This window comes from Somniosus microcephalus, chromosome 14 (assembly GCF_052327205.1).
Source record: "Somniosus microcephalus isolate GS21.2 chromosome 14, FLI_Smic_1.0, whole genome shotgun sequence".
In the NCBI taxonomy this organism is placed as follows: Eukaryota; Metazoa; Chordata; class Chondrichthyes; order Squaliformes; family Somniosidae; genus Somniosus; species Somniosus microcephalus.
In genome coordinates, this window is record NC_141000.1 from 100,805,423 (window position 1) to 100,862,784 (window position 57,362).

General features: G+C 46.8%; 1 protein-coding gene across 1 annotated transcript; it reads left to right on the forward strand.

Moving 5' to 3' along the window:
- The first annotated feature begins 13,589 nt into the window (after positions 1-13,589).
- On the forward strand, positions 13,590-27,820 carry mis18a (MIS18 kinetochore protein A). Its single transcript, XM_086007050.1, is given in 6 exon segments — positions 13,590-13,875; positions 17,207-17,270; positions 19,662-19,784; positions 26,553-26,652; positions 27,254-27,331; positions 27,334-27,820. Coding segments are annotated over 6 exon segments (609 nt in total). The 5' UTR covers positions 13,590-13,691; the 3' UTR covers positions 27,394-27,820.
- The last annotated feature ends 29,542 nt before the right edge of the window (positions 27,821-57,362 follow it).

A 57,362-nucleotide genomic window follows, 5' to 3' on the forward strand; every position in this document is an offset into this window, starting at 1 on the left:
CTCAATCCCATCAATTTCCCTAACACCATTTCCCTACAAATACTGATTTCTATTAGTTCCTCCCTTTCATTAGACCCTATGTTCCCCGACATCTTTGGGAGGTTATTTGTGTCCTCCCGTCCAACACCTTAAACATTCACTCCCTCCACCATTGGTGCACAGTAGCTACAGTGTATACCATCCACAAGATGCACTGCAGCAACTTGCCAAGGCTTCTTCGACAGCACCTCCCCAACCCACGAACTTTACCACCTAGAAGGACAAGGGCAGCAGGCGCACGGGAACACCACCACCTCCAAGTCACACACCATCCTGACTTGGAAATATATCACCGTTCCTGGGTCAAAATCCTGGAACTCCCTCTCTAACAGCACAGGGAGTACCTTCACCTCACGGACTGCAGCGGTTCAAGGAGGTGGATCACCACCACCTTCTCAAGGATCATTAAGGATGGGCAATAAATGCTGACCTTGCCAGCGATGCCCACATCCCAGGAATGAATAACAAAAAGAAGGGACTGTGGCGGAGCCACTAAGGGACTCCGATCAAATGTATATAATTCCCTTTAACAGTGTGTTAACTAAAGCCTGAGTCTGTATCTTTGTATATACTGTTTGCATGTACAGAGCGCGGTCCCTTTAAGAGTGCGGGCAAACGCAATGATGTCACGCCGTTCATCACGTGATCCCCATAGGCGGGAACACGTCATGACGTCATGACGCCAGCCACGGGACCGCCCAAGCAGTCCTCGTGGCGCCTCCGAACTGACTAGACCTGTTTTCGTAGTTCTCGTGCATTGGTTTGTTAAACTCAGTTTGTTTTATATTAAACATCGTTTGTTGATCGCCTGAGTCGACCTCAGTCTCTTGATAGGAACTAAACATTCCTACATTGGTGACCCCAACTTTTGCGAACGGTTTTCCTAGAAAGAACGAAGCATGGAAACAAACGCCATTGCATTGAAGCTACCGCAATTCTGGGAGCAACAAATGACCTCGTGGTTCGTCCAGATCGAAGCCCAGTTTGCGCTACGGAACATCGTTGCAGATCAGACCCGTTACTTTTACGTGGTCTCCGCACTCGACAGCTCCACCGCCTCGCAGATCGTCAGCCTGCTTGAGAACCCCCCGGACGACCGCAAGTATGAAGCTATCAAGGCGCGGTTGTTACAGGTTTTCGGGCTCACGAAGGCGGAGCGTGCCCGCCGACTGCTCGCTATGCCCGGCCTCGGGGACTCCAAGCCGTCTGAGCTCATGAGCCAAATGCTCATGCTCCTTGGCTCCGAACCGGAATGCTTCCTCTTTAGGAAGCTCTTCCTCAGTCAGTTACCGGAGCCAGTACAAGCTGCCCTGGCCTGGTCCGAAGTCACAGACTGCGCAGCGCTTGCTGCCGAAGCAGACAAGATCTTCGCGGTGACGCAGCAGTACTGCGCTGCCACGAGGCGCCCATCCTCCACAGACGCCGCCCCAGCTCCTCAACCTGCGGGGTTGTGCTTCTACTACGCTCGTTTTGGCGCGAAAGCAAGATGTTGCCGCCCTCCCTGCAGCTTCTCGCCCCAAAAAAAACATCAACTCTGGCAAAAGAGGACCGGCTCTAACGGGCTCCCCGCGGCTGCGATGGCAATCGGAAATGCTGGAAAGCTTCTTTTTATCACCGACTCCCTCTCTGGTCGACGTTTCCTTTGCAACACCGGGGCGCAGTGTAGCATCCTACCCGCGTCAAATCTTGATATACAGGCTGGGAGGCATGGCCTCTCCCTTGAGGCGGCTAATGGCGGGGCTATTTGGACCTTCGGCGGCCAGCGGTTTTGCTGGGAATTCATCACGGCCAAGGTCTCGCAAGCCATCCTCGGTGCGGATTTCTTGTGCGCCAACAGCCTCCTGGTTGATGTAAGGCACCGCCGTTTAATCAATGTGGCCACGTCCCACTCCATCCCTTGCCACCGAAGTAACACCATGTTGCACACCGTCTCCTGTGCGTTCCCGCCTCCGGATGAGTTCGCTCGCCTGCTGGGAGATTTCCCAGACCTGACCAGACCCATCTTCTCCTCCACGGCCACGAAACATGGTGTCGAACATCACATCACCACTACTGGCTCCTCGGTCTACGCACGGGCCCGGCGCCTCGAACCTGGCAAGCTCGCGGCTGCGAAAGCGGAGTTTGCCACGATGGAATGGTTAGGGATTATTCGCTGGTCAAATAGTCCCTGGTCTTCGCCTCTACACATTGTCCCGAAACCTGGCGGCGGATGGCGGCCATGCGGTGACTACCGACGCCTAAACGACGCCACTACTCCTGATCAGTACCCGATCCCTCATATCCAAGATTTCTCTGCCCATTTGGCAGGAAATACCATTTTTTCCAAAGTCGACCTTGTCCGTGGCTACCACCAGGTCCCCGTGCACCCGCAAGACGGCCCGAAAACTGCGGTCATCACCCCATTCGGCCTTTTCGAATTTCTGCGGATGCCATTTGGACTGAAGAACGCTGCACAGGCATTCCAGCGCCTGATGGACTCCATACTTCGGGACCTCAAGTTTATTTTCGTCTACCTCGACGACATCCTCATCGCCAGTTCCAACAACGAGGAGCACATCTGCCATTTACGCACCCTCTTTAGACACCTCAGCCAACACGGCCTGATCATCAACCCGGCCAAGTGCCAGTTCGGCCTGCAACAGATTGATTTCTTGGGCCATCACATCACATCGGACGGCGCAATTCCTTTGCAAATGAAGGTGGAGGCAGTAACATCTTTTCCACGCCCGCAGACCATCAGGGCCCTGCAGGAGTTCCTCGGGATGGTAAATTTTTACCACCGTTTCGTGCCTAAGGCAGCTCTTCTCATGCAGCCCCTGTACGAGGCCCTCAAGGGCAAGTCTGGCAAGGATCCGGTAAGCTGGACGGTCGACATGGACCGGGCGTTCGTTGACACAAAAAGCGCCCTCGCCAACGCAACCATGCTGGCGCACCCGCTGCCAAGTGCCACCATCGCCCTCACCACCGACGCATCAGACTACGCCATCGGCGCAGTGCAGGAACAGTGGGTAAATGGAACGTGGCAACCGCTGGCGTTCTTCAGCCGTCAACTATGGCGAAACGAGCGGAAGTACAGCACTTTTGACCGGGAGTTGCTGGCTCTTTTTCTGGCCATCCGCCAAATGTATATAATTCCCTTTAACAGTGTGTTAACTAAAGCCTGAGTCTGTATCTTTGTATATACTGTTTGCATGTACAGAGCGCGGTCCCTTTAAGAGCGTGGGCAAACGCGATGACGTCACGCCGTTCATCACATGATCCCCCATCGGCGGGAAAAACGTGATGACGCCATGACGCCAGCCACGGGACCGCCCAAGCAGTCCTCGTGGAGCCTCCGAACTGACTAGACCTGTATTCGTAGTTCTCGTGCATTGGTTTGTTAAACTCAGTTTGTTTTATATTAAACATCGTTTGTTGATCACCTGAGTCGACCTCAGTCTCTTGATAGGAACTAGACATTCCTACAGGACCATTCGGCCTGTCGTGCCTGTGCCAGATCTTTGAAAGAGTTGTCCAATTTAGTCCCACACCCAAGCTTCCGCCCCATCACCCTGCAAATTAGTTTTCTTCAAATACGTGTCCAATTGCCTTTTGAAAATTCCTATGGATTCTGATTCCACCACCCTTTCAGGTAGTGCGCTCCATATCTTGACAACCCTCTGTGTGAAATAATTTCTCCTCATTTCCCCTCTAGTTCTTTTGCCAATTATTTTAAATCTATGAACTCTGGTTATCGACCCACTTGCCAGAGGAAACTGTTTCTCCCTGCTTGCTCTATCAAAATGCCTCATAATTTTGAATACCTCTGTTAGCCCACCCTCAACACGCTCTGTTGTAAGGAGAACAATCCCAGCTTCTCCAATCTCTCCACATAACCTCATCCCTGGTATCATCCTGGTGAACCTCTTCTGTACCCTCTCCAAGGCCTTGGCATCCTTCCTAAAGTGTGGTGCCCAGAATTGTACACAATAATCCAGCTGAGGCCTGACCAGTGATTTGTAATGGTTTAACATGATTTCCTTGTTTTGTATTCAATGCCCCCATTTACAAATGTGAGAAGTCACACAACACCAGGTTATAGTCCAACAGTTTTATTTGAAATCACAAGCTTTCGGAGCGCTGCTCCTTCGTCAGGTGAAATGGAGAGATGCATAAAGACACAGCTTATATAGTCAGAGAATAATGCCAGATGATTACAGGTAATCTTTCTAACTGCCATTTATCACACCTTGGCAGAGAGATAATCACAGCAATCAAAGGTGCGAATGGTGTCCAAACAGGTTAGTAGAGCAGAAACTGATAGCCAAGTTCCGCATTCATGAGGGCGGCCTCAACCGGGATCTTGGGTTCATGTCACGCTACATGTAACCCCGCCTGACGTAGGGTCATCCAGACTCGAGTCGTCATTGGCTTGTTCTCTCTACACAGATGCGGCTGGACCTGCTGTGATTTCCAGCAAAAAAAATGTTTTTTTGTTTGTTTTTTGTTTTTCATACAGACCCCAGCATCTGCAACATTTGACCCCCTGTGACCCCACCTCATTGTTCTTTGATGTAATGTTTTCCCGACTAACCTGTTTGGACACCATTCACACCTTTCATAGAGTCATAGAGTCATAGAGTTTTACAGCACAGAAAGAGGCCCTTCGGCCCATCGTGTCTGCGCCGCCCATCCATCCCTGTCCAGTCTAATCCCATTTTCCAGCATTTGGTCCATAGCCTTGTATGCAATGGCATTTCAAGTGCTCATCCAAATGCTTCTTGAATGTTGTGAGGGTTCCTGCCTCCACCACCCTTTCAGGCATTGAGTTCCACATTCCAACCACCCTCTGGGTGAAAAAGTTCCTCCTCAAATCCCCTCTAAATCTCCTGCCCCTTACCCTGAATCTATGCCCCCTTGTTATTGACCCCCCCACTAAGGGGAAAAGTTCCTCTTTATCTACCCTATCTATGCCCCTCATTATTTTGTACACCTCAATCAGGTCCCCCCTCAGCCTTCTCTGCTCCAAGGAAAACAACTCCAGCCTGTCCAGCCTCTCTTCAAAGCTGAGGCGCTCCATCCCAGGTAACATCCTGGTGAATCTTCTCTGCACCCTCTCCAAAGCAATCACATCCTTCCTATAGTGAGGCGACCAGAACTGCACACAGTACTCCAGCTGTGGCCTCACCAGCGTTTTGTACAGCTCCATCATAACCTCCCTGCTCTTATATTCTATGCCTCGGCTAATGAAGGCAAGTATCCCATATGCCTTTTTAACCACCTTATCTACCTGCTCCGCTGCCTTCAGGGATCTATGTACATGTACACCAAGGTCCCTCTGACCCTCTGTACTTCCTAGGGTCCTACCACTCATTGTGTATTCCCTTGCCTTATTTGTCCGTCCAAAATGCATCACCTCGCACTTTTCAGGGTTAAATTCCATTTGCCACTTTTCCGCCCATCTGACCAACCCGTTTATATCGTCCTGTAGCCGGAGGCTTTCCTCCTCGCAATTTACCACCCCACCAATTTTCGTGTCATCTGCGAACTTACTGATCATACCTTTTACATTTTCATCCAAATCATTTATGTAGATCACAAACAATAAGGGACCCAGCACCGATCCCTGAGGTACCCCACTGGACACAGGCTTCCAGTCACAAAAGCAACCTTCGACCATCACCCTCTGCCTCCTGCCACTCAGCCAGTTTAGGATCCAACGCGCCAAGGCACCCTGGATCCCATGGGCTCTTACCTTCTTGACCAGTCTCCTATGCGGGACTTTGTCAAAAGCTTTACTGAAGTCCATGTACACCACATCCACAGCATTTCCCTCATCCACCCCACTAGTCACCCCCTCGAAAAATTCGATCAGATTTGTTAGACATGATTTACCCTTAACAAAGCCATGCTGACTATCCCCGATTAATCCTTGCCTCTCCAAGTGGAGATTAATTTTGTCCCTCAGAATTTTTTCCAATAATTTCCCCACCACAGATGTTAGACTCACTGGCCTGTAATTCCCTGGTTTATCCCTGCTACCCTTCTTGAATAATGGTACTACGTTAGCTGTTCTCCAGTCCTCTGGTACATCCCCTGTGGCCAGAGAGGTTCTGAAAATTAGTGTCAGAGCCCCTGCAATCTCCTCCCTTGCCTCCCACAGCAGCCTGGGATACATCTCGTCCGGGCCTGGGGATTTATCCACTTTTTGGCCCGCTAAAACCGCTAGCACCTCCTCCCTCTCGATGCTAATATGTTCAAGTATGTCACAGTCCCCTTGCCCGATTTCTATGTCTGCATCGTCTTTCTCCATAGTGAACACAGATGCAAAAAATTCATTTAAAACCCTGCCTACATCCTCTGGCTCTACACACAGATTGCCACTTTGGTCCCTAATGGGCCCTACCCTTTCCCTGGTTATCCTCTTGCCCTTAATATACTTATAAACATCTTAGGATTTTCCTTTATTTTGCTCGCCAGTGTTATTTCATGGCCCCTCCTCGCCCTCCTAATTTCTTTTTTAAGTATGCCCCTGCACTTTTTATACTCCTCTAGGGCTTCTTCTGTCTTTAGTCTTTTGTAACTGCCAAAAGCCCCCCTCTTATTACTAATGCATTTTTGTATATCCCTTGTCATCCAAGGTTCCCTTTGCTTGTTGGTCCCACCCTTGACCTTTACAGGAACATGTTGGCGTTGTACTCTCTCTATTTCCCTTCTGAAAGTCTCCCACTGTTTTGATGTGGATTTTCCTATAAGCAGCTGCTCCCAGTCCACTTTGGCCAGATCCTGCCTTATCATATTAAAATCGGCCTTCCCCCAATTTAGAACCCTTATTTCCGGGCCGTCTTTGTCTTTTTCCATGACCACCTTAAATCTCACCGAATTATGGTCACTGTCGCCAAAATGCTCTCCTACTGACACTTCCACCACTTGCCCGGCTACATTCCCCAGAATTAGGTCCAGTACCGCCCCCTCTCTTGTAGGACTTTCTACATGTTGGCTCAAAAAGCTCTCCTGGATGCACTTTAAGAATTCTGCACCCTCTAAGCCTTTCACACTCTGACTGTCCCAATTTATATTGGGGAAGTTGAAATCCCCCACTATTATTACCCTATTATTTTCGCACTTCTCAGAGATTTGCCTACATATCTGTTCCTCTATCTCCCCCTGACTGTTTGGGGGCCTATAGTACACTCCCAGCAAAGTGCTTGCCCCCTTTTTGTTTTTAAGTTCTACCCATATGGCCTCATTAGAGGAACCCGCTAATATATCATCCCTCCTTACAGCAGTAATTGACTCCTTAATTAATATTGCAACACCCCCTCCCCTTTTACACCCCCCTCTGTCTCGCCTGAAGATTCTATACCCCGGAATATTGAGCTGCCAGTCCTGACCCTCCCTCAACCATGTCTCCGTGATAGCAACAATATCGTACTCCCATGTGTTCAACAACAACTTCAGTTCATCCACCTTATTTGCAAGACTCCTTGCATTAAAATAAATGCCTTCCAGCCCTGCCATATTCTCTTTTGCCTTCACATATTTGCTCTGCCTTCCCAGCTGACTTGTTTTTCCCTCTGTATTTGGCCGTAAATCACCCCCTACTATAGCTCCACTCTGTACCCCAACCCCCTGCCAAGTTAGTTTAAACCCTCCCCAGCAGTGCTAGCAAACCTCCCCGCAAGGATATTGGTTCCCCCCTGGTTCAGGTGTAAACCGTCCGACTTGTACAAGTCCCACCTTTCCCAGAAGCAGACCCAGTGATCCAGGAAACTAAAGCCCTCCCCCTTGCACCATCCCTTTAGCCACGCATTCATCTGTTCTATCTTCCTATTCCTATACTTACTAGCACGTGGCACCGGGAGTAATCCAGAGATTACAACCTTTGAGGTCCTGCTCCTTAATCCTTCACCTAGCTCCCTAAATTCTTGCTGCAGGACCTCATCCCTCTTTTTACCTATGTCGTTGGTACCAATGTGGACCACGACCACTGGCTGTTCTCCCTCCCCCTCCAGAATGCCCTGCAGCCGCTCAGTGACATCCTTGACCCTGGCACCAGGGAGGCAACAAACCATCCTGGATTCACGTCTACGGCCACAGAAACGCCTATCTGTTCCCCTTACTATAGAATCCCCTACCACTATTGCTCTCCCACTGTTTTTCCCCCCTTCCTGGGCAGCAGGAGCACCCCCAGTGCCAGGAAGTTGGCCGCTGCTGCCTTCCCCTGGTGAGTCATCCCCCTCAACAGTATCCAAAGCGGTATACTTGTTTGAAAGGGGGATGTCCGCAGGGGTTCCCTGCACTACCTGCCTGCCTTTGTTGCTCCGCCTGATGGTCACCCCCTGTGCTGCCCTACCCTGAGGCGTGCACAACTCGCTAAACGTGTTATCCACGAGCCTTTCAGCATCGCGCATGCTCCAAAATTCATCCACCCGCAGCTCGAGCGCCGCAATGCGGTCTACAAGTAGCTGCAGCTGGATGCATTTCCTGCACACATGGTCATCAGGGACACTGGCAGCATCCCTGACTTCCCACATAGAGCAGGAGGAGCAGAGCATGGGTCTGAACTCTCCTGCCATGACTTACCCCTTTAATTTCTTTAAAAATTTATTCAATACCCCAGTTACAGGTATGCTCTAGGGCGCTTTATTTACCAACTATCCCCACTACACCACAGAAATTTAACACCACAGAATTCAAGCTTGTATTGAAAAAAGAGAAATACTCACCAACCAATCACCTACCTGCTCCCTGGTGACGTCACACACTGATTACTTTTTACCTCTCTCCCCGCTGCTGAGTTGGTATGCCTCGCCTCTCTCCGGTTTTTATACCGGTCTCACCACGCTGCTCCCGACTGGTCTCGGGCCTCGCTGGTCGCCGGGTTTTCTCCTGAGCTCCTCCTCGCTGCTCCCGCTGGTCCCGACTGGTCTCGGGCCTCGCCTCTCTCCGGTTTTTATACCGGTCTCACCACGCTGCTCCCGACTGGTCTCGGGCCTCGCTGGTCGCCGGGTTTTCTCCCGAGCTCCTCCTCGCTGCTCCCGCTGGTCCCGACTGGTCTCGGGCCTCGCCTCTCTCCGGTTTTTATACCGGTCTCACCACACTGCTCCCGACTGGTCTCGGGCCTCGCTGGTCGCCGGGTTTTCTCCCGAGCTCCTCCTCGCTGGTCCCGACTGGTCTCGGGCCTCGCCTCTCTCCGGTTTTTATACCGGTCTCACCACACTGCTCCCGACTGGTCTCGGGCCTCGCTGGTCGCCGGGTTTTCTCCCGAGCTCCTCCTCGCTGCTCCCGCTGGTCCCGACTGGTCTCGGGCCTCGCCTCTCTCCGGTTTTTATACCGGTCTCACCACGCTGCTCCCGACTGGTCTCGGGCCTCGCTGGTCGCCGGGTTTTCTCCCGAGCTCCTCCTCGCTGCTCCCGCTGGTCCCGACTGGTCTCGGGCCTCGCCTCTCTCCGGTTTTTATACCGGTCTCACCACACTGCTCCCGACTGGTCTCGGGCCTCGCTGGTCACCGGGTTTTCTCCCGAGCTCCTCCTCGCTGCTCCCGCTGGTCCCGACTGGTCTCGGGCCTCGCCTCTCTCCGGTTTTTATACCGGTCTCACCACACTGCTCCCGACTGGTCTCGGGCCTCGCTGGTCGCCGGGTTTTCTCCCGAGCTCCTCCTCGCTGCTCCCGCTGGTCCCAACTGGTCTCGGGCCTCGCCTCTCTCCGGTTTTTATACCGGTCTCACCACACTGCTCCCGACTGGTCTCGGGCCTCGCTGGTCGCCGGGTTTTCTCCCGAGCTCCTCCTCGCTGCTCCCGCTGGTCCCGACCTTTGATTGCTGTGATTATCTCTCTGCCGAGGTGTGATAAATGGCAGTTAGAAAGATTACCTGTAATCACCTGGCATTATTCTCTGACTATATAAGCTGTGTCTTTATGCATCTCTCCACTTCACCTGACAAAGGAGCAGCGCTCCGAAAGCTTGTGATTTCAAATAAAACTGTTGGACTATAACCTGGTGTTGTGTGACTTCTTACATTTGTCCACCCCAGTCCAACACCGGCATCTCCACACCATGCCCATTTACAAAGTCAAGTATCCCATACGCTTTCTTAACTGCCTTATCAACTTGTCCTGCCACCCTCAAGGATTTGTGAATATGCAACCGCAGGTCCCTCTGCGGTTGCATCCCCCTCAAAATAGCACCATTTAGATTAAATTGCCTCTCCATGCTGTTTCTCCCAAAGTGCATCACTTCACACTTATCCACATTAAATTGCATCTGCCACGTGTCTGCCCATTTCACCAGTCTGTCTATGTCCTCCTAAAGTCTGCTACTATCCTGCTCACTATTTACTACATTGCCAAGTTTTGTATCATCCGCAAACTTCAAACTTGTATTCCATATACTCAAGTCTAGGTGATTTATATATAACAAGAAAAGCAATGGCCCTAATTCTGATCCCTGGGGGACCCCACTGCATACTTCTGTCCAGTCAGAAAAGCATCCATTCAGTACTACTCCCTGCCTCCTATCGCTTAGCCAATTACGTACCCAAGTTACCACCGTCCCTTTAATAACATATGCTTTTATTTTCTGAATAATTCTGTTATGAGGTACTTTATCAAATGCCTTTTGAAAGTCCATATGTACAATATCTACTGCACTACCTTCATCAATCCTCTCTGTTACTTCATCAAAGAACTCAATCAGGTTAGTCAGGCATGATTTGCCTTTAACTAATCCATACTGGCTGTCCCTTATTAACTCATGCTTCTCCAAATGAGAATTAATTTTGTCCTTGATAATGGTCTCTAGTAGTTTTCCCACCACTGACATTAGACTGATTGGCCTGTAGTTCCCAGATTCCCTCTTCTTTCTTGAACAGGGGTGTAATATTTGAAATCCTCCAGTCCTCTGGCACCACTCCCATATCCAAGGAGGATCGAAAGATTGAAAGATTGTGGTCAGCGCTTCTTCTATCTCCATGCTAGCTTCCCTCAGCAACCTAGGACACATCCCATCTGGACTGAGTGATTTGTTAAATTTGAGTGATTCCAACCTGTTTAGCACCTCCTTTCTACCTATTTTTATCTTATCCAACATCTTTATACCACCCTCCTATACCCCACTATTCAAAAAAGGTGGTAGGGAGAAAACGGGGAATTACAGACCGGTAAGCCTGACATCGGTAGTGGGGAAAATGCTAGCGTCCAATTAAAAGATGTAATAGCAGAGCACTTGGAAAACAGTGACAGGATCGGACAAAGTCAACATGGATTTCCAAAAGGTAAATCGTGCTTGACTAATCTACTGGAATTTTTTGAGGATGTAACTGGTAAAATGGATAAGGGAGAACCAGTGGATGTGGTATATTTGGACTTTCAGAAGGCTTTCGATAAGGTCCCGCATAAGAGATTAGCGTGTAAAGTTAAGGCACATGGGATTGGGGGCAAGGTACTGACTTGGATAGAAAACTGGTTGGCAGACAGAAAGCAAAGAGTTGGAATAAACGGGTCTTTTTCCGAGTGGCAGGCAGTGACTAGTGGGGTACCGCAGGGATCAGTCCTTGGACCCCAGCTATTCACAATATATATTAATGATCTAGACAAGGGAACTAGATGTAATATCTCCAAATTTGCAGATGACACAAAGCTGGGTGGGCGTGTGTGCTGTGAGGAAGATGCCGAGAAACTCCAGGATGATTTGGACAGGTTGGGTGATTGGGCAGAAGCATGGCAGATGCAATATAACGTGGATAAATGTGAGGTTATCCACTTTGGTGGCAAAAACAGGAAGGCAGATTATTATCTGAATGGCAATAGATTGGGAGAAGGGGAAGTGCAACAAGACCTGGGTGTCCTTGTGCACCAGTCGCTGAAGGTAAGCATGCAGGTGCAGCAGGCGGTTAAGAAGGCAAATGGTATGTTGGCCTTCGTAGCGAGAGGGTTTGAGTACAGGAACAAGGATGTCTTGCTGCAGTTGTACAGGGCCTTGGTGAGACCACATCTTGAGTATTGTGTGCAGTTTTGGTCGCCTTATCTGAGGAAGGATGTCCTTGCCATGGAAGGAGTTCAGCGAAGATTCACCAGGCTGATACCTGGGATGGCAGGAATGACGTAGGAGGAGAGATTGGGTCGATTGGGCTTGTACTCGCTGGAGTTTAGAAGAATGAGAGGGGATCTCATTGAAACTTATAAAATTCTGACAGGACTGGACAGACTAGATGCAGGAAGGATGTTCCCGATGGTCGGGGAGTCCAGAACCAGGGGTCACAGTCTAAGGATAAGGGGTAAGCCATTTAGGACAGAGATGAGGAGGAATTTCTTCACCCAGAGAGTGGTGAACCTGTGGAATTCTCTGCCAAAGAAGGCAGTAGGGGCCAATTCATTAAATATATTCAAGAAGGAGTTGGATATATTTCTTAAGGCTAAAGGGATCAAGCGATATGGAGAGAAGGCAGGAACAGGGTACTGAATTTGGATGATCAGCCATGATCTCATTGAATGGCGAAGCAGGCTCAAGGGGCCGAATGGCCTACTCCTGCTCCTATCTTCTATGTTTTCTATGTTTCTATGGGGTGTCAATCAAGCGGGCTGCTTTGTCCGGGATGGTGTCGAGCCTCTTGAGTGTTGTTGGAGCTGCACTCATCCAGGCAAGTGGAAAATATTCCATCACACTCCTGACTTGTGCCTTGTAGATGGTGGAAAGGCTTTGGGGAGTCAGGAGATAAGACACTTGCCACAGAATACCCAGCCTCTGACCTGCTCTTGTAACCACAGTATTTATGTGGCTGGTCCAGTTAAGTTTCTGGTCAAAGGTGAGCCCCAGGATGTTGATGATGGGGGATTTGGTGATGGTAATGCCATTAAAGTCAAGGGGTGGTGGTTAGACTTTCGCTTGTTGGAGATTGTCATTGCCTGGCACCTGTGTGGTGCGAATGTTACTGTGCTGTATGATTTTAGGATTCTGTGAAACAGAACAAATTATTTCTCTGGGATTTCTGCAAAACCTCCGCCATAGTTAGGGGATAGGGGCAACCAGGAGAATCTGTGTGGAAATTAATTGCGTTAGTGCTGTTTAGGCCCTATGCTCTGGAATTCCCGCTCTATCTCGCTACCTTTCCCTCCTCCTTTAAGATGCTCCTTAAAACCTACCTCTTTGATCAAGCTTTTGGTCACCTGTCCTTACGTGGCTTGTTGCCAAATTTTGCCTGATTACCTGCCTGTGTGGCGCCTTGGGATGTTTTACTACGGTAAAGGCGCTATATAAATGCAAATTGTTGTTGGTGGTGGTGTCCATCAGTTTACTTGGTGCATCCTGGAGTCAGCGTGTGCCTCATAGGATTATCTGCATTATTAATTCTGGTTTTATGTTGTTCGGGTAAAATTTTATTTTGGCCAGGTCATCTGTTTTGTGTTAGTGCTGTCCTCCTGAAGGGTGCTTGTGGATGCTTTGCTGGGCACCTGTCCTTGGACAAGGAGGCGCCCAAGACCCCGCGCTCAACTGCGCACGCGCACCTTACATGTAAATTGCGACGTGCGCATGCTCATGGCCGGCGGTTTGAGGGGGTTTCTGCGCCTGCGCAGAGCCGGCGGTCTGAGGGTCTTTCTGCGCCTGTGCAGAGCCGGCGGTCTGAGAGGGTTTCTGCGCCTGCGCAGAGCCGGCGTTGGTTGGTGGTTTGAAAGATGGCGGGAGTGACGGTGGATTTGTTAACGGACGAGGAAGAGGACAACAAGGATTCGCGCACTTTCATCAGCGATGACCCGGACCTGCCGGTGGTTTTCTTGTGCTCTCAGTGTCGGCTACCGGTCGGAGACTCGCTGGCCTGGGTCGGGGCCAATCCGAAAGAGAACATGATCTACCTGAGAAGTCAGTGACAGGAGCGACACTGGCAACTGGTGCAGTGACAGAGAGAGAGCCAGGGAGAGTGAGAGGGCCCAGGGGAGAGTGAGGGAAGGGCCCCCAGGGAGAGTGAGGGACAGGCCCCCAGGGGGAGTGAGGGATGGGCGGGCCCCCGGGGGGGAGTGAGGGATGGGCGGGCCCCCGGGGGGGAGTGAGGGATGGGCGGGCCCCCGGGGGGGAGTGAGGGATGGGCGGGCCCCCGGGGGGGAGTGAGGGATGGGCGGGCCCCCGGGGGGGGGGGAAGTGAGGGATGGGCGGGCCCCCCGGGGGAGAGTGAGGGGGAAGGGCACTGCAAAAAGGCCCAGAGTGAGGGGAGGGCACTGTGCCTAGGAATAGGGGAGAGAGATACAATGAGGGGGTGTGCACTATGCATTGTAAATAGGAATGGGGAGATATAGTGAGGGGTGTGCATTGTGAATGTTAATGGGGAGTTATACAGTGAGAGGTGTGCACTGTGCATTGTAAATAGGAATGTGGGAGAGATACGGGAACTGAACCAAAGACCCTTTCCCTCAAATTTAGGAGTACACGGTATGATTTACTCTGTTGGTTTCTTTCTCCCTCCACAATATCTTATTTATACAATACACACAACCTCCTTATTGTGTATGTGACGTTCATGATCTATGCCTGTCTTTTTCCCCTCCCCGAATAGGAATAGCGGGAGAGAAATATATAAAGTGAAAGGGTGTGTACGGTGCATTGAATAGTAAGGAATAGGGGGAGAGTGATACACATATGCTGAGGCATGTACTGTTCATTGTGAATAAGGAATAGGAGAGAGCAATACAGATATACACTGAGGGGATGTGTACTGTCACTAAATAATAAAGAATAGGGAGGTGTGTACTGTATACTATAAGGAATAGGAGGAAGAAAGATACAGATATATAAAGTGAGGGAGGTGCTGTACACAACTGCCTGTAATTTGTGGTCAGCGGTGAAGCAAAATAATTCACCACGGGCCCTAAAGACAGCTGCCCACAAAGATCTCGCAATCTCTGGCGAGAAGTTCAGCTTTTCCAACGTTCAGTTGAGATCAGTGTAAGTTAATGGGGAATCCCTAATGCGAGCTGCTGTGATGTCAACAAGCTGCCTAAGCAGCCAATCACAATGCAGAATTCTCACAGATGGCAACAAGGAAGTGAAAAGCTCTTTTTATTCCAACTTTTAAAAAAATGTTGGAGAGCAAAACAAAGATTGGGGCTCTCGCAATGGGAAAAGGTAAACCTGAAATAAAGTTGAACAAACTTTAAAAAAATTAAAACTTTTTTAAAGTTTCTTTAAAATTGTCATTTTTATTAAAATTGATAAATTTGACACTTCACAAAATTAAAGTTAGTTTTTCAGGGCCATAACATTTATTTTAGCAGTCAATACACTGTTAAAACCCCAGTTACACCTAATCCAAAAGGGTCTACCTTTTAATGGGGTAATTAACAGAGATATTACCGCGGAAAAGCCCAAGTTTTGGTCCGTTTCACGGAGTTCCCTGATTACACTGATTGCTGGCTCACGTGGGGTGTGGGTGGGGTGGTGGTGCACAGCGCAGCCAGTGTTGGAGCAGTGAGTGACTGACCACAACTTCAGGATTTCCTTGTTAGAATGCGCATGCGCTAAATCCTTAAATTGCGGTCAGTTTCGCTGTTACTACCCACCGCAAATAATGCCAATAAAAATAAATAGGGAGGGGCGAGATACACACAGACAGGCATATACCGAGTGAGTCAGATACACAATGAGGAGGTTGCATATACTATATGCTATAAATAATAAGTAATGGAATAAGAGACATACAGATTGACAGTCACACATTTAATGGCCTGTTTGTGTACTGTATATGAATAGTAAAGAGCAGGGGAGGGAGAGGCACACAGACAGGCATCTACAGAGTGAGAATCACATACACAGTGAGGCTGCATGTGGTATAAGTAATAAGGAATAGAGATGGGGAAAGAGACCAGCAAATACCATGAAAGTCACATATACAGCAATGAGGTTGTGTGTACTGTATAAATAAGATATGGGGTGGGGGAAAGAAATCGGCATACAGAATAAGTTGTACAGTACACTATAAATATTGAATAGTGGAGGGGGAGACGGACATCTACAAAATGAATCATACACACAATGATTGCGCACACCATACATGAGGAATAGGGAGGAAAGATACAGGAATATGCAGCACGAGAGCCATATGCGCAGTGACGAGGTTTGCACTGTACACGATAAATGAAAGCTTACTGGTGGTATTAAAGCTGTCTTTGAGCACTTAATTTTACATCTCTCTAGCACGGCAATTTTACATCTCTCTAGCACGGCAGTTCACCTCTTAAATCTACCGTTTCTGCAAGGGACCTGATGCTTGCGTTGATTTCATATTAAAAATTTTGGTGACAGTGCATGAACTCAACACTACAAATGCAGTATAAAATGGCAAATGCACATCAGCACACTGTTAGAAATCACCTGGAACAGAAAGTCTCAATACATTTGACTGGTGTAAGACTATCTCTTCCAGGTGACCTGATTTGACAAGTCTCCAATAGCTCAGGACAGACATTAAAAAAAACCCATATATAATCTAGCACTTTGAACAAAGGCACCTCCGCCCCCCCCCCCCCCCCCCCCCCCCCCGAGCTTAAAAATTCCAAACGATAAGCCCTGGTGTCAAGATTACCCATCCAGCACCATTAATGCTTTATGATAGTTTTAACTGACATCTTAGTATTTCTTATTTCTGTATTAAAAAAATTCTAAATACACTCAGTCAGGATTCTTGCCAGCTTTGCTTCTATTGAAGTTATAGATTTACAAAGCAAAATGTTAAATATAACATAATTTGCAGGAATGTGCTTGCTTGGAAGACAGCAGTTTATGTTCTTGCTAGCAGTATTATAAACTCCCAGTGTTATGCCATCACTTACAGACAATGTAAGCACATTGTATTAAAACATGTGAAAAATTATCAACGTAACTTTCGCATGAATTTAAATTATATTGATGCAAACTATCATTGGAGGTTTTGTGTCTCCTATTCTCTGTTCTATCTCCATTTTTGAAACTGAAAGCAGAAATGAAGCACACAAGTTATTGAAGTGATCACTTCAGGATTAGAAATGTGAGATATTACAAACTATGAATGAAGATAGATCAGCTTATTCTGACCTCTTGTATTTAACTGGTTAAACAGACAAGATCATCCTCGAACATGGCCTTCTATGCTCTTTGCTGTGCTTTGTGAATATTGTGCCTGAATTCTGAACTTGTAAACTAATAACGTACTGCCCTTTTACAGGCGTCACTAAAAACATCCTTGTAGACAAAGAACAGAAGATAGACACAGGAGATGAGTCAGGCTGGTAAGTATGTAATATTGATGAGTGCAGCATTTTGAGCTAGTCGTCAAAGGCTAACTGAAGAAAGATTTGATTCTATTTATATTCCTTATACAATAGATAATGGCCCGTATTTTGCGGTAGGAATAACGGTGAGGTTATCAGCGCTCACCATTATTATGGAGTAAATCGGACCAAGCTTCTTGAGTGTTGTTGGAGCTGCACTCATCCAGGCAAGTGGAGAGTATTCCATCACACTCCTTACTTGTGCCTTGTAGATGGCGGAAAGGCTTTGGGGAATCATGAGGTGAGACACTTGCCACAGAATACCCAGCCTCTGACCGGCTCCTGTTTCCACAGTATTTATGTGGCTGGTCCAGTTAAGTTGCTGGTCAATGGTGACCCCCAGGATGTTGATAGTGGGGGATTCAGCGATGGTAATGCCGTTGAAAGTCAAGGGGCGGTGGTTAGACTCTCGCTTGTTGGAGATGGTCATTGCCTGGCACTTGTGTGGCGCGAATGTTACTTGCCACTTATCAGCCCAAGCCTGAATGTCATCCAGGTCTTGTTGCATGCGGGCATGGACTGCTTCATTATCTGAGGAGTTGTGAATGGCACTGAACACTGTGCAGTCATCAGCAAACATCCCCATTTCTGACCTTCTGTTGGCGGGATGGTCATTGATGAAGCAGCTGAAGATGGTTGGGCCTAGGACACTGCCCTGAGGAACTCCTGCAGTGATGTCCTGGGGCTGTGATGATTGACCTTCAATCACCACAACCATCTTCCTTTGTGCTAGGTATGACTCCAGCCAGTGGAGTGTTTTCCCCCCGATTCCCATTGACTTCAGTTTTACTAGGGCTCCTTGCTGCCCCACTCGATCAAATGCTGCCTTGATGTCAAGGGCAGTCACTCGTACCTCACCTCTGGAATTCAGCTCCTTTGTCCATGTTTGGACCAAGGCTGTAATGAGGTCGGGAGCTGAGTGGTCCTGGTGGAACCCAAACTGGGCATCAGTAAGCAGGTTATTGGTGAGTAAGTGCCGCTTGATAGCACTGTTGACGACATCTTCATCACTTTGCTGCTGATTGAGAGTAGACTGATGGGGCGGTAATTGGCCGGATTGGATTTGTCCTGCTTTTTGTGGACAGGACATACCTGGGCAGTTTTCCACATTATCGGATAGATGCCAGTGTTGTAGCTGTACTGGAGCAGCTTGGCTAGAGGCGCGGCTAGTTCTGCATTGCATTGATAGCAGATGGACAGTCACTTTTTTTTGTGGCAACAGAATGGAAAGTCCAAATCTGTAAATGGATACGAATACTGTAAAGAATGCAATAGCCCATTCTCTGTTGTGGATGGACATGAAGAATAAAATGTCAGTTGCCAAAACATGATACGAACAGCAATACAGCCTACCTTGGGTTCTCTAAACATATTCATAAGGTTAATCACATATCCTATATAAACTATGAAATAACAGAAAAGTACAAAAAGCTCAAAAAAGATAAGGGCTCCAAAAATAAAAATAGAGGCTCCAGTGTGGATCCAGATGGACAATATATCCAGCGTTGCCAACATCCAGTGAACAATTTTTTTTAATGGACACTGTATTCTAACTGGCCTAACCAATGATTTTTAGAGCTTTAGCATTACCTCTGCTTTGTACTGTATGTCCCTATTTATAAAACTTTGAATCCCATATGCTTTTTAAAACCTTTCAGATTGTCCTCCCACTTTTTATAAATGTACATTTCTGGGCCCGAAGTCCCTCTGCTCTTCCTCTTTAAATATTTTACCTTTTAGTGTGTATGTCCTCTTTTTTTCCTCAACAAAATGCACCACTTCATGTTTCTCTGTATCAAATTTCATCTGACATCTATCTCTAGAAGACTATGTCTACTTTTGGTCCCTTCACATGGTGGGTGATAGAGACCCTGGAAAAGGTTCAAAGGAGGGCTGCTAGATTGAGAACCATAGTAGGCTTAGAAAACTGGGGCTTTTAACTCTAGAAAAATGTAGACTTCAACGAGATTTGTTTGAGGCCTTTAAAATAATGAAACGAATAGTCAATCCATGTGGATAGGCTATTCAAGCTAGATAGATTAGGGAGAACTAGGGGACGTAAGTAAAAATTCCATAAACATAGAACTAGGTTAAATGTTAGGTACTACTTTTCACAAAGGGTTGTGGATTTCTGGAACAGGTTGCCAGCATATGCAGTGTGTGGGTTTACTGCAAGCATTCTTTCTGCCTCTCCTAGGAGACTATGTGGTAAGTGGGTGTGGGGGAGGCAGATGGTATGTAGAAGTCACACCATGATGGTATATAGCCGATGGCTCAGCTGGTCTTTTTCTGCACTTCATTTATATATATTCATATTTCTGTAGTAACTTTATTTTCCTCTCCTTCCAGCATTTACGTGTTGTTATCCTGTAGTGGCTGCTCTCTGTTACTGGGTCGAATGTACCTTTGCACGCCAGTCCACCTCGACTTCAAACGGAACATATATTGCTTGGCTGTGGCCTATATTGAAAGGCAAGTATGTATATATATAAAAAAAATCAGTCTCCAATGTACAAAGCATGTGAATCTATCTAATGCCAGAAATATGATAAATTGGCAGAGCAGTAAAATTAATTTCACCAACTGTTGTAGATATATGCTACATCTTTAACAGTTTGATATCAATTTAGAGAGAATTCCAAATGATCGCAATGAATGGCCGTTTATGTATACAGTTCCACTAACTGCTGAATTTTGCCAGTGTTGCTGAGTTATAAGAACCATAATACAGGTGTGAATGTTAGATTTTTAAAGGTAAAAATAGATGTTTTCATTAAGTCTTCAATATTCACAATCTTGGATGGACTGAATTCATAAGATGGTAGCCAATTAAAAATGTGATGCCACTTTTCTTTGGTCAGCTGAGTGCCTGGCACATGTTAAAGCCCATCACCATACGTAGGAATCTCAAAACCATGCTGCTGAGAAATCCAGACAAGTAGAGTTTCTGTTTACCTAATCTGGAACGCACTTACACTCCTCGTAGGGACACATCTCACCCATCTCAGTCCAGAGAGCTTAAGTGCAGGTATATTACTTTTATTCCCCTTCCTTTTAAATTGTTGTTAGACCAATAATATTTGTAGTAGCATGTTTCCCATATAGGCTTGTTCTCAACAAAGGGGCATTGTGATACTGTGGTAAACCACTTTTATCGTTCACTATCGTTACACTATAGTTATCACTGTTATATTGTTATCACTGTTCTCACTGTTGTATCACTATACGAGGTCGCCTCTTGTCACGCTGTTATACCTGGGCTGACCATCACTGACTCCGCCCATGGCTCCACCTACCTGCCCAGGTATAAAGGTAGTCGACTGGCTGGTATTCCTCCTTGTTGGATCCGATCACCCATGAGGGTGGGCTCTGTTATTTAGTCAATAAAAACCTATAGTTACTTTCCTAACTCGTCGCTTTTCATTGGACGAATTGATAGGTATATCAATTTTATTGACTAAATTTTAAGATGTCTAACCAGCCAGACGCCCAGCCACAGCAGCCTTCAGACGCCGAACTACAACAGTCACAGCAGCCGGCTTGGCTGCGAGCCCTCAGACCACCGTACCTGGATCTAAATCCACAGGCAGCAAACTCAGCCCTCGACTTCGATCACTGGCTGAGCTGCTTTGAAGCCTACCTGGAAGAGTCCAGCGTGCCTCAGAGATCCAAGCTAAGAGTTCTGAACGCCCAACTGAGCCCTAAAGTATTCGCGTTCATCCGGGACCTTAAAACATACGAGGACGCCATCAACCGGCTGAAAAGACAGTACCAAACCCCGGTAAACTCCATGTATACCAGGCACCTCCTAAGGTCCCGCCCGCAACTGCCAGGGGAGCCGGTGGAGGAATTTTTACGGGTGCTACAAGCACTCGGCAGAGACTGTAACTTTAAAGCAGTAACGGCGGCAGAAAATACGGAAGACAACGTCCGCGATGCCTTTGTGAAAGGCCTGCGGTCCGACTACTCATGGCAGCGATTACTGGAAGCAAAGGACCTGGACAAAGCTGCAGCCCTCGCTCTCTCCCTGGAGGTGGCCCATCGGGACCAGGAGGCGTTTTCCAGGTACTGTTCGCGACCCTGGGACTCGGGCCCGACCCCTACCGCAATACCCTTCACTGCGCCGCCCCCGGGACCTACCTCAGCGTCGGCGTCCCGGACCCGATCGGGACCGCCACCCCCGGTACCGGCTCCGACATCGGACCCCCGCGGCTGTTTTTTCTGCGGCCAGGAGAAACACCCGAGGTCGCGCTGCCCAGCTAGGAACTCCACCTGCTCAACCTGCAGGAAGAAAGGCCATTTTGCTAAGGCCTGCAGAAGTGGATCTTCAGAGGCCAGCAGTGCCTCATGCGAACTGTGGGGGCGGCCATCTTCCTTCAAGGCAACAGAGGCCAGCATCCCCACACGTGAGTCATGGGGCGGCCATCTTTGATCAAGGCAACCGACACCAACAGTGCCTCATGTGAGTTATGGGGGCAGCCATCTCCTCCGCCATTTTGTCCAACCTCGTGGGAGACTCCATTTTACCCACCACGCTCGACTGCCACCGTGCCTCCGGACCCGACGACCGCCTCACCCGCAGACGACAGCGACTCGCTCAGCTACACACTAGCCTCCGTCACTCTGGATCAAGCCCGCCCGCATCACCTGTCCAAGTCGATGATAGACATCAAAGTAAACGGCCACGCCACAACCTGCCTGTTCGACAGCGGAAGCACGGAGAGCTTCATCCACCCAGACACGGTGAGCCACTACTCCCTCCCTGTCCTGCCAACGCACAACCGAATCTCGATGGCATCGAGGTCCCACGCCACGGACATCAGCGGCTACTGTGTTGTGACCCTGTCGGTTAAGGGTACGGAGTATAAAAACTTTAAACTCCTCGTCCTCCCCCAGCTCTGCGCTGCCGTCCTACTAGGGCTGGACTTCCAATCCCACCTCCAAAGTGTCACCCTAGCATACGGTGGACCCCTCCCCCCACTCAGTCGACAACCAGCGGATGTCAAACCGCCCACCGCGTAACACCTGCAGCCTATCCACCCTCAAGGTCCCGCCACCTTCCCTGTTCGCTAACCTAACCCCCGACTGCAAACCCGTCGCTACCAAGAGCAGGCGGTACAGCACCGGGGACAGAGCCTTCATTAGCTATGAGGTGCGGCGCCTCCTGAAAGAGGGCATTATCGAGGGGAGCTGCAGCCCCTGGCGTGCCCAGGTCGTGGTCGTTAAAAATCGCCTGGTCATCGACTACAGCCAGACCATAAACAGGTACACCCAGCTGGACGCATACCCCCTTCCCCGCATATCTGACATGGTCAATCAGATTGCACAATACCGAGTATTCTCGACCATCGACCTTAAGTCGGCCTACCACCAACTCCCTATCAGCCTGGAGGACCGCCAGTATACCGCCTTCGAGGCGAATGGGCGCCTCTACCACTTCCTTAGGGTCCCCTTCGGTGTCACCAACGGGGTTTCGGTCTTCCAAAGGGAGATGGACCGGATGGTTGACCAGAACGGACTGCAGGCCACGTTCCCTTATCTAGATAACGTCACCATCTGCGGCCGCGACCGGCAGGACCATGACGTGAATCTGGAGAAATTCCTCCGTACGGCCCAACGGCTGAACCTCGCCTACAATAAGGAGAAATGTGTGTTTAACACCTCGCGCCTTGCCATCCTCGGCTGTGTAGTAGAGAACGGAGTCATCGGCCCGACCCCGAAAGAATGCGCCCCCTCATGGAGCTACCCCTCCCCCACTGTCCTAAGGCACTTAAGAGAACCCTGGGACTCTTCGCCTACTATGCCCAATGGGTGCCCAATTATGCGGACAAAGCCAGACCCCTCATGAAGTCCACATCCTTCCCCCTTACGGAGGAAGCGTGCGCGGCCTTCTCCCTCATTAAGGGAGACATAGCCAAGGCCACAATGCACGCAGTGGATGAGTCCATCCCCTTCCAAGTGGAGAGCGATGCATCCGACTTCGCCCTAGCCGCTACCCTTAACCAGGAGGGGAGGCCGGTGGCCTTCTTCTCAAGGACCCTACAGGGCCCTGAGATCCGACACTCATCGGTCGAGAAGGAAGCCCAGGCGATCGTGGAGGCGGTACGACGCTGGAGGCATTACCTGGCAGGCAAACGATTTACCCTCCTCACCGACCAGCGTTCGGTCGCTTTCATGTTTAATAACAAGCTGAGGGGCAAAATCAAGAATGACAAGATCTTGAGGTGGAGAATCGAGCTATCCACCTACGATTATGATATCTTGTACCGGCCAGGTAAGCTGAACGAACCCCCTGATGCTCTTTCACGGATTACATGCGCCAGCGCGCATATTGATAGACTTCAGACCCTCCACAACGACCTCTGCCACCCCGGGGTCACCAGACTTTACCATTTCATTAAGGCCCGCAACCTGACCTACTCCATCGAGGAGGTCAGGACCATGACCAGGAACTGCCAGACCTGTGCCGAGTGCAAACCGCACTTCTATAGGCCGGACAGAGCAAGCCTGATCAAGGCCACCCGCCCCTTCGAGCGCCTGAGCATCGACTTTAAGGGGCCCCTACCGTCATCTGACCGTAATGTGTACTTCCTCAACATCGTTGATGAGTACTCCCGTTTCCCCTTTGCCTTCCCCTGCCCAGACATGACCAGTACCACGGTCATTAAATGCCTGAACGAACTCTTCGCCTTGTTCGGGTTCCCGAACTATATACATAGTGACCGGGGCTCCTCCTTCATGAGCGAGGAACTCCGTCAGTTTCTACTAGCGAGAGGTATTGCAGCAAGCAGGACCACCAGCTACAACCCCCGAGGGAACGGCCAGGTGGAAAGAGAGAACGCGACGGTATGGAAGGCCGTCCTCTTAGCCTTAAAGTCTAAGGGCCTCCCAACCTCCCGCTGGCAGGAAGTCCTCCCGACAGCGCTGCATTCCATCCGGTCACTACTTTGCACTGCCGTTAACGCCACCCCCCATGAACGAATGTTTGTTTTCCCCAGGAAGTCGACTACGGGAACCACTCTACCAACCTGGCTGACCTCTCCGGGGCCCGTCTTGCTGCGAAAGCACGTGAGGGCCCATAAAACGGACCCCCTGGTCGAGAGGGTGAACCTCCTGCACGCCAACCCCCAGTACGCCTACGTGGCTTACCCAGACGGGCGGGAGGATACTGTCTCCTTACGAGACCTCGCACCCTCGGGCACTCCGGAGACACCACCTTTTACCCCCCACCACCCCCCCAATTCCAGCCCAGGTAGACGGCATGCCGGAACCCCACGAGCCTTCGCCGACCACGCAGACACCAGCATTAACACCGGACAATGCAACACCGCCGCTGCGACGATCGGAGAGGCTTACGAAGCCTCCGGACAGACTGACATACCAGAACTGGTAGTACACTTCACCCCGCCGGACTCAAATCTAAAGAAGGGGTGAATGTGGTAAACCACTTTTATCGTTCACTATCGTTACACTATAGTTATCACTGTTATATTGTTATCACTGTTCTCACTGTTGTATCACTATACGAGGTCGCCTCTTGTCACGCTGTTATACCTGGGCTGACCATCACTGACTCCGCCCATGGCTCCACCTACCTGCCCAGGTATAAAGGTAGTCGACTGGCTGGTATTCCTCCTTGTTGGATCCGATCACCCATGAGGGTGGGCTCTGTTATTTAGTCAATAAAAACCTATAGTTACTTTCCTAACTCGTCGCTTTTCATTGGACGAATTGATAGGTATATCAGATACATGATCAAGAATAGACTTTGCAAGCCAACAATCATCCTGTGCCCTCACCTAACAATTGAGAACATCAAACTTGCCCTACCAGTTGTGTCACAACAACAACTTGTATTTATACAGCGCCTTTAACGTAGTAAAACGTTCCAAGGCGCTTCACAGGAACATTATAAAACAAAATTTGACACCTAGCCACACAAGGAGATATTCGGGCAGATGACCAAAAGCTTGGTCAAAGAGGTAGGTTTTAAGGAGGGTCTTAAAGGAGGAAAGAGAGGTGAACAGGTTTAGGGAGGGAATTCCAGAGCTTGGGGCCTTGGCAGCTGAAGACACGGCCACCAGTAGTTGAGCAATTAAAATCGGGGATGTTCAAGAGGCAAGAATTAGAGGAGAGCGGATATCTCACTAAGAATATAATAACAAGGGGAGGGGAAGAAGAGGCACCACCTAACGTAGCATTAAACCATGATGACTCCGAGATCCTAGGTTAAATTCCTCCTCTCTACTGAGTTAGTTGATGTCAGCAGTAGGGGTGATCCAAATGGTCTCTGTGTCCCTGGGCTAAATAAAAATCTTCAGGGTTCCTACTTCCAATTACTGTGCAGTGGCTTGTGTTGGAAAGTGTATGTGAATGTCCAATTCAAGAGTGGATCAGGCTCTGTTGTAATTCTCTCTGTGGCCAAAGAATCTAGTGACCCTTAGACGACGAGGTACTGGAGGGTTACTGGCATTGTAGAACGGTGCCTCAGCAAGAGTTAATGCCAGGAGAGGAGTGGAAATTGGATGATAAGAGTAGCTTTGAAGAAATAAATAAGTTGCATTTATATAGCATCATCCTCAGGATATCCTAAAGCACCTCCCAGCCAAATGAGTACTTTTGAATTGTAGTCACTGTTGTAATGTGAGGAAACGTGGCAGCCAATTTGAACACACAACGGCCCCTCAAACAGCAGTGAGATAAATGACTAGATAATCTGTTTTTTTGGTGGTGTTGACTAAGGGTTAAATATTGGCCAGGACACCAGGCGAATTCCTCTGCTTTTCTTTGAATATTGACATTGGATATTTTACACCCACCTAAAGGGGCAGACAGGGCCTCTGTTTAAGATCTCATGTAAAACAGTGCGGCATTCCCTCCTCTACACTGAAGTGCCAAATCGAATATGTGCTAAAGACTCTGGAACGGTTCTTAAACCCATGACCTGATTCAAGCGAGAGTGCAGCTACTGAACCAAGACTGACCCAACGTTCTTCATGGATTTTCAATTAAGCTGGTACCATGTGCACTGAAAAGATAAATAGATACGTAGAACAGAAAGATTAAAACTGTTTTATTCCTTATGAATTTGGTGCTCAAGGTTTGGAAAACTCCAGGAAAGTGACTAAGAGGAGTGCATTTATCTGAGTATATAAGTAATATTCATAATCAGTAGTTACCTAATTTACCTATGATTTGTTTTTCAAATTGTAAATGATAATCTTTGCTTTATTTCCATAGTTATGTCCTTGGCGCCACCATAAATGCAGAATTTGTAGATGAGGGAAAAAAGCCAGTAGTCCTAGAAACTCAAGTTGAAATCCTTGAAGAACTAGCAAAGGTAACTTTGTGTGGTTGGATCTTCAGGTTAAGGTTGTCTTCAGTAGTTTTGCTTTGCTGTCTTGCAAATTCAAATTTCAGTTGACTGAGAATAAACCATTTGAAGAAAATAACCTTAGTTGAATATTTTGTACTTAAATTGATTATTGAAGAGCAGTTTTGAAATTCAGGACTTATAAGATGCAGTCAGAAGTTGTGTTTTGTTAGAAGTTAACGGCAAACAGATTAATAACTATTTGCAACTTGCCAAATTAAATTTTATGACTGACAAAAAGGTTTTTGTTCTAAAGATGGATTATTTTGATGCATAACCTACAAAACTAAGTGCTGTATTTATCTTTGGAAAAACATAGCTGATCCCATGTGCTATGCAAAAAAACAAAGGTTTGCACTTTGATATGCACCTAGATTTTCATCAGGCTTAATGATTAATTGTCCTTCGAGAACCAGTTTCTAGAAAAGATGTTAAAATATCCATGGGAAAGATGTTGCCTGACTATTTTGTTCTGGTTTTCATTTTTATCACATGTTTTTTCATCAAATTTAGCCTATTATATTGCTGTTCACAAATGAACCGTATGATATAATTTTCCTTCCAACAGTCCCAAACTGTGCTGAATCTGATGATTGCAAGGCTGGCTGCTGTTGAAGAAAAGATAGAATCATTACAGAATGAGGGGCGATTCTAACAGAAATATTACATTCCAAAATTTTTTATGCTGATGGAGAGACTGCATTTTGAAGATATCAGCAGGCAACCGATGCCCAAGCTCAGAAGATTAACAAGCAATCTTTAGGGAAGTCCTTTCTTTCTTCTGCCATATGATGGCTTTTGTCTGGTACAGAACCACAAACCTTAGCTCACGGTTGTCAAATATTGTTTATGTTGTGCATTATGCCAGCTGCTGAATTTAACTTTGACTCGTAATCATATTATGTTTAAAAACCTATGGCTAATCAACATGACCCATTGTAAAATTGTATCATAAGCTACCTTTAAATGTTGATACACATCTTGTATCTGTTTAGTTAAAGCTTAAACGGAGGCAGTCTCTATCCATTTCATCGTGATCCATAATTGTCTTTATAAAATAGTTTTAGTTGCAGTTTCTTTACTGTTCTATAAATGTATAATCAAGTTAATGTGAAATAAAGCTGTTTGTATAGTTTTGATGCATACAAGTTACTCTCTAATTATACACATTCTACAATATTTATATTTTATTTTATTCAAAGTGCAAAAGTCCCCTTCTCAGAAGCAAGGATACTCCTTGACTATAATTCCCCTTTAATTTAGAGTAATCTGGGAATGAACTGAAAAAAGCTTTTTTTATCTAGGTTTCATGCAGAGTATCACTATCATCAAAGGGTTAAAAAGAAAAGCTCTGTTATTTTACTTTCAATTTCATATTAAACACACAAAAATAATGCACATTATGCAGTAAGCACATACTTGTGTAATGCTGCATTCAGTAATGCCAGACACATTCCATTGTACTGCATGAAAACACCGTCTTGTTTCCATCTGTAGAGGGCACTCACAGTCTGGCTATGTAAGCATGAAAGCAAGTAGAACCAGGGTTCTCTGATTTGTACAGTACTCATTTCTTCCATGTATGGGCAAATAGTGTGCTTACTGTTCAAAGCCTACCGTCTCAGATTTTTTTCAACTGCAGAAAATTCTGTGTCCCATAACAAACTTTCTTTAAAAAAAACACTCCCTCAATAAACACGAGATAAACGAACTTATCAAAACACCCCGTGCATTCACAGCTCTGAAAAGAACCACAGATCCAATCTTTTTTTGGTGCTGTGATGCTTTTCAAAAAAGAATTCTTGCGATATGAGTGACAAGACCACAATTATTGCCCATCCCTAGTTCTTAAGGTGGTTATAGGACTTTTTGCTGTTGGATAAGGAATTGCAAAATTTGACCCAGCAACAATGGAAAAAAAAAAACCAGCGGTATATGTCTGTCAGGAAGGTGTGCAAGTTGGACGGGATCGGAAATGTTCCTGTGATATTGCACGTCCTCTCTGTGGCAGAGGCTGGGAGGTGCAGTTGAAGTAAGCTTGGTGAATTGCAGTGTTGCAAATTCGATAGCACATACTGCAGCCATAGTGTGTTGGTGGTGGAAGGGATGGATACTGAGTCCAGTGTCGGGCATCTATCAACAATGTTCCCTGTCATTTTGATTCGGGATGCGCAGCCCATTTAAAATACCGCATGGGCGGTTTTTCTACTGAAAAGCCAGCTTGTGCGGAACTCCTGGAGCACAGCGGGACCTCGCAGCTTACAGGGAGCATTGCTGATCAATTGGACTGCTTTATCCTGGACAGTGCCAAGTTTTGTGAGTGTTGTCACAGCTGCACCTATCCAAATGAGTGATGATGAGTACAGGAAACTTTGGTTTATCCGGAGGTTGTATGTCCGGAATACTCGATCTAACGGCAAAAATCAGGAGCCGTTTTTTTAGATCTCGTTCTTTTTTCTCCCCCCCCCCCCCCCCCCCCAAATCAGCCACTGCAAGGTCTGTAGCTATAGCAACAGCTTCAGCTAGAGACTCTTGCAGCTGCAGCCGACTCTTTAGAAGCTGTTGCTAAGCAACAGTGTTTGTTGTCAGATAGGTAGATGAAAACCTCCGTATGCTTCAACATTAACTTTGTATGTCTGGCAGTTTTGATAGATCGGCAACACGCCGGTCCCGTCAGTGCCGGATATCACAGTTTCCTGTATTCCATCAAGATTCTGACTTAAGCCTTTTAAATGGCAGAGAGGCTTTGAAGTGTCGGGAGAGGAGACCATTGTCATAGAATGCCTAACCTCTGCCCTGGCAGGTCTGGTTAAGCTTCTGGTCAATGTTGTTGCTCCCCCCCCCCAAAAATGTTGATGGTGGGGGCCTTGGTCGTGGTGATGTCATTGATGGCTAGGGGGAGGTGATTAGACTTTCGCTAGTTAAGAGTGCCAGTCGATGATCATCTCCGTGTGCCACAAATGTTAATTGTCCAATTGCCAGCCCAAACGATATTGTCAAGTCCTGCTGTAAACTGGCATATGCTGCTTCATTACCTAGGGTGTTGTGAATGAAGCTGTACACTGTGGGATCGCCATTGACCAGTCCCATTCCATTATCATGTAGGGAAAGTTTTTGATGAAGCAGCTGAAGATGATGAGCCACTGTACTGAGGAATATCTTGGAGCTGTGATAATTGGTTTTCGACAACTGCTGCCATCTTCCTGTGTGTCAGATACGACTCCAACCACTGAAGGGGTTTTCCCTTCATTGACTTTTTCACACAAAAGGTAGTATAAATCTGGAGCTATCTTCTCCAAAAGGATGTGGATGCTAAGAAAATTGGAGCTTTCAAGACTGAGATAGAGTTTTATTAGGTAAGGGCATCAAGGGATATGGAACAAAGGTTGGTAAATGGAGTTGTACAGATCAGCCACAATCTCAGGGCTGAATGGCCTACTCCTGTTACTATGTTTTGCTAGGGTTCCTTGATACTGTATTTGGCAAATACTGCCTTGATATTGAGGGCAGCTACTGTCACTTCTCAAGAGCATTCAGCTGCTGTGCCTTTGTCCAGATGAGGACTACAGAGCTTTGATCTGATCTGTTAGTCGGGGGACTGGGGATATCACATATTCTATGACCTTATGTCATTACGTGGCAGATTGTCTTATTCCTCTAAATTCACATTTTTATTAACATTTTATGGCACTTTTCTAGTGTCAATTTATCTGGTTGCACTGATGGTAAACAGAAAATGCATTGGGGATTTCTTGATATATATATCCAGCTGATGTCATAACACACAAGTTGCTGCTTTGCTAGATCCACCTGTTTGGATAAATCATATTCAATAAGTCCCATGTGTGTTTTGTGTTTATATATCTGCATATAGTTGTCTTTTGAGCTGGCAGTCCTATAGTTAGGTGTTCACTGATAAATGCAAAAATCTATAAATTAAAATTTTATGGGTGCAGCATTACTAAATGGGTAGTTGAGGTGGGACCCAGTTCCACTGGATCTTTGCCACTTTTGATGTGTGCTGGTCTTTCCATTCAGCAATGGGGTCGACACCTCTTGCATCCGTCCCCTTAAGTCCTGACATCAGTGAAAGTGTTGGCACTGGCAGAATGACGCCATCCATTGGAATTTCCACCAGTTCCATCTCTGTTGTCCCAATATAACGGAGGCTCGCATGAAGCTGAGAAAGTGGGGCCGACAGAATTCTGAAAGGCCAATTTCTTATGGAAATCTCTATCCAATACCGCCAGCACTTAGACACAGCGGCACAGTGCTGTTGCAAAATTCCTCTCCCCACATAGCCCCAGCTGCATCTCAAACAGTGTGGGCATCTGCCAACTATTTGAAAATACCCTTGACCCCAGGGCTCAGGAGCACAGCTGGTCAGCACATCTCTTACAGGATTTTCCCATGCCCCATCCCACTCCTGGTCAAGACAGCAAGCTGGCTATCCACTCCCAGGCTTCTACGATTGTCAACTTGAAACCGGTCACTAGTAGTTATGCAAGAAAGGCCCAGGGTGACATATGCTCTGACTCTTCCCCCCACTCCCCTGGCTGCTGCTTGGTGCTTCCCAACACTAAAATCAATTTGTATCGTTCCCCTCTGGCACTACTTGTTGGCATTCCATTTTCTGCCAATTTTTATTCATAACTTATAAAGCAAATATTTTATTGATATGTTTTGCTTTATACTGTTCAGTAATTATCTCTAATAAGTGGTAACCAATATGATGTTTTCCCATGCCCAGCAATACATCAGCAGCACGGTAATCCCAAAGTAAGATGGCTTCTACCAACTAAAGCAGTTCAAGGAATAGTCTGTTGTACTAGTGTCGCTATTCAGGCGCTGTCGCAAAAATGCCATGGTGTATATAAATCCGAAGGGATTTCATTCCCTTGATGTGCCGATCATGCATACTAATTCCTGCTTCCCTGGGAGAACACAAGATTCATACATCCTTCACCAATCCAACATTACCAAGCTCTTCTAAGAGGATGGAAGACTTGATAGCAGGTTGCTAGAAGATATGAAATATGTAGGCTTAGCTGAAGATTGCTATGCTCTAGGGCTGAAAAGTGTCCAAATGAGACCCTTAAAGCATATGGGACCTTGGGCTTCATAAATAGAGGTATTGAGTACAAAAGTAGAGAAGTTATGCTGAACCTTTATAAAGCACTGGTTAGGCCACAACTGGAGTATTGCATCCAGTTCTGGTCACCACACTTTAAGAAGGATGTGAAGGCCCCCGAGAGGGTGCAGAGGAGATTTACCAGAATGGTTCCAGGGATGGAGGATCTTAGCTACAAGGACAAGTTGGAGAAGCTGGTGCAGCAAGCAGTTAGGAAGGCAAATGGTATGTTGGCCTTCATTACAAGAGGATTTGAGTACAGGAGCAAGGATGTCTTACTGCTGTTATACAGGGCCTTGGTGAGACCACACCTTGAGTACTCTGTGCAGTTTTGGTCTCCTTACCTAAGAAAGGATATACTTGTCATAGAGGGAGTGCAGCAAAGATTCACCAGACTGATTCCTGGGATGGCAGGACTGTCGTATGAGGAGAAATTGGGTCGACTAGGCCTGTATTCACTAGAGTTTAGAAGAATGAGAGGGGATCTCATTGAAACGTATAAAATTCTGACAGGGCTAGACAGACTGGATGCAGAGAAGATGTTTCCCCTGGCTGGGGGGGTCTAGAACGAGGGGTCACAGTCTCAGGATACGGGGTAGGACATTTAGGACTGAGAGGAGGAGAAATTTCTTCACCCAGAGGGTGATGAACCTGTGGAATTCTCTACCACAGAAAGCTGTGGAGGCCAAGTCGCTGAATATATTTAAGAAGGAGATAGATAGATTTCTAGACACAAAAGGCATCAAGGTGTATGGGGAGAGAGCGGGAATATGGTATTGAGATAGAGGATCAGTCAGGATCATATTGAATGGTGGAGCAGGCTCCAAGGGCTGAATGGCCTACTCCTGCTCCTATTTTTCTATGTTTCTAAGCTGGATTTGTTTTCATTAGAGCAAAGGAGGTTGAGGGGCGATTTGATAGAGGTGTACAAGATTATGATGGGTTTGGATAGGCTAGACGGGGAAAGGCTGTTCCCACTAGTTGATGGTACAAGGACTAGGGGACATAGATTTAAGGTTTTGGGCAAGAGATACAGGAGGGAGGTGAGGAAGAACTTTTTTACGCAGCGAGTGGGGAGGACCTGGAATTCACTGCTGACGGAAGTGGTGGAAGCGGAGACACCATGGGGGAGAAATTCGGTATCGCCCCGTTTGGGGCGCAATTATCGGCCGGGCGCATTGTTTAGCGCCTGGCGTTAATTAGCGCCTCCGACTGCAAACTTGGCTTCTATCGCCCCTGGAGGTGATTGGAGCGCTAAATCAGGCGCTACACACCTCTCTTAAGATGCTAACGCCAAGGAGCGAGGCGCTACCTCAGAGCGCTGGCGAAGCTCATGTGATGTCAGTCAGCAATGGAACACAGACACACTGGCGCCGACCAGTTCTTAAAGGGGAGGGTTGATCTTGCTCTCCATCCACATCCTGCTCATTGCAGCCTTGAGTCTCGGCCTGGAGAGACCTGTACATCAAATCTGCTGGAAAGAACAATGGAGAGGCCCTGGGAAAGAGCTCAGAGTGCAGCTCCCATAGTCTCTTCTAAATCGATGCAAGGAAGGACAAATCAAAATGAACCTGCAAAGTGTAGCTCAGTACCCAAAACTCCTTCACACAGCATTGAATCTCTCCAGAAGTCTCTCTCTCTCTCTCTCAGAATGTGTGGTGCAAAAATGTCACCGACAAAAAAAGTCAGGAAGCGGTCGCCTTTAAATAGCGCTCCCCCAGTCCCTTCCCGACTGCAAAACGTTCCCCTCAACCTGTCGTTGCTAGTGGCAGGCGGTAAGGCAGGGGGCGCTGCTCAATATCCGGTCCAGGGCGTTGCATGCTTGACTGAAGGCACGATCTGCGGGCGCAGAGTTGCTTTGCACAAAATTTTTCCCCCTGAATGTTTTCAAGGGGAGACTGGGTAGGCACTTGAGGGAAATAAACTTGTAGGGCTATGGGGATAGAGCGGGGGAATGGGACTGACTGGATTGTTCGACAGAGAGCCGGCACGGACTCAATGGGCCGAATGGCCTCCTTCTGTGCCGTTATGACTATGGGGGAAAAATTCAGTTGCTTTGCGCCTCCCATCTAATGGGGTGCAAAGCAACTAACGCCCGGGCACGGAGATATTGCGCCGCTCACGAAATTGACCAGACCTTTTGCAGCAGTGCTAAACACTACCGCCACGATCTCCTGCGCCCGCAGATCGTGACATCAGTCTAGCGTGCAATGCCCCTGTAGCACCCCGGACCGGATATTGAGCAGCGCCCCCTGCCTTATTGCCTGCCGCTAGCAACGACAGGTTGAGGGGAGCGTTTTGCTGTCAGGAAGGGACTGGGGGAGCGCTACTTAAAGGCGACCGCTTCCTGCCTTTTCTTTGTCGGCGACATTTTTGCACCATGCATTCTGAGAGAGAGAGAAACTTCTGGAGAGATTCAACGCTGTGTGAAGGAGTTTTGGGTACTGAGCAGCACTTTGCAGGTTCATTTTGATTTGACCTTCCTTGCATCGATTTAGAAGAGACTATGGGGACTGCACTCAGAACTCTTTCCCTGGGCCTCTCCATTGTTCTTTCCAGCAGAATTGATGTACAGGCCTCTCCAGGCCGAGATTCAAGGCTGCAATGAGCAGGGTGTGGATGGAGAGCAAGATCGACCCTCCCCTTTAAGAACTGGCCGGCGCCAGTGTGTCTGTGTTCCATTGCTGATCGACATCACATGAGCTTCGCCAGCACTCTGAGGTAGCGCCTCGCTCCTTGGCGTTAGCGTTTTAAGAGAGGTGTGTAGCGCCTGATTTGGCGCTCCAATCCCCTCCAGGGGTAATAGAAGCCAAGTTTGCAGTCGGAGGCGATAATTAGTGGCAGGCGCTAAACTTTGCGCCCGGCCGATAATTGCGCCCCAAACGGGGCGATACCGAATTTCTCCCCCCATGACTCATGCTCGGCCCAGAATATAGATTGAGCGGGCCTTTGCTATGTTCAAACAGTACCTCAGGAATATGGATCTCGTTGACTGCTGGCTCTTGAAAAGATGGCCATATAAGGTGGCTCATAAACAGATTAACAACTTTGATAAAATAATGCAAATAGGAATTTTACACTAGCTTGTTAACTATTTTGTTAAAAATACCTCCCAAAGGAACTTGAACCCCAGAGTAGGAGATATTATCATTCATTCCTAGTCTCAACTGATTTTTGTATCTGGGGCTTCCCTGGAGGAGAAATTGTGCCATTTTATGGGTGGGGAGGTGAGGTTTGTAGTTTAGTGGCACTGTTTCACCCATCGACGAGATTGGGTTAAAGTTGGATGCCGTGTTCTAGAGATGCATAGAAATGTAATTATACAGTACTAAATTATATACCAGATACCAACTGCATAATTCCACAGTGGTCATTATAAATTTCAACAATGCTAATTGTAGACCATGGAACAAATATATACAACATAAACCTGTATGTCAGCACTGTTTAGAAAATACAAACATTATATAATACACACTACAAGGAAGGAATATGAATGCTTAGTTAGCAACCAAAGGTCCTTTACAAGTACAAATAACACAATTCCTTAACAGCAACCTACTGTGCCAATCCCGGTAATAAAACTCAAATATCATAAGGATATTGGTAAGATAAGAGATAGATAAGCCTAAAAATTGATTATGCAGGGAAATCACATAGAAGAGAAACATTTCATAATTCTCTATGGAGGTTCAAACATTACTTTGATTGATAGTTGTTCAGGTTATTTAATGCTATCATTTACAAAGCCACTCAAATGTTTGCAGAAGGAGTCAATTATACCGAAACTCTTTCATTTTGTGAAACTTAAATACCATGATTTTAAGAACACTGATTTAGTTACTGGATTCTAATTTTGTGTCTGAAGCTTATTTTTATGAGTTAGGCTTTATTTTCCAGAATTTGACATGTTGGTGCAGTTATTATACAATTTGCTTGCATGACGTATGCAAGGAGTTTGTTGGTGTAGTTTTACATACTGATATAGTAGTGCTGCATGTGTCAGGATAAGGGTTTCTTGTCAACAATGGCCATGGCAAAAGACTCTCTTTTTTTTAAAGTTATTTCTGCTTCACAGCTTATTAGTCCAGCGTGCTATATATCATTTGTGGCCAAGAGAGTGGGCAGGTGAGCTGCTCCCAAGTCCAGATCACTCTGAAACTGGCCATTTACAAGAGAGCAGTCTTTCAAACCTACCGTTCACCTCCATGGAGAAAATGTCAAGCCTTTATTCAGTGACACCCAACAACAGTAAGGCTTAGATATAGAGCTGAGTTTGTGGAGGGTTACAGATGCAACCCTGAAAGCTGTTTCTATTAATGGACTCTATGCAACAGCTTACCTTTAATATAGCACTCCTCCTGCAGATGAATGTCTGAAAATACTTTAAAAAAGAGAGACAGAGAGAGAGAGAGCAGGAAGTGAAAGAATCTCAATGGCAATAGACAAAAGAGGCTTTGAGGGAGGACAGTGGGAAGAGAGTGATTTTGGAAGAGAGTTCCATAGGGCAGGGTATAATGGCCATGTGAGATGGACCTCAAATGGTGGAGCAAAAGAAGTGGGGAAGAAGCAGGAATCCAGAGTCAGAGGCACAGATGATGCAGGTTGAAGAACTTTCACAGGAAGGGTTGAGCAAGGCCATAAAGGGATTTTAAGATGAAGAATTCACTGGGGCACAGGGGTGATGTTGAGCTTGGCTAAAGCAGTGGTGATAGAGCTGCAGGAGCTTACATGAAAGAGGGCTCTGGCCACATTTTCTTTAGAATTTAATTTTTGCATTTTTACATAGGATTACATAGAATATACAGCACAGACAGGCCATTCGGCCCAACCAGCCCATGCCGACGTTTATGCTCCATTCGAGCCTGCTCCCGTCTTTCCTCATCTAAATCTATCAGCATAGCCCTCTATTCCTTTCTCCCTCATACGCTTGTCTTGCTTCCCCTTAAATGCATCTATACTATTCACCTCAACCACTCCCTGTGGTAGCGAGTTCCACATTCTCACCATTCTCTGGGTAAAGAAGTTTCTTCTGAATTCCCTATTTGATTTCTTGGTGACTATCTTATATTGATGGCCTCTAGTTTTGCTCTTCCCTACAAGTGGAAACATTCTCTCTGGGTCTACTCTATCAAAACCTTTCATGATTTTAAAGACCTCTATTAGGTCACCTTTACTTTTCAAGAGAAAAGAGACCCAGCCTGTTCATCCTTTCCTGATAGGTATAACCTCGCACTTCTGGTATCATCCTGGTAAATCGTTTTTGCACTCTCTCCAGTGCCTCTGTATCCTTTTTATAATATGGCGACCAGAACTGTACACAGTACTCCAAGTGTGGTCTAACCAAGATTCGATACAAGTTCAGCATAACTTCTCTACATTGTCAATTCAATCCCTCTGGAAGTAAACCCTACTGCTTGGTTTGCTTTTTTTATGGCTTTGCTAACCTGTGTCGCAACTTTTAGTGATTTGTGTATTAGTACTCCCAGATCCCTTTGCTCCTCTACCCCACTTAGATTCTTATTTTCCAAATATTTGGAAGTATTTATTCTATGTAATTTCAATCATTAGTTCCCACATGGTCAAAAAACAGGCAGCCATCTGGAGTGCAAACATTTGAAACTTGGCAGCCCTACTGACGTGTCGTTTGGCTGCTGGATCACAGAAAATTTAAATTCCTGCTCCGTATCACACACTTCAGTTTAATTCTCAGCTATCAGCGGAGTAGCGACACAATAGTTATGCATTCTGTTACAGGCCAGCTTTAACATTGAACGGGGAAAAAATAGTAACGCCGCAAAAATAAAGTTGAAAAAAGAAAGACTTGCATTTATATAGCGCCTTTTCCGGACATCCCAAAGTGCTTTACAGCCGCAAGAAGCAGCAAGAACTGATCAAATCCACAGATATGACGCGCAGCAGCACAGCAGCTGGAAAGCATGGAAAACCATCAGGATGCTAGGAAACGACTTCATTAAAGCACAACCACAACATAAAGTCACAGCAGATCAAGTCGCTCACCAGCTCCTCTTGAACAGCCGAGGAAACTCAGGCCATCGTCCCAGCAAAGCTAAACACCCAAGACCTGCTGAAGTTGACAAGGAGGATTCTGACTTTACAAGAGCCTTCACCATGAGCGAGGTGTTATGCGGTATCAAAGCGATGAAAAACAACAAAGTAGCTGGACTTGACGATATTCTCTGTGAACAAATCAAGCACTTTGGACCTGTGGCTCGACTGTGGCTACTTGACCATGCTCAACAATTACTTAGCCACCAACAAGATCTCTAAGCTGTGGAAACAAGCAAGAATAATAGCAATTCTGAAGCCCAGCAAAAACCCAGACAACCCTAAGTGCTTCAGCCCAATCTCCCTGTTATGCCAGATGTATAAACTGTTTGAGAGGCTCCTCCTGAATCGCTTGGCCCCCTTTGTAGATGAACGTCTTATCCCTGAACAAGTAGGATTCAGGCCAGGAAAATCCTGCACAAGCTAGCTTCTAAATCTGACCCAATTTATTGAGGATGGCTACGAGATTGGGCCAATAACAGGTGCAGCCTTTGTGGATTTATCTGCTGCATATGGCATGGTCAATCATCGGATTCTTGTGCAGAAGGTATTCCACATAACAAAAGATGCCAGATTGACTGAGCTGATATGCAACATGCTGGCCAACAGACGTTTCTTTGCTGACCTCAGTGGCAAGCGAAGCAAGTGACACAGACGGAAGAATGGGTTACCTCAAGGTAGTGTTCTCGCACCCTTGCTGTTTAACATCTATACCAATGACAAGCCCATCCATCCACACACAAGAAGTTTCCTCTATGCTGATGATCTGTGCATAGCATCTCAGGACCAATTCTTTGATAAAATAGAGAAGTCCCTTGGCGTTGCACTAGCTGAGCTAACCAACTACTATGCAACTGCGGGCCAACCCTGAAAAAACACTGATCAGTGCTTTTCATCTTAAGAACAGAGATGCAACAGAGAACTTAATGTCTGGTGGTATGGGAGAAGACGGGCATACAACTCTAAGCCAATATGCCATGGCGTAACATTAGATCATACCCTCAGCTACAAAGATCATGTCATCAAAGCAAAGGCGAAGGTGGGAGCCAGAAACAACATCTTAAGGAAGTTGGCCAACTCTAAATGGGGAACTGACCCAAGGACTTTATAAATTACTGCCCTTGCCCTGTGCTATTCAGCAGCTGAATATGCCTGTCCAGTCTGGGAACGCGCCTCGCATGCCAAGAAGATGGATCCAGTACTCAACGCAGCCTGCAGAGCTATTTCTGGCTGCCTGAAACTTGCGAAGGTGGATAATCTTTACCTGCTGGCTGGTATTGCCCACCTTTCATAAGAAGGTGAGTTCATCAAGCGTGGAAAGGTCAAAGCAGACAAGTGATCCGCATCATCCACTTTTTCAACACGAGCCAGCAACTAAGAGGCTCAAGTCCAGGAGCAGTTTCTTACACACGGTCCAGCCCTTGGAATGTAATTCTCACAGCTGTAGACTAGATGCTTGGTCAAAGCATCTGCAGACAAAGCCACACAAGCTATCTTTTGATCCAGAGGTATCTCTTCCAGCAGGAGCCAGTGAGACTTGGCCTACTTGGCTGTGTCTCAATCGCCTCAGGACTGGTGTCAGCCGCTGCAGAGCCCTCATGCAGAAGTGGGGATACAGCCAAACTGATATTACCGACTGTGACTGCGGAGAGGGCATCTCAAACAATGGAGCTTCTCCTAGAATGCCCTCTACTACCAGAGCCATGCAGACCTAAAGATCTGAGGGATTTTAGCTCTCGAGCCAGAGCCTGTGTGGAACAGTGGCCAGGGAAGGTGTAGCGACAAGTCATGACATGACGACAACTGTTGTAATGTAGGAAACGCAGCAGCCAATTAGCGCACAGCAAGCTCCCACAAACAACAATGTGATGATGACAATCTGTTTTTTTCAGTGATGTTGATTGAGGGATAGGTATTGACCAGGATACCGGGGATAACTCCCCTGCTCTTATTTAATATTGTGCCATGGGATCTTTTATGTCCACCTCAGACAGCAGACGGTGCCTTGGTTTAACGTCTCATCCATAAGATAGCACCTCTGACAGTGCAGCGCTCCCTCAGTAATGCACTGGAGTGTCAGCCTAGATTTTTGTACGGAACCCATAACCTTCTGACTCAGAGGTGAGGGTGCTACTAACTGAACCATAGCCGACACTTTAAGATGCCTTATTCTTGCCTCGAAGAAAGCCAATTCCTGATTTCCCATCAAAAATATGGAATCTCCAGGGATCAATGCGTATCCCCTCTGTTTTTAGCATGTTACAATAGTTTCATTTTTTTTTGCACTATCTAGGATGAAACATTATACTTATAACGAGAGACTTGAAATTATTTCCACAGGGGCAGAGAAGACTAAATGGAGATTTAGTGTAGAATTCGCAAAATTAATATTGTACTATAAGGGTCCTCTGGCAGAAGAGGCCTTGATTGCTAAAAGACTGTTTTAAAAGAAGCCCAGAAAAGGGACACACAAAATGGTAGCCAGACCCCGTGACTGACTTATTGAACACTTTAAAATGGTTCCTGCAGTCCCCAGACACCCTTTGTGGATTCAACCCACAGTAAGTTCTGGAAGCCGTTTCTGAGAAAACGAAACCAGACTTTAATACATACATATAGATTGCAGTGAGATCGGCCTGTAGATAAAGGCCATCTAGATGTTTACCCAGACAAAGGGGAACAGTTCCATATTCATAAAGAACGCATCAAGGACCCGTTAAGACATCAAGAAAACATTAAAACATTACCAGACCAGAGATGGCCATCACCGGCCATCCCGAAAGCAGTTTAAATATAATAATTATCCCGCTGTGCCATAAGCCCGCCAAAAGTTTAACAAAGACCAACCTTGTTTAGGCGGGAGATAAGGCCTTGATTGAGAAGTATAATTGGGGATCCCGGGGAAAGACAGGACTGCTGATTGAAGATTTGAGAGCCTAGATAGCCGATGACATTGGGGATCCATCGAGAATCTAGAAGGAAGCTTGTAGATGCCTCTGGAAGATGAGCACGCTAAAACCTCGTAGCCAGAAAGAGAAGTCGGTAGCGGGAACGCCTCGGCCATTCCCGAGTCAAGAAGGTGGTCCAAGTTTGCGTTCGGCCTCCGGGGTATTCGTGGGGAGATCATCGACCAAAACCCCGGGGCCGCGGCAAAACGAGGAGAAAGTCAAGGAGAAGAAGAGAGGACGAAACGCCCCACCACATCGTGGGCTGGAGCACAGAAAAAAACGAGCTGTGAGCAAGATGAGGGTCCGCTCGTCTTGCTGAAGTAAAGGAGCCATCAGCCTGAGCAGCCCGCTGCTCCCACAGCCCAACGACCACGTGGAGACAGGACGCCTGAAAGGATCAAAACGCAGACCTGTTTCAAAACTCTATATTTTTCCAACTGGATTGGTGAGCATGTTTCTGGCCCTTCATAATCAGATCTAGATAGCTTAAAAAGGGGGTGGTCATTTTGGGTATAATTAACATGAGTTGTTGTCCCTCGATGTTCCGTGTGTTTCCTCATTTCGTGATGACATTTGTAAAGTATAAAATGCCTGTATCTATTTTAGCTAGTACTGTATTGTTATGATTTGTTTTTCCCTCCCATGTACCCCCCTCATTTGCTTGCATTTGATTTGTTTTTCCTTATGCAATAAAATTTCATTTCGTTTCATTAAACTTGGTCTATAAGAGTATTCTCTGCATTGTAGTTCCTGCACCTAAGTCCAGTGTCTAGAACTTAAGGGGCAAGTGGGTCGAACCACTCAAGTTTTTACTGTGCAAGAGAGAGAGAGAGGCCTCTGGCGAGAGAAACCTCTGCGATCTCAGCGAGAAAACCCCTTACAGAAAATGGTGACCGCGGCAGGACGCTGGCAGCAGGATTGCAATGTATTAGACCCAAGTTTGAATGGTCGAAATGCAATGGATGAGAGGATAGCCGATTATGTCTTTGGAAAGGTAAATCTCACTAAGCAGTGGATTTCCGATCTCTTACTGGATGGGCGTCCAGTAGACGCAGCCATCAGGTGGACAGAGAGCAAAGAGCATAAGAAGTCAGTGGAAAAGGCAGTGTGGCTGATGTGTTACAAGAAACAAGTCCAGATTTTGGACAGAGTCGTTGCAGCACAGGCAGCAGAGATAGAGGAAAAGGCCATGGGTGGGGAAAAACTCATCACAGCGCTTCACGCGCTGAATCAGGAACGCCAAGTTGTAGCCAGCCAACATCAGGCTAGAATAGAGTACCTGGAATGCCAGGTTACTGAGGCAAAGATCAATGAAGCGAGAATACGGGAGAAAAACGCCCGCCTCGCACAACAGCTAAGAGCGCAGGAGGAGAGAGTAGTGGAAGTCAAGGCAGCTTACAAGCTGTCCCTTGAACATGGGTTCGAGAGCGCAGACCATGGCCCCTGCCAAAAGACCATAGAGGACCTAAGAACGGCCCTGGTTAAGGCAAAAGGCATGGTATGCCTCGTAAGCCCAAAAGCAAGTCAAATTGACTTTTTGCAGGAATCCAAACACCCGATTCCTTGCGGAGTAGTTGTGACACCAGCCACTGAACCCTCAGCCCCGCCGAGCTATAGTGAGGCTTGGCCCGAAAAGGAGGTAGTGGAAGAAAAGGTAGCCGAGGTGGAACGGGAGGAAGAACAGCCCCTGGTAGTAAAGCCGGAGCCGGCACCAATGTGTCCTGCTCGGCACCAGAGGTTTGGTCCCAATGCCGACGATGGCACGGACGGACCCCACCTGAACCAGCTCGTGGTGCCCTACGGTGTCCAACAACTAAGATCCATGGTGAGCCACCTCCCAAGACTCACAGTAAAGGGAGATCCCTCAGTTCATTTCAGGGAGATAGAGGAGACAGCCGCCATCAATGATTGTGATGATCTTGAACAGGCAAAGATGCCGCTCTTCTCACTAGATAGCACAATCCTTCAGTGCCTCTCAGGCGAGAGTAAGAGGGGAAGAAAAGGGTATACGGATCTCAGGGATGAGGCCTTGGAAGTTATGGGAGTAGACGACGGCAATCCGTTTCAACGGGTGGAAGGGACTGTGCAGCTAACTGGAGAACCCCCACGGGTTTTCGCAGAAAGGCTGTGGCCAGTGTATTGACGCAGGTGTCCGGGCATGCCTGAACGGGTTGCAATGAACGCTGAACAGCGGGTTCATTGGCTCCGTTGCTTGGTTGCCAACAGCTTGCCACAGATACAGGCCCTAGCCAAATCTTGGTTTGACCCCCAAGGTCCCGGTGTCATGGAGGAAACAGTGCTCCACCAGCTCACCGTGGCATACAAGAATTGTAGAAGTCAGGAGACACCTCCCTCTAAGGGAAAATTGCATGAGGCAAAACCCGCAGCCCCAAGCAAGAAGGAGTGGCGTCAGGAGGGGAACCGCCCTGCCCAAGCCAAGCTCAATTTCTACGGGTGTGGGAAGGATGGACATTGGCGCAAGGACTGTAAAAATCCGTGGAAGGATAATAAAGGGAAATCTCCCGCAGCCCAAACCCAAGCCCAGACCGCCGCCCCAGTACCAGCCCAAACACAAGCCGCAGCTCCTGTCCCAGCAAAGGGAGCCGGTGCGGTTATGGATCCCGCTGCAATAGAATCAATTTTAGAGACAATGCGGTCTCTTATGATCGCACAGGGGAAGATAGCCGTCACCACTGGTCTTGTCGTTCCCGAAACCCCGACTCCTGAGCCCCAATGACTAGAGCCAGCGCAGCCTGTTGACCTGTGTCCTCTAGAAAGACATGCACAGGAAGAGACCTCCTGTAAAATGGAGGAATACCTGCGGTGCCAGGTTGCGGAGGCTAAGTTAGTTGAGCAGGCTTTAAGGGAGGAGAACGCTAGGTTAACAGCGAGGGCTGGCAGTTTAGAGGACCAGCTAAGGGTTTGTAAAATGGTTCATGACCAGTGCAAACTGTTCAAACCGGGTGCAAAAGAGCCAGCGACTGAGGCCAGGTCTGAAGGTGAAAATCCTCAGCCTGAGGCGTGCAATAAGTCACAGACCACACAGGCTGGAACCGCAGCCTGCCTGGAGGGAGAAGCTGTCCCGCCCACCTGGGAGGTTTCCCCACTGGCTTGGGACTCGGACGAGGGGGAGCCCAAACAGCAAGGCCCCGCCCTCGACACGATTCTGGAGGAGGTGGAGTCGGAGGACGGAGATCCCGCCCTCGACTCAAGCTTAGGGGAGGTAGAAATTGGGGGCGGAGATCCTCCACCTGTAGAGACAGGTGAGGAGGAGTCATCTGCCACAGACCCAAATCCCAAAGGGGCGGAGCCTGAGGGAAGGGAGCCGAAGCCAGCAGCCGTGGAGGTGCCACGGGCTGTGAGGGCTAAAGTCCCAACCGAAGGTCCGCTCGCTAAGGGAGCCACGCCCAAAGTACCTCTTCGCAGGTCGGCTCAAATGCCTCAGCCGGTAAAACCTTGGCCCGATTCCCCCGTTTGCAGTAAACGCTGACTTGGGAAATCCCTGGCAAAACGCAGTCCCCGAGTAACAGCAAAAGGCTGCGGGGAACCCAAGCCACAGGTCAGTGCAGCCCCGCCACAAGGAGCGGCGAGCTGCAGTACAACCAGGGATTAGGCAAGCCGCCCAGGGACGGGCGGCGCTGTACATAAGTTAGTTACATTTTAATTAAGTTTAAGGTGTATAAATAATAAAGTGATTAGCGTTATAAGTAGTTTTGGAATCTGCCCAGTATGTGTGTTGTTTTGGATCGAGGTCGAAAGACCCGATCATGCCTTCACCTAAGCCAGAATCTCTCGGGAGCCTGGCTATATCGTTTAATTTTGTTACAGGAACCAAAAAGATGACGAGAGGAATTCTCGTCGTGTTTGCGGTGATCGGGTATAGCTGGGCCTATCGGGGCTGCACCAAAGACTCGACGATCTACGGGTGCTCCGGAGACACAGCCCCCATCGCGACCGATGGGTCGGGCGCGCGGGGCATTGAGGAGACAGCCACCTATTTCCACGAAGGGAGGTGGCCAGGATGGCTGGGGTCGAACTCTACGGAATACTCCAGCCAGTCTGGGTTTGCGTACCGAGAGACTTCTTTAATGTGCCCCCGAGTGAGGGTCATCGCACCCAGAGTCAGCGTCACCGTTGGGAAAAGGATTTGCTCGAACTGTGTGGGACATGTTCCTTTGGATCGCTGGTGGTGGTTTCGGAAGCTGAGTAAGACCATGAAGAACTCCACGGTCGAGTGGGAGAGACTGGGTAACAATGCCCATCGGACTATTACGGGGACTCGGGGGGTTGAGTGTCTGTTGGGACAAATGGTGGGAACCAGATGAAGGAATCTACATCTGTATGTGGGGTTCAGAACGCGCCTGCCCCACAGGCGTCTCCATCTTTTTCCAAAGGCAGTGGCAGGATGCTGGGAAGGGAATGAGGTGGGACGTCAGCACACGGGCGTGCGGAGTCCCATACTCCCAGATCCCAGTAAATGCCACTGAGCTCATCGCCCGCCCCCGTAAGCCCCTGCCCACGATTCCGGTGGCCAAAGCCCGCAAGGAAGGGTGCCCCACCACTACCAAGGGACCCGGGAACGGATTGGTATTAGTGCCCACAAGTCAGGTGCTGTACCAAGGGGTGCACTACACAGTGGCCTCGGTGATCTTAAACCTCATCGAGGTACATCTGCCAGAGTGGTGCCCCAAGGAAACGGAGCAATTGTACCAGGTCCTGCTAACAAACATGTTCAGGCAGTTTTATGAATTCGACTTTGCTGATGTAGACAGAGCCGAATTGTACACCACACCACATGAAGTCTTGGACAGGGTAGGGAGACAAAGAAGGGGTACAGTAAATGATATTTTCACAGCTTTTAACACAGGGACTTCCGTCATCAACACTCTGGATGACGTGGAACTGCAGACCCAGATCAATGGTTTGAAAACACAGTTAAGGAAGATACTAATTGATGAGAATGAGGTAATGGGTTCTGAGTTACATGAGGACCAGGTCATGACATTACACTTAAAAGAAATTATTGCTGAGCTGGAGAAACACGCCAAAACGGTAAATGCTCTCATCAGGGAGGATTGGAATGCGTCCGATCAGGCTGCGCAGAACGAAGCTTGCGTGCTGTATGGGGCGTGGTTACTGGGTGAGGGCCGCAGTAATCTGGAGGATCTAAAACAAGGTTTAGTCCCCTCCTGGATCAGCAACAAGCACCTCGCAGCCCTCCACCCTTTTGAGAATGCATTAAGTCCATGCCAGCTCAGACTAGCTTCAGAAGCCTACCCAGTCCCAGTGGACTGTGGACGGTCTAATCACACCATTATGGGTATAGTGGTAAGAATGCCGGTGATGGGAAAGACAGCTAAACCCGCCCCGGTATACAGGGTGGAGAACATTGGAGTCATTCAAGGGGGTGCACACATTCGCTACACAGCGGTCCCACCGTACGTCATTCGATGGGAGCATGCAATGACGGGTACCGACCTCTCAGGGTGCCGGAGCTGGGGAGCACACATCATCCTATGTCCCCAGCACTTGAATGCCTATTCAAAACCACAATGCGGGTTCAGAACTGCTGGCGCGAAGCCTATAAATTGCACCATGGAAGCAATGGCACAAGGCCATGTGCCCCCGCAGGTGGCATATATAGGAGGTGGGACATACTGTGTCACCACTGCAGCGCCCCACTACCAACATGGACAGCACGGCTGGTGTCCGGTGAGTGACAGCAGTTTCTGCTTCAAGCCCAAGGCAGAAGTTCAAGTGGCCCAAGAGCGAATTGTCCCCATTCCTGAACCTTCCACTGTTCACATCACTGTTAAAGAGAATTTCACCAATCTGCAACGATTTGTTGCACATTTTGGATATATCATTCCCCCTCTCCCTGAACACCTCACCAAGATATTAAAAGCCGTTGTTGTTTCACAGAAACATTTCTACACTCTGGAGCAGAAGACTTTAGAGATAGGGGCAAACATATTGGATATAGTAACCCCACCGTGGTGGGATCTGTTCACTAATGTAGAAGTCCCTTCTTGGATTAGGATAGCCTCTCTCATCCTTGTAGTGTGTCAGGTTTTTATTGTGATTTATTTACTGTTTGTACACTGTAAAAAGGTCAGACATTCGCAGAAGTATGAAAACAGGAGAATGGAGAGAGCATTATGTGCGGGTAGAAGAAGAGACACCCATTTAGATTTTTGCTGCTATGTATAAAGTTAAAGTTTCTCTCCCTCCTTTTTGTTTAATGTTTGGTCATGTGTAATTTTTGTGTGTATGCTTTATTTTTTTTACTATTGAAATTCGTTAAGCGAGTTGTTGTTAATAAAAGATAATGTGTGTGAACCAGGTGGTGTAGGGGTATTAGGCCCCCCTCCACACCTGGAAATGAGTGTGTCAGATTTAAAATCCAATGTATTGCCATCTATAGATGCTTAATGTACACTGTAGGTTTTCTGAAATGGGAAATACATGTGTCGTGGGGTCATAGATAGGTAATTACAGGGGGTGGTCTAATTATGGAAAGTCAGAAAATTTTGCTCACCCAGAATTATGATACTTCAAGCAAGTTATAGTATCATCAGGGGGGACTGTAGAATTCACAAAATTAATATTGTACTATAAGGGTCCTCTGGCAGAAGAGGCCTTGATTTCTAAAAGACTGTTTTAAAAGAAGCCCAGAAAAGGGACACACAAAATGGCCACCAGACCCCGTGACTGACTTATTGAACACTTTAAAATGGTTCCCAGACAGCCTTTGTGGATTCAACCCACAGTAAGTTCTGGAAGCTGTTTCTGAGAAAATGAAACCAGACTTTAATACATACATATAGATTGGATGCAGATCCAGTCAGATCGGCCTGTAGATAAAGGCCATCTAGATGTTTACCCAGGCAAAGGGGAACAGTTCCATATTCATAAAGAACACATCAAGGACCCGTTAAGGACATCAAGAAAACATTAAAACATTACCAGACCAGAGATGGCCATCAACGGCCATCCCGAAAGCAGTTTAAATATAATAACTATCCCGCTGTGCCATAAGCCCGCCAAAAGTTTAACAAAGACCAACCTTGTTTAGGCAGGAGATAAGGCCTCGATTGAGAAGTATAATTGGGGATCCCGGGGAAAGAAAGGACAGCGGGTGGAGACGGCTGATTGAAGAATTGAGCGCCCAGATAGCCGATGACATTGGGGATCCATCGAGAATCGAGAAGGAAGCTTGTCGATGCCTCTGGAAGACGAGCACGCTAAAATCTCGTAGCCAGAGAGAGAAGTCGGTAGCGGGAACGCCTCGGCCATTCCCGAGTCAAGAAGGTGGTCCAAGTTTGCGTTCGGCCTCCGGGGTATTCGTGGGGAGATCATCGACCAAAACCCCGGGGCCGCTGCAAAACGAGGAGAAAGTCGAGGAGAAGAAGAGAGGACGAAACGCCCCACCACATCGTGGGCTGGAGCACAGAAAAAAATGAGCAGTGAGCAAGATGAGGGTCCGCTCGTCTTGCTGAAGTAAAGGAGCCATCAGCCTGAGCAGCCCGCTGCTCCCACAGCCCAACGACCACATGGAGACAGGACGCCTGAAAGGATCAAAACGCAGACCTGTTTCAAAACTCTATATTTTTCCAACTGGATTGGTGAGCATGTTTCTGGCCCTTCATAATCGGATCTAGATAGCTTAAAAAGGGGGTGGTCATTTTGGGTATAATTAACATGAGTTGTTGTCCCTCGATGTTCCGTGTGTTTCCCCATTTCGTGCTGACTTTTGTAAAGTATAAAATGCCTGTATCTATTTTAGCTAGTACTGTATTGTTATGATTTGTTTTTCCCTCCCATGTACCCCCCTCATTTGCTTGCATTTGATTTGTTTTTCCTTATGCAATAAAATTTCATTTCGTTTCATTAAACTTGGTCTATAAGAGTATTCTCTGCATTGTAGTTCCTGCACCTAAGTCCAGTGTCTAGAACTTATGGGGCGAGTGGGTCGAACCACTCAAGTTTTTACTGTGCAAGAGAGAGAGAGAGGCCTCTGGCGAGAGAAACCTCTGCGATCTCAGAGAGAAAACCCCTTACATTAGTCAAGGTTTTTAACATTTTGAAAGGTTTGATATGTTAAATATAGAAAGACTTTTTTCCTTTGGCTGAGGAGTCAGTAACAAAGGGGTCAACAATTTAAAATTGTCATTGAGGAAAGAGGTTGGGATAAATGGGATAAAGGATTGTTAGAGAATGGAATGCTTTGCCACAGACAGTAGTTGAGGCAGAGACCTTGAATAATTTAAGGGAAAGGTGGATAATATTTGAAACAAAGGGAAATACAGATATATGAGAAGATAGCAGCACAGTGGAATTAGGTTTGGATTGTTCTACTGCAGATGCTGGAAATCTGAAATGGAAACAAAAATGCTGGAAACACTTAGCAGGTCAAGCAGCATCTATGGAGAGAGAAACAAAGTTAATGTTTCAGGTCGATGACCTTTCGACAGGGCAAATTGGCCCGGATTTTCCGTGGCCTATACGCACCGCGTATGTGGCCATAAGTGCCTCGCAAGTTCCAGGTTTACACATGGGCTGCGCATGCGTGAAAACATGGAACTTGTGATCTGTCAAGAATCTTCTTGACAGATTCTGTATGTAAATGGAATCCCCATGGCAGCTGTCTCCCATTCTGCCAACGCATTTCACACCTAATCTAGAGCTGTCTTTTGTCTCCACTAGTCCTAGCACCATCTCGTCTCATTTTGAATACCTCTTAATGTCTCTTCTCTTTTGTTCTCTCCCAGCCCGGCCTCTTAATCTATTTCATTCCCTGTGCCTCTTTAGTCTTAATAAAGGGTTTTGACCCGAAACGTTGACTCTAATTTCTCTCCACGAATGTTGCCTGGCCTGCTGAGTTTTTCCAGCATTTTCTGTTGTTATTCCCCATAAGCATAATGGGAATCCCCTTTCTGATTGGTTGGGCCGGCCCACATGATCCCAGGGGCGCTTGCCAACCACTGCTCCCCTGGGATACGTGGGCCTCTACGTGGCCCAGGAGCGCGAGTCTCCGAGGATCCAAGACCATCAGGTAGGTGCGTAGATTTATTGCGGTTCCGAGGCATCAGCCCGCGGGAAGCCTCTGACTGTAAGTTCAGACTCATTGGGGTCGATTTTGTCGAACCTGTCGGGAAGAAGGCGGGACTTCCCCTTTCGGCTTTCTGACCCACCTACTTTGACGTCCGGCCAATCCGCGTGATTTTCCCTTGATTGACCTTGTTGAGCCCGCCCAGCGGGCTTAGCAGGCCAATTAAGGGCCACCCGGCAACAGGTGACGTCACAGACTGAAATTTCATCTGTCAAGATTTCTGACAGATGAAATATCAGTGTTTTACAGCTGTTTGAAGCTGTCAAACACTGACAGTCTGATTTCTAAGATGAGTCCTTCTGCACAGACTCATTTAGAAATCTCAGCAGCACTAAAAGCTGAAGGCTGTCACTTTTGACAGATCGTAGCCATTCAGTTTTCAGTTCCGGCTGAGTGCTGCGCTCCCGACAGCTACAGGAAGAAAGGCTGTAAAGGTAAGTAAAAGTACTTTGGACACACCAAACACACTTACCTTTACACTCATGCACCCATCACTCACCTGAGCACCGACATCGCGACCCCTCCAACTCATTCAACCCGACGGCCCGCTGCTCTAACCTGGCGTGGTTTGGAGCCGTCGGGAAACCCACACGAAACCCCTAAAAATGGGGATTAGGCTAAAAACTACCTGTTAACTACCTGTTAACAGGCAGTTAATTGGCACTAATCCCTTCCTGCCTGGTTTCGGCGGGTCCCAGTGCAGGGCGGGTACCCGCCACCCCTGAAACTTACGTGGGGCGGGGTTTTGGGCGGGATGGTGTCGGGACCCCCAAAGTTGGGATTTTCCCCCCCCCCACATGTCTGAAACCCCACCTGACGGCTCCCCGAAAATCTAGCCCCTTGTATTTTTTGTGCAGTAAACTTCCATGGGAGTGGTAGTATAGGTGAAGGTTCATAGTACAGGGCAGTACCAGGGTTGGAATAACAGAGAAGTTACAAGATAAATTTAGGTGTCTATTCATGACTTTTACAAGAACATAATATGAAAACATAGAGCATTTAGGAACCTGAAGATGCCACTTGGCACAACAATTTGGTTTCTTTTTGGTGATCTCAGTCTCATGTACCTGCCTCTTCATTCTATCTTTCAAACCCTTCTATCTCCAAAATTAAAAGTACAGTATTTGCTTCTTGGAGCCATTGACTTCACTGGCCTTTTTCCTGGTTATTGTATTCCACATGTTTATTACACTTGATGTAAAAAGAAGTTCCACCTAACTTCTTACGGCTAACTTTCTAATTTTAACTTGTGCCCCTTGTATTTGAACACGTTGCCTTAGTGAACAATATGCTTGCATCAGCCTTGTCAATCGCCTTAATAATCAAAAGTCAAATTAAGTTACACCAAAGTTTTCTCTTTCCAAAAGAAAATAAGCTCAACTTCCATAGTCTTTCTTTGTAATTTAAATTCCAAATGCCCAGAATCATCTTGGTTCCTTGTCTCTGTTCCCTCACAAGGGTAGTTATATTCTTTGTGATATTAGGCAGCCAAAACTAGGCATTGATGGAGCCTGAGCAATGCTTTGTGCCACAACAATACATTGTCCTGATTTGTACTCTATCCTGCAATTTGCCTTTTTACTTCAGTCAATCACTGGGCTGATGGTTTCATCAATTTAACTATAATAACGTCTAGATCTCTTCTGTGATCTGCATGTCATATAACAAGGAATCTTTTCTCCTATATTAATTATTTTACCCTTGTTCACACTGAACTGCGTCTACCACTTTCTAGCCCAGTTACCTTAAAGAGTGTTCTGAAGCTAGTCCACTGTCCTTCCTTATTTGCTCTGCCTCCTATTTTGGTATCATCTGTATACAATACTCTCATCCAAGTAATTTATATACATTTGCTAGTGCATCTCCCATGGAGTTTGTATGGACTTGTTGCTGCTGGTGGCTAGCGCTCAGCCCTGTAATAATACCTGGTTTGAGGTGGTATCATGGAGGCTGTGTTCCTTTTTGAGTGGGAAGCTGGGACTGGTGTTTAGTCAGGCAGCAAATTATCATGATGGTTATATCTCATATTTTGCAGAATATGACTGATCATTTGGGCATTTTGTTGGCTTTTTGAGAAGTGAATCAGAAAATTCGGAAAAGGGAAATTTTCTTTGGTAGAATGGGTTTGGTCATTTGTGTGGAATATGGTTGGTGAGAGAGCCAATTGGAAAGCAGAAATAACTAATTTGAAATCAGAAAAATCACATCCTCATTCCAACATGAAATGTTCCCAATTATAGTTGTCCTCTGTTTCCTGTCTTGAAGCCAATTATTCATCCAATGCCACACTTGACCTGCTATTCTGTGATTCCTCACCTTAGCCACAAGTTGTTGATGTGGAGTCTTGTCAAAAACCTTCTGAAAATCCAAGTAACGTAATAAAACTCACTACGCACTTGGTTTGAGTATAAAGCAAGGCTTTAATCAACTTGTTTCAGAACATGGAGGTTCCTGTCTTACAAAATGTCCCTGGCAAGCTGGGACCACGCCCGAGTATTTATACTCCTTGGATGGCGCCACCAGCTGGCCGTCCAGCGTTATTTCATGAGTAGTTTCTTGATGATGATGAGATTTATAACACCAAGTATGTAATATCAACTGCATTTCAATTCTTCACTATCTCAGCTGGTTAGGCAAGTCTGAACTCCACTTCCTGAATCCAATTCTTTAACAAATTATTATTTTCCATTTTGAAGATCTTCCCTACAACTGATGTTAAACCTACAAGCCTATAATTTCCAATAGTTAATTTAGCTAATTTGCAGTCGACCTTTTTGTTTGCAATGGGATCCACCCATGGGAAGTGCAGTAGCCCTGATATTAGTACCTGCTGTCTATCTTACAACTGAAGGCAGCTGATATGTAAATATTTAATAACAATTTCCTCTAGATTAATTATGTCTGTGAGGCAATGCTGATTTAATTCGCCCAGATTTTCTGCTACCTCAATCAATCAGTCGGAGGCTTCAAGTAATTTAAATGAGCGTAAGTACTAAGTGACCGAATTTCTGTCTGGTGGGGCAGGACTTTGGGATGGAACCCATTTTCCTTTGAGCATGGCTCTCTACTGTGAGTGCAGGCTCACTAAATTTACCCTACAAAGGTTTCCTCCCTCATATCCTAAAATTTAATGCTGCAAAAATTACATATGAGAGAGTAAAATATTGGTATTTAAATTTAAAAGTTGAAAGGAAACTTCATCTGGAAGCGAGCATTGTAATTGCTAGACTATTGGGACACTTTGGCAAAACATGTATAATTATTGCAGTTTAAGTCACAGAAAGTATACAGATGTCAAAACTCCAGCCATCCATTGTACATTAATACTGGTTTATTTGTTGCCAGCTTCAGTATTACTGTAACTTAAGTACATTTAAGTACAATTTAATACTTATTGGTGCTGATGAGGGGCTCCCTGAACTCTAAAAGACTAATTGAACACAAGTACCTGCTGACTGTGGCAGCTGGTATTGTCAATAAACCAAAAAAAACACTCATATGGAATGAATGAACTAAACCAGCCAACAGATGGAAATAATTATTTACTTGCAATGTGGAATGAAAGCAAGTGCTATGGGAAGGTGTAGCGGGAGGAGCCCATGTGTTGATTCAGACAGCAAGTATACTGGTACCGTATTCGGTTTTCCCAGTGAGATGATGAGGGATTGGATCATGGGGCGTTCTACTCCTCTCAAGACACATTCTACAAAATGGTTGTATTAGTGGTGAACGCAAACAAAACTGATTTGAATTTATGGTGAACACCAGTTAATCAAATGCAAATTATCTGAAAGGATTTACTGTTCAATTTTGTGCATCCATTCCTTTAGTAAAATATCCCACGGTGCTTTAAAGAGAAGAAACAGATATCATAGTAAGAGAATTGGAGAAAATGCAAGGGTATGATTAAATAGATAGGCTTGGAGGAGGGTATTGAAGGTGAGGAGAGCAATCTACTGGATTGCCACCCTATTAAAGAGCATAATTTCTTCCTTTAACTTTCAGAGTAATTAGCCTATGTAAAGCTGGGTTAGTTTTAACAATTAATTAAAGAAACATTTTAGAATTTGTAAAATAAATGACATGATTACATTGTAAATCTACTTTGCAAACATCACGTAATTAAAAATTACATACTTTAAAACATACATAATCAATCTAGTGCTCAAAATATTAACAACTATGAGCAGGAGCATCTTAATAAGAACAGCCCTGTGGTAAGGAATCCTCCCATTATCCAGTGCCTATTAAATAAGCACCAATGCAAAGCGCCTGCATTGATTCCAATGGGCTACTGCTGAAGGTCGACAAACATTAGTCTACCTGTAACACCTGGTTTATATTATGGTTCAAGAGGTTGTAAAACTGACCTATTGAGTTTCTTACTCTTTTGATTGGGTGGTTAAACAAATCAACTGTAACTTAATAAAACCTAACAAATTAAATTAAAATTGTGTTGGCCGGGGTGATGATGCACTCCCGTCCCCGTGGCACCCACCGGCCGCGGAAGGCCTCAAGTGTGCCAGCGGACACCGAGTGCTCCATCTCCAGGGCCACCCGGGCGCGAACATAGCCGCGGAAGAGAGGCAGGCAGTCGGGCCAAACGACCCCCTCGACCGCCCGCTGCCTGGACCAGTTAATGGCTATTTTCATCAGGCCCAGGAGCAGTCCAATGAGGAGGTCCTCTGATCTGCCCACTCCCCTCCGCACCGGGTGACCAAAGATAAGGAGCGTGGGACTGAAGTGCAGCCAAAAATCGAGGAGCAGCCCCTTCAAATAATGGAATAGGGGCTGCTCCTCTCACATTCGATATATACATGGAACACGGACTCCTCCAGGCCGCAGAAAAGGCAGGCGGCCTGGGAGTCCGTGAACCTACTTAAAAGCTTATTGCACGGGACTGCTCTGTGCAACACCCTCCAGGCCAAGTCTCCTATTGAGTTTCTTAGGACTGGCTCTGTCGCATGATAATAACAGGAGGCTTTTTAATGTCCCTCCAATTTTCTCCCTCCCTCTCCTGAAGGTTGAGTACAGTTCCATGGATGCCAGGTACCCTTCCCCAGTATTTTTTATTTTATTCGTTCATGGATGTGGGCATCGCTGGCAAAGCCAGCATTTATTGCCCATCCCTAATTGCCCTTGAGAAGGTGGTGGTGAGCCGCCTTCTTGAACTGCTGCAGTCCATGTGGTGAAGGTACTCCCACAGTGCTGTTAGGGAGGGAGTTCCAGGATTTTGACCCAGCGACGATGAAGGATTGGCGATATATTTCCAACTCAGATTGGTGTGTGACTTGGAGGGGAACTTGGAGGTGGTGGTGTTTCCATGCGCCTGCTGCTCTTGTCCTTCTAGGTGGAAGAGGTTTGGGCAGAGCTGCCGAAGAAGCCTCGATGAGTTGCTGCAGTGCATCTTGTAAATGATACACACTGTAGCCACGGTATGCCAGTGGTGGAGGCAGTGAGTGTTTAAGGTGGTGGATGGGGTGCCAATCAAATGGGCTGCTTTGTCCTGGATGGTGTCGAGCTTCTTGAGTGTTGTATGTGTCCCAAGTGATCATTCCTTCATGTGCGAGGCTAGATACTGAGCGTTGGCAGACTGTTAACCCATGGATGCCATTATGGCTGAGTCCAAAAGCCTTTCCACAAAGTGGACGGTGACCAGAAGTGGCAGAAATAGAATTTTGATTGAATTTGTTAAGTTTCCTTTAATTTTGGTTAAGTTACAGTTTTTATTGGTTGTGCCCCCTTGAGGAAGGGGGCACATGCTACCTCGTAATTAGTGTTGGCAATTGCCATCAACCACTGCAATTAAAAGAGTGAGCAGAAGTGGCAGACTTTTTCCTTAATGCCTCCATGGCTGTGACCAGTTAACTCAGCACAGATGGGGATTTGAACCCAGGATTTCCCTGAACTGTAAAGTTTTTAGTAGCACTGTGCAATGAATTTACTCACTCAGCCATTGTGGGAGCCAGAAGGAGGATCTTTTTATTTATCTTGCCAATACCTCATCTACTTGGGGAAAAAAATGAAACTGTAAAGGGCCGCAGTAACTAGCTAACAAAATGCAGATGTAACATTTGTATGTTGTTTAAAGTACTTAGATCTACTAACCCAATAAAGATTCACTGCAGTGTTAGCCAAGAGCCATGCCTATAACGCAGTAAACTCAATGTAAATCGTCATGATAAGCTAGTACTTTTTCCACTAGATTGCTTAAGGAATTAATTTATCGAATTTCCTGAGTACAGTAAATGGTTCCTCTAAATGGCTGTCAATTACCAAGGTTCCTGTTAACTGGCGTGAAGCCTTTATTTTGAATTTTGTTCACTGGGGTTTTATGTTGCCAACTTTTGTTCAATGGAGCATAAAGTAATAAAAACGCCGTGATGGTTGGCATTAATGTTCATTGGCTCGGATAATACATTCTGTAATTGTCTTTTTAATTTAGAAAAATAAAGGCATTGTTGTATTCAAAAGTAATTCTGTGTTGGTTTTATTTCTGCAATTTTCAACAGTAGAATTTCCAAAATTGAATGTCCGATTAATAAAATAACCAATTTTATCTAACTGGTGAACTCTAGATGTAGGCATACACGGTAAAGTATTTAAAACTAAAGACTGTACATTGAACTTGTCTAGTCATTCCGTGATTTCCTCAGTGGTGCTGGTTTTGGCACAGTTTGTGCTAACTCAAAGTGATATTACAGCCAATGGAGGATTCTTACTGCCAATAAGTTCATATTTTTTATTGCCTGACAGCACTGGTGCTGGGAAACTAGTGTACGTGGGAGGGTTACATTGACATAATTTGGGACGGTTCAACTCCAGCCTATGATAGAGATCCTCCATCACACTATATCAAATCTTCAGTACTCGATTGTCAACACGATTGTGATACATATAGGTTACTGAGCACGAATGTGAAATCCTCCTCCCTCTCCACAAATATGGACAAATTATAATCTTAGTGATATTTATAGAAATTAGAAAAAATCTTTTGATTTTTAAAAGAATTTTACCAGAATGGTGGAATCAGCTTTTTCACTTAACTGATCTGGATCGCAGTCCAAGCTGGACCTACGGAATTGAAGTGTGCTCTCTGATGGCTGAGAGGATCCTGTGTGAAAAGAGTTGGGCAAAATCAGTTCTTGGTATATGTCGGCACACATAGTAAAACAGCCCACTAAACTGGCCAAAGGCAGGGTCATTTTTTGACTGCGGTAAACATGGCTGTTTTCAATTTTTGTTATTTTACTGTAACACCAAAAGGCTGAATTTCTGAGTTCATGCCGCAGGGAGGGAACGACACTTGGTGGCCGTGCATAGAAGGATGATGGGAAACACCCCCACCATTTTCTAAAACGTGTGGCCCGCAGCCAGGTTTCCATCCAGTAGCATGAACTTGGAAAATAGGCCTTGA